This window comes from Bubalus kerabau, chromosome 3 (assembly GCF_029407905.1).
Source record: "Bubalus kerabau isolate K-KA32 ecotype Philippines breed swamp buffalo chromosome 3, PCC_UOA_SB_1v2, whole genome shotgun sequence".
Classification (NCBI taxonomy): Eukaryota; Metazoa; Chordata; class Mammalia; order Artiodactyla; family Bovidae; genus Bubalus; species Bubalus kerabau.
Window position 1 is genome coordinate 99,338,836 of NC_073626.1, and position 72,089 is coordinate 99,410,924.

Sequence of the window (72,089 nt, forward strand, 5' to 3'; positions counted from 1 at the left end):
GAGAGGAAAGAATTCTTAAGTTCAAACTTCTTAGGGCACCTGAATGCTGAATGTTCATGACATATTGAATATTAACCAATCCATATTGAAACGTTTGCTATTTTTTCTCTTCTCTTGAACCTAGGAGTTAATCAGAGAAAGGAGAAAGTAATAGGAAACAAGAAGGATAACAAAAGACAGGGCATGAGGTAATTCATGATTCCCTAGATGGGGCTACATGTCTTCCAAATGAGTGCTTTCCTTAGGGAAAACCTTTCACTGCAGTCTAAAATTTTAGTCTTTCCTAGGACTTTAGGTGGCGCTAGTGGTAAAGAACCTGCCTGTCAATGCAAGAAACATAATGAAATGTAGGTTCAATCCCTGGGTCAGGAAGATCCTTTGGAGGAGGGCATGGCAACCCACTCCAGTATTCTTGCCTGGGGAATCCCAGGGACAGAGGAGCCCGGCAGGCTGCAGTCCATAGAGTCACCGAGTTGGACACGACTGAAGTGACTTACCACACGAAGGACTTTAGGTTTCATTTAGATCTGAAAATCTCATTGAAGATAAGCAGTTTCATCAAAGTTTCATAGTTAGTGGAAGGAGAGGTGAAAATTTAGAACTGGAGCCATTCATTCATTCATTCAAATAATTAAGTCATTACCCTGCTTCACACTCTCCTGTGTCTGACTATCTGTTTCCCTTAGGATGAAATCCAAATTCTATGATCCTGTCTATTTTCTTCCTCCTTCAATGGTCCCACTGACTCCAGCCTTCCTTCTGTTCCTTCCACCTGCCCAGTTCTTTCCCTGCATGTAACTTTTTCACTGTCTGTGCCCTTCTCATAGCTGATTCGTTCTCACCATTGACGACTTAAGCTCGTTACAGAGGTGTTGCCAGGCCTCTGGGTTTGATCCCCACCTTCCTATGCTTCATCACACCATCCTGTTTGGTCTTCATAGAGCTTAGTGCATTCATTCTTATTTGTGCACTTGCTTACTTCTTTATTATCTTTTGTCTGGCATATGTGTGTGTAAGAGCAGCAGGCAGGCTGGCTTGTTTACTTTTATATCTACAGTCCCTAGAACAGTATCTGGCATATTGTTACTGTTGTTTACATGCTAAGTCCTGTTCGACTCTTTTTGTGATCCCATGGACTACAGCCTGCCAGGATCCTCTGTCCATGGGGTTTCCCAGGAAGAATACTGAAATGGGTTGCTATTTCCTTCTCCAAAGGATCTTCCTAACCCAGGGATTGAACCCGTGTCTCCTGCATTGGCAGGTAGATTCCACTGACCCCAGGGAAGCTCATCTTGCATACAGCAGGTGCTTAATAAATATCTGTTGAACTAAATGCAAAGTGAATTTTAAAAAATATTGAGTATCTACTACACACTGAATAGTAGAGACTCAGTGTGGAAAGAATTCTTACCCTAAAGAAATTTGAAGCCTGGTGACTTCGGGCAGTTGGGTTTCTACTCAATTACACAGCCGCTAAATTTCACTCAGCAACTGGCAGATTCCTAGAAATTCAGGTCACCTGATTTCCAAAATTGGTCTATGATTCCAGATTATTCATTAAAGTGATGAGGTCTCTCATTTTGCCTGGGCCAGATCCTATTTACAGCTGTTGTTCTGACCATCAATGGTACCTCCTTTTGCTCTCAAAGTTGTCCCAGCATATATGATGAATTACATGGTCATCTTACTGTCAGCCAAGTACTAATAATTCATAACTTATTGTTAGTTAGAGAAGTTTAACTACATAAACTTCATCAGTTCAGAAATGTGGAAGATCAAATCATATCTCCAGAAAGAAGCAACTTCCTAAGTTAAAACTCTGAGAAAAAAAGGTGGGGGTTAAATCTATTCTCTTAGCATCAATTAGTCAGTCCATTAACAAGGCCAGAATTTCCCAAGATATGTTCAACAATTCTGAGAAGTGCAAATAAGAGTTACGTGTGACATATTAAGTAAGGTCGAGGATTCTTTATGGTGTCAGAAACTACCCTGCAAACTTCACTTACATTTCCTCATCATTACTATTAGGATTTTACAGATGATGAAATTAAGGCTTTGAGAGGTTAAGTAACTCATCCAAGGTCACACAGATACACTTCTTTATGTTTTCCTGCTCCCAACCACTATGTTCATTGCTTCCCAAGCAAGTAAATATTTTGATAATTTTGGGGAATGCTGGGTTAAACTCTGTTGGCAGGCTACTTTTCTACAGAGCCTCTTACTGTTGTAATATATCAAAGGGCATGGTATATCTTCAAGGGGTGATACAGGCATAGTGTCTCCATCACTCACTGGGACATAAGACCCTTTTTGTGAGGACCCTTTCTGCAGTGCAGACTTTGGCTAGTGCTGCTTTAGGAACCTGAGCAGGGCCAGCAATCCCTTTTTCTGTAGGTCAGTTCTCTGTGTATATGAACACAGCCTTACAAACTGAGTCTGAGTTAGTCTTCCTTTGGGGAGCTCCAGTTTTCTTTGCTCTGAAAGGAAGAAGAGACAATCCTTAGATCCCTGAGGCTTCATGGCCCTAGGGTTAATACTTACATCTGTGCTTTTAACCATCTTTCATTGTGCCTTTTCACTCCCCATACTGAACTTTCTGATTTTTCACCTTATCTTCTCATTTACAAATCTAGAAATGTCCATCAGGAAACCTATACTTTTTTTTGGCTAATGTCCTTAGTACAATAGCTAAAACCTCTGCAAATTTTGTCGGTTGTAACAACATGGATGGACTTGGAGGATATTGTACTAAGTGAAGTAAGTCAGAGAGAAAGACAAATGTTGTATGATATCACTTATATATGAAACCTAAAAAATAAACTGGTGAATATAACAAAAGAAACAGACTCAAAGATATAGAGAACAAACTAGTGGTTACCAGTGGGGAGAGGGAAGGGGAAGGAGCAAGATAGGGTTAGGGGATTAAGAGATACAAGCAACTATGTATAAATTGAATAAGCTACAAGAATACATTGTATAGCACCAGGAATATAGCCAATATTTAATAATAACTATAAATGATGCATAATCTTCAAAAATTGTGAATCTTTATGTTGTACACCTGAAATTCATATGATATTCTAAATCAGCTATACCTCAATTAAAAAATTATAAAAATGGGTGAAACCTTTTGATCACTTGGAGCACAGGAAATGAAGATGAGTAAAGAAGGACTTTTAGAGGGAAGAGAGAACAAATATATGGCTATTTTTAGTCCTCTCTGAGACTTTCAGGTGGGTGGGTAGGGGGGGGTGGATGTTGAGGCAGTGGAAATGGAGTGGTGGGTTGCACCTGCATTTTTAAGCTAAGCATATCTGCATTTTCCGGGTCAGTCAAGGGTGCTTTGATTTTAGGGAACGGGAGACTACTGATAAACGAATTAAAGGGCAGGGTCAGAATCCCTCCTATCCCCTCTTCTCACTGAAACAGAGGCAATGGCTAACCTTGCATGCTTAGGTCCCCAGTGTAGTAGGATTGAGTTTTCCATTGGCTTTTGTTACTCAGTTATGATCATCTTCCACTTTTTTTTTCTTCTACTCACAAACCTCCCCTCCCCTCTCTTCCAAACCTTTCCCTCTTCTCCTGAGTCACTGAAACAGGGGTTCCCAAAGCCAGTCTGTTGCTGTGACCCGAGCAAGCCAGTTCTGGCATCTCAAACAACCTGGCTTAGCTATTGTTCCGTGGCCTAAATACCTGATGCAAAACCTTTCCTAAGAAAATACAAGCACTTAACCCTTCCCCATCCAAGATTTGCTTTCAGTGTTTTATAACGATGTTTTGGGTAAGAAATGTTTTTGCTTTCATAAATGCCCACGAGGCTTCCGTAGAACAGCCCCCATGAAAACGTTTATCCAGAAATTCTAATAAAAGTCAATATGCACAGTCAATTCCGTTTCCCACTTCCTCCTGGACTTGTACAGTCCCAATCTTCAGCACAGCGTCCTTGGGGTCCTCAAGTCGTCGCCGAGCTTTGGACTGGAAATCGATCCCGCATGGTCACCCTAGAGGGCGCACTGTCTACATTTTCTGCAAGTAACTAGGCGACGCTGTCTCCCAGGCTCCATAAAAGGGGAGGAGGCGGATCAGTTTCCTTCTCTCATTGAGAAAGAGGATTGGAAGGCCGGGGGTATAAAGCCGCGCAGAGAGCGTGAAACAAAGCAGTCGGATCGGAATTGGACTTGGGAAACGCCGTTTGGAGTCAGGCATAAAACTTGTTGGAGGAGAGTAACGAGCCTGCTCCTCTAGCTCTCCTCGTCCGCGTGGCGCCTCAGGGGTTCCCACCACCCTTGCGGTTTATTTTTATATCTGCTTTTTGTAGAGAAAGAAACATATACATATATATATATATATATATATATTTTTTTTTTTTCTCTGAAGTGAAAATTCCTGTTTCAAGAGAAAATAAGACAAGATCAATGAAGGAGAGAAGAGCCAGCCAGAAATTATCCAGTAAATCTATCATGGATCCTAATCAGAACGTGAAATGCAAGATAGTAGTGGTGGGAGACAGTCAGTGTGGGAAAACCGCGCTACTCCACGTCTTCGCCAAAGACTGCTTCCCTGAAGTGAGTGTGGCCGGCTGGGGCTGCGGGCGGGCTGCGGGGAAGGGATCCCCATCTCGAGGTGGGTTTCCCTGGCTTTCACCCTTCACCCGTTTCTCTCTCTTTTTTTTTCAGCCGTCTTTCTCACCGCTTATTACTTTCGCCCCGGTTAGTTGCCGGGAAACGAAAAGTGGGGTGGAAGCGTGGAGGGGTTTGGGGTGCGCTTACACATTCTCCTGTTAGCTTCTGAAACTTGTTCGGTCATGTGTGCAGAATCTGGGGTTGGGAGATTCGGATCCTCCACTCTTGGAGAATCCGGGTGGGGCGAGAGGGAAGTTAGGGCTTTCGGAAAGGATCTGCGTGTTTAGTGTGAGATGTGGTGCGTGTGCATTTGGGTGGGGGGGGGGGTCTTCGTTTTTTAATGGAAGAGTAAAGAGACTATTTTCAAAGGGTGTACTGCAGCTGTCTTGCATTTTAAGATAACCTCTTTGCCCTCTTTACTTCTGTCCATTTTATCCAGAATTACGTCCCTACAGTGTTTGAGAATTACACGGCCAGTTTTGAAATCGACACACAAAGAATAGAGTTGAGCCTATGGGACACTTCGGGTAAGAGAATCATCTGACCGCGTGGCGCTCGGGCGGGTTTCCAGGCGTTCAGAGGGGTGCGCAAAGGGTCTCGGGGCCCCGCGTTTCTGGCACGCTCTCGGCACCTGCCAGCGCCCGTTCTGCGTTCCTCCGTTAACTTTGTTTCTTACGAGGGATTCCCTGATGGATGAAAATTTTGCCCCTTCTGAATGGGGGTGGGGGGAAGATATTGGGTCGGGCAATAGCTGTGGGAAGAAAAGGAAGCTCCGTGCCCAAAGGGTCACCCCGGGATGTAAAATGCTTGTAGCCGGGTGTCCGGGGAGCGGTTGGCTCGCGGAGCTGTGCCCGAGTCCTCTCGGGGTGGCCAGAGTAGCCAAATGTTAGGGGGGATGTGTGCGCCTTGTCGGTATCAACTGGCTCTAGGATGCGAGCGCCCCTCCAGGATCTAACCTGCTGCTTGGCTGGTAGGCTGGGAGCACCGAAAGGGTGGTGGGAGGTGGGAGAAAACCTCCGAAGCCACGCACTTACGTGCGGATTCCGCGCTTGCGGAGAGAGTAGGGGGCGCGCAAGCATCCGCGGCGCTTGTGACGCCTACTGCCAGGAATGCGCCGGCGGCGCGGGTAGCACCCGGCGGGGGTCCCGGGGCCTCCTCTCCTAGCTGCCCGCCGCCCGCGCCGCCTCAGTGCCGACCTGCAGATCTGAGCTCCCCTGCCCCCGTGATCACTTGGTGTCCTCCGGCCCACACCGTTCCCTCCTAACCCATTGCATCACCCCTCTCCAGTGTGCGAGGCCGCGGGCTGCCCTATTCGCCTTTGACCTTCCCATCCAGTTGAATTATTGGCACGGTGAATTATTTTCTAGTGTCTGGGGTTCAAGGCCGGGTTTTCGCCTTCCCACGCACTCACGCACCAACCTGGCACGCAGCTGTAGAGAGGGCTGGTTACACCGCGAAGGGGAAGGCTTACCCGCGCGGATATTAGGGGTTCGGTCTGGGTCAGGCGCGGTGGGGGCGGTAACATCACCTAGACTCTCCGGCTGGAACCCGGGGACCCGCCGACCCTGCTGCGGTGCCTGGCGGCGTAGGAGTGCCTTTTCCAGGAAGGGTGTAGCCTCTGGAGGAGGAGGAGGAGGAGACAGCGGGAAGGCCCGGGGAAGGCCCTTGAGCTTAGGTCTAGGAGTTTAGCAGGGAGCTGGGCTGCTGCGGGTGAACCGAGCCAAATCCTGGGTGAAACTGGCGAGGAGGAGCGCGCAAGTGCCAGCACGCAGGCTTTACTGTCGGGCGGGGAAGGCCCGCGAGGTGGACCTGCGCTCAGCTGGGAGGGGCCTCGCGTAGATGCTTGTGGGCTGTGCGAGCTTCCCACCACCCCCGGCTGTAACCTCTGGAGCCCCGGAGGGACTGAGGCGATTAGAGAACACAAGGAAGAGGCCAGACTGACAGGGTCGCCAGAGGCAGTCCCTGCACAAAGGCAAGTGAGAAGTCTCGCGCGAGCGCCTCTCACGGTTGTTGCCAGGTGCTCCGAGGGCTGCAGTAAGATGCGCTGATTTTGTTTCTCCTTGGAGAGTCGGGCTCTTCCTGGAGCCTCGCCAAGGGTAGCAGAACCAAGACCTCACCGGATTTTATGCTGAGGATTGCACACACTCTCAAAACTATAGGGAAGGTGGTGATAGACGGAATGCTTGTTTCAGTCATTTCCATCGTCAGATTTGTACACAGCCTAGTTCTTAATGGGCTCCAATTACCAGATATATCATGGTATTTGTTATGCATTGTGGGCAGGACAGCTGGTATGGTACCAATAATTAACACCAACACTCAACCCCCTCTCCCAGTCTGTTTGGACCTAATGCAGGATAAGAGTGATTTAGACATGGGGGTCTGTGAGTCTGATTCGGTCTTTGATACAAGAGCTATGTTTAGATTTTAAGCTACTGCTTACACGGATATCTAGGTTCGGATTCTCTCCCTCGCTGAGTCTCGTTTCATCATCTGAAAAAAGGATACAGAAGCAAATAATGTGCAGGATCATTCCTAGCTGTAGACTTCTTGGCTTTGGGTCACCAGACAGGCAAATCTTTTTGTTTCACAGATGTTGGTTGGCTTCAGCTCTTAGTCCCCGTGGATCTGGCATCCCACGCCCTAGTTTTCACCACCCATGAAGCCAGCCAGATTCTGAACAGAGCCACTGCTTCCTGGTGGATTTAGGAAGGAGACCCATTTGGGCAGGGAGGGGGCATGGGTAACCTTAAAGGAATGTTGGGTTATTTACCCCTTCCTTGTCTCAAGCTTCAAGTCACAGGACCACCAAAGGAGATTTTAAATTGGGCGCCCAAAGGGCTAAATTGACTTTTTTTTTTTAAGAGAAAAAAGACACATGCTTTTCAAAGGCTAGGAAGTAAACAATGTAGGCAGTTTATAGTTGGAGGCTATGCTTCACATGTGCAGATAAATACCACTTCAGATAGTTTCAAATATTTAATCCAAACTCTACCGCTTGTTGTCTCTGCACACATAGCCTCATACCTTGCACACAATAGTCACCCAATAAAATCTGTTGAATGAACAAATGAATAATCATATGCATCGTTTCCAAGGAGATGAGATTCCCTGACATTTATCATCACTGAATTACCTGTGCACAAAGAATGGCAACTTTATAAACATTGCCTTTCATCAGATTAAAGATAATTACCTGAAATGAAGTCTGTTGTGAAATAATCACTGTATTTTTATTTAATGAAACAAAACATATGTGTATTTAACTAAAATGTGAAGGTCTGAAAAACCTGTGATTAAGAAAATATCACACTGCAAATTTATCCAGTAATGAAATTGTAGGGCAAGTTTAGATTAAGATTTATATATAGTGGAAAAAAGACATAAGGGAATTATTTAGAATCCCATTATGTTGTTTGTGAGGTGAAGTGTGAGTTAATTAAACACAGTCATGAAGCACTATTTGGATTCTAAGACTAGACTACTTCCACCAAAAATGGTTTATCATTCATGAGTGAAATAAATGTAACAAGAGCCATTTCATCAGCAACTAATCATTAACAGTTTTTCGTTTCATCTTAAGCTTTTCATGGCACATTTCTGAACAGGGTGATTTTTTTTTTGACAAACATTTGACATTTTCTTTGCCCACTAAGACATTTGTTTAGTTCAGGTTGTGAAAATAACTGTATATGTCTGATGCCTCTTGCTACATTTATTTTTTCCAACTGCTATCAATTTAACTCTGGAGAAAAGTTTTCCCCTTCTAGAACTTTATGAAAGTTAGAAGAAAAAGGAGGCATGTAACTTCTCTTACATAGGGAGAGTGATGACATGGACTGTGTTCTTTCAATGGCATTCACATCCTGCTTAGCCTCCAACCAGATATTAAGAGACTCTCTCCCCTTTCTTTCTGCACCTACTGTGTGCAGGCCCTCTCTGAGGCCTTAGAGATTATAGTTTTAATTCAAATATTGTCCTACCTGCTGATCATACACCCAGGAGAAGGAGTTTCTCCCCATTTAGTTTGGCCCATATGCAACCTGTGATGAGCCGATTTTGTCAGATTCTTGAACCCAAATGCCCTTTTCATCTGGTTGCTGTGGATTTCCCTTGTCAGGCATCCCTAATGTTGATAGATCCCCTGATCCTCCTCAGGTAGAAAATGCTTCTAGCTGCCCCCAGCGCACACACCAATTAAAGCAACCACAAGTGGCAATTTGCCAGTTGGTGTCTTATGGCTGCTTAAAGTTATTTCAGTCCCTCTAAAAGGAAACATAATTTGAAAAGATACATGCACTCCAGTGTTCATGGCGGCACTGTTTACAGTAGCCAGGACATGGAATCAACCTGAATGTCCATTGACAGAGCAGTGGATAAAGGAGATGTGGTACAATATACAATGGAATTTTACTAAATAATGAAAAAGAACAAAATGCCATTTGCAGCAACACGGATAGACCTAATGTCATACTGAATGAATGAAGTAAGTCAGACAGAGAAAGACAAATATCATATGACATTACTTATATGTGGAATCTAAAAAAATGATACAAATGAATTTATTTATAAAATGGAAATAGAGTCACAGACGTAGAAAAACTTACAGTTACTGGGGGGTATGGAGGGTGGGCAGGATAAATGGGGAGATTGGGATTGACCTATAATGCTACTATAAATAAAATAGATAATCAACAGGGACCTGTCTACAGCACAAGGAACTCTACTCAATACTCTGTAATGGCCTATATGGGAAAGGAATCTAAAAAAGAGTGGATATTCCTATGAAGTGAAGTGTTAGCACTCAGTTGTGTCCGACTCTTTGCAACCCCATGGACTGTAGCCAACCAGGCTCCTCTGTTCATGGAATTCTCCAGGCAAGAATGCTGGAGTGGGTTGTCATTCCCTTCTCCAGGGGATTTTCCTGACCCAGGGATTGAACCTCAGTCTCCTGCATTGCAGACAAGATTCTTTACCATCTGAGCCACCAGACAAGCCCTGGATATATGTGTAACTGATTCACTTTGCTGTACACTTGAAACTAACACATTATCAATCACTATACTCCACACACTATTATCACTATTAACACTATTATCAGTCATGCTATACTCCAAAAAAAAAAAAATGTAAAAAGAAAAATCCAGGAAGCAAAGCCTTCTTATAAATAAAACAGCATTGTGAATCCTCCTCTTAAAGGGGGGATTTTAAAGGTAGTTTTCAGACATAGGTCTATGATTTCTTTATTTTAATGAGAAATATTCACTTTTTATTGATGATAAGCATTTTGATTAAAAGTTGCAGAAATGCTCCTATTGGTTTTTAAATTCACTCAGTGAGTTTCTGTAAAACAGTGGGTAATGGTTTCAACATTTTGATGTGATGAGACCAAAGTAGTCTTGTGCTTCAGATTCTTGGCCACATTCGCCAAGCATAGAAGCAATTTGTAGCATGAAGCCAGTGCCTACTAATAATAGAAATCCACCATTTAAGGATCACCATATCTTTTCCTAAGTGATTTGATTGCAGTGTAATTTCAGGACATGTGATGTAGGGAGTAATAATCATTCATTTTAGCTTTTAACCAAGGCAAGGTAATGCACATTTTATCTAAGGCATATTATTAGTTTTTAAAATACTCAATTTAGCTGCTAATATTCCCCCATGATAACTCCTATACACTTTTTTTGAATCCTGTCCTGATACAAGGTTCTTGTAGGCCACGAGTGCTAACGTTAACACTTCCTGTACTAGTTTTTAGCAGTATTAACAGGAAAGGTAATATTCTTTAACTTTTATACTTAAAGGAAAAGGTAAGAGAGCAAACTCTTGATTACTTGTGACCTGACTTTGAGGACATTCCTCGACATTCATAAATCTATATTGTTATGTTCGTAGATTATGCATCAAGTTTGAAGAATGGTCTCAGTGATAAGCACTTTTGAAATATTTAACTGGAATGGGAATATCAGCAGTGTAATCAGTATATAATTAATTCAGAAAAGCAGCGTCCAAAGGGTCACTGGTCCCTTTTTTGTCATTTAATAGGCAAATTAACACATCAGTACTTATAGAAATAATTGAAACCGGTAAACATTTTTTAGAGCTTTTTATGTGCCTGAACTCTGCTAAATGCTGTGGGAGCTGGAAGAGGGTGGTGCAACACCTGGCTAGCACAGTGCCTGCCCTCAGAGCACTCAGTCTAGTACTTGTTCTTAAGAGGGTGAGCCGGGAGGTTCTAAAGCTGGACTCACTTAACAAGAAGATCCAAAGAAGAGCCGAAGACTGCAGCGCCAGCCCAAGGCCTCTGACTTGTGACTCATTGTAGCCCACCACAGTTTCTTCTTTATCTCTAACATTGTAGCCCACCACAGTTTCTTCTTTATCTCTAACAAGTTGACTCAGTTCTTAAATCTGTAATATCCCTGCCTCTTGAAAACGTGCTTATTATGTTAAATGGCTAGCAAGGAAACCAAGATTCTGAAAGTTGAAGAATTTTAACTTCAGTTAACCTTCTTAGAGAAAGGAAGAAAGGAAGAGTTTACACAGAAGCCAAAGAAGCGTGGGTGCTTGTGTTGTGAGTCAAAGAGCAAAACTGCACAAAACTAGTTAGATCGTAAGATAGTAATGAGCTCCAGGAGCTTAGAATTTCAAAGTCAGGTTTGATTCTTAACTTGAATTTTTTCCTGAAACTCTGTAAGAGATGTGGGTTAAGACAAAACAGCTCTGAGTTAGGATGGTGATATCTGATAAAAAATACCTAAAACTATATTTGGAGAACTGTCTACTATGCAGTGGTTTCTGTTTATATCTTTCAAAGTTTATATCTGTCTAAAACTGTTTTCTTGCTAAGTTGCACATTTTTGGTGAGGCATCCAGATTGGTCATTCTGATGCCACCTGTAATGACCAGATGTTTCCCCATTAATCCAGTTCTTTTGCATGTAGCTATAACACCAAGGACCAATAGTTCCTCCAGTTAGCTCATGGTGCCTGGTGGGCTGTGCCAAATGAATTGCTTGTGTCGCCACCCTTTTCTGATGCCCTTTAAATGTCAGCCATTATATGCTGGCAGCCTTACTCAGAGACCCTCTTGACAATACAGGAATTTCAGTGGCACAAAGGTAAGCTGCCTCAGAAGTCCAACCAGGAGTTGTACACGTTGGCTTTGAAAGATAAGCCTGATGACATAGTGTGTGGCATAGCAGCTTCACTCATGGGTTGTTACTGAATAATAAATAATATTTTTAGATGTATGCCTATCTGCTCTTCTTTCTAAAGCTCTGTGACTTGCTATAGTTTCACTTTAAGTGAAATATTTCATTTCTTATTTTTTTAAAGTATCTCAGTAAGATTGGGATTTTAACCCTAAACCTTTATTTAAAGCTCAAAAAAAAAGTCTTATTTCTACCTCTTTGACTTTCCGTATAACTACGTATCTACATTGTTCCCCGAAACTGAAAATACTGATTCTGTTTTTATAGCAATATAAAAATAGAATTTTTATATAAATAAAATATATATATATAAATAAATAAAAATTTATTCTAATTTTATAGCAATAGAGAAATGCCCCCCAAATTTTCATAAAATCTGTTTATAATTTCTGTTGATCTTAACCTATAGAAGAAACAAAATATCCTTCCTGGGAATACTTGTTGCATGTTTGAGGGCATGATGCTTGTAGTACAAACTGCTTGGAATAAAAGAGTTCAACAGTCTTACAACGGAGCCAGACCAAAGGTTCTGCTTGGACTTGATTCACATTCCTGAGATGATTGCTGATTGGAGCTTTTACTCTTAAGTGGAGATGGCATCAGGAAATAGAATCTTATAAAACTGGGCAGTTTATCCGCATGGTAACTGCTGTTGGGTACAAATATTCTCTTAATCACAAAAAAATACCAAGATCGAATGTGTTTCCTCTGCCCAAAATATGCAGTATTCCTGATTTTATTGTTCTAGGTAGGAATTTCTTATGGCGGAAAGTGTTTTTCAATTTTAGGTTCGAGTATTAATAAAGAAAGTTGCATTAATGAAATATTCAACTAGATGAGTTTTCAGTTCTCAAGCTCCTATAAAAGCTTCCCAGTCTTTGAACTGGTTTTGCAAAAGGTTCCACAAAGCCTCCCTTTTGGGCATTAATCTTCAAACATATACATTTAATTATGTACATATATGGTGTGTTCTATCTTTGTGAAGAGATGACTTAAGCAGACAGGTATGTATCTGCAAAAGTAGTTTCTGGGTGAGGCACTTTGTGACTATTCTTGGGCTGGAAAGACTGCTCTCGCCCAGAATTAATGATCTTGAAGACAAGGATGGGTAGACCTGAAGATTCAGAAGCCTTTTAGAACTTTGCTGATGTTTGCCAAACTGCCGAAACTCAGAGAACCTCACAGAGCTCTATTGCAGTCTTCGCCCTGCAAAGCTTGGTCCTTGTGAGGTTTGGGGACACATTTTGTGTATGTAGTGTCCTTGTTTCTTTACAGTGTGGAATTTTCTGAAAGTTTCCCTTTGATGATCTGACACTTAAATAGAAAGGACCTTGGAGTAGTGCTAGGTACTTAAAGTTACACAAAGTATAAGAGAAATGCTGCATCAGAACTAACATGTGCATGAAGCCTACTTCACTGGTGAGAAAGTTTTATTCAATAAGCAAAGCTCAGTACCTAGACTAACTGAAATGGTAAAGAAGAAAATGAAAGTGTTAGTCACTCAGTCAGTCCTTTCTGACTCTGTGACCCCATGGGCTGTAACCCACCAGGTTACTCTGTCCATGAAACCCTCCCAGCAAGAATACTGGAGTGAGTTGCCATTCCCTCCTCCAGGGGATCTTCCCGACCCAGGGATTGAACCCTGGTCTCCTGCACTGCAGGCAGATTCTTTACCATCTAAGCCACCAGGGAAGCCCTTGAAGTTCGGCACTTTTCTACATAATACAAAATCATTCAGTGTTCTTTCTTGCCCTGTGTTTAGTTCTATAGTTACCTTGGAAGTTTTTCACGTGCTTCTTTATTTAAAATAAAGAATCTGTAGAACTTAATCTTTTCCTGTTTGGCTTAACAGAATGCTTTAAGACATTTCTGATGGGATGGAGGAGGAGGGGCTGCTACTGTTCCTGTCTCATTGGCTTACTTTCTGCTTCTTTCTCTGGGGTCACTTCTGCCTCCCTGTATTGCTTCTCACTTCACAGGGGCATTCCTGGAATTCCTCTTCATTTTTTTTTTTTTGGCTGGTGAGTTATCCCACTCATGCCTGTGATGGCACCGTGCACTCTTCAGCTTGGCTTTTCCTCCCTGCTTTGTGCAGTAGTTTGGCTGTATAGGCAAGAATTCCAGGTGCTTAGACACAGAGCAAGAACATGCAAGTTGAACTGGATATTTTCTTTTCCCCTGAAGGTTCTGCTTAGCTGCTGAATTGTTAGATTCTTCCTGGCAGGACAGTTTTTTTTTTTTTTTAAATCTGTATCAGTTTTCCTTTTTACTCTGAAAAAAAGCAGACCATGGATTTTTCCATTCAAAAAAAGTTTTAACCTTGCCTTATCAAGCCTTATAATAAATAAGTGATCTTGTTGTTTTTAATGACAAATTATTCTTGTGGTTAGGCAGATTATGCTTATAACTAATAAATGTGGAGCTCAGTTTTACTACTACCTTTGGACACTCTTGGTTGATCTGAAAGCACTGTTCATTAGCAAAAGTAATAGGACAGATCAAAGTGTCATTCCTAATTAGATCTTGTTAAAGCTCTTAACAATGACTTCAGAACCTCAACAAGCAAGGTGGTTTATTTCTCATGAACCTTAACCTATATATTTTTTACATGTGTGTTTTCATTCAAAATATGAAACCCAATAAAAATAAAAGCAGAATCAAACTTCCATAAGAATGTGGTTTAAGTTGCAGACTTCATTTATTTTAAAGTCAGGCCAATGTCTACATTTTTTAGATATTTGGGCACAATCACTAAGCACAGGGGGCTTCTTCCCAGGTGGCTCAGTGGTAAAGAATTCGCCTGCCAAAGCAGGAGACATGGGTTCCATCCCCAAGTTGAGAAGATCCCCTGGAGGAGGAAATGGCAACCCACTCCAGTATTCTTGCCTGGGAAATCCCATGGACAGAGGAGCCTGGCAGGCTACAGTTCATGGGGTCCCATGAGTCGGACACAACTGAGCGACTAAACAACACCACCACTAAGCCCTGGAAGCTGCTTCCTTGATTCTAGGAAGCCCGTGTCTCCAGCAGTGAAGGAGGCCTAAAGACAAAGCCACATCCCCTTTGTGGCCTTAAAACGGGAGCAGGAGGGAAACCCAGTACACGGAAAGGAGGGCAGGGTGGTCTCTGCAGACATGTGCTGGCTTAGAAGTTAAAACCATTCCTCTGGATTTTCTCTGCAGTTTGAATTTTAATTACTCTGTTTTAGTACCTTTGTAATTCTCCAACTGTCGTTCCTTAATTTGTGTTTGGAAAAGATGATTTTCACTGTTTTGTAACACAGTCTTAGATCAGAGATTAGGAGTGTTTACTTGCTTTCGTCTTAGTCAAAGTTTCTGTCCTCCAAAGTTCAGGTGAACTGGAGACTCAGGTGAGCTGGAGACGGGAAAGTAACCAGAAAGTTTTCTTCCCAGGGGGAGTGATTTCCAAGAAAGGAGATTTCTGAAGGCTGATTAGGCTTCTGACAGTCTGAATTGTTGCAAATGGGACTTTCTGGATTTGAGGTCAAGTCATCTCCTGCTTGGAGAAGGCAATGGCATCCCACTCCAGTACTCTTGCCTGGAAAATCCCATGGATGGAGGAGCCTGGTAGGCTGCAGTCCAAGAGGTCACTGAGGGTCGGACACGACTGAGCAACTTCACTTTCACTTTTCACTTTCATGAGAGGAGAAGGAAATGGCAACCCACTCCAGTGTTCTTGCTTGGAGAATCCCAGGGACGGGGGAGCCTGGTGGCCTGCTGTCTATGGGGTCGCACAGAGTCAGACACAACTGAAGCGACTTAGCAGTAGCAGCATCTCCTGCTAACTTTGGTAGAGCAGAGGAAATCCTCGTGTATGTGGCTGGTATTTGAATTCCCGCTCTAAGATCTGGAATTTTCTGATTCTGTGTTTGGAAAAAGAGATTCCCTGATGTTTATGGCATAAACTGTGCCCAGGTTAGACTTTGGACTCGGAAACAGAAGCTGTGATTGAGAAAGTCTGAACTTCACAGAACAAATATGGAAATCCCAATGTGTCTGTGTAGAGTGATAAGCCATCTCGTTTCTGAGTCCTCTCAAAAATGTTGAAGTTGATGGAGTCTTTGTGAATTTTTCTCTTAACCTCAGATATTTTTTTTCTTGAGTGACTGAAAAGGCAGCAGCTGCAGCGTGTCATTTTCAGAAACAGCCTTATTGTAATAAGTCTTACTGTCTAAAATGGCGTGATTGCTTATTTTTTTGGCTGTAAAGCCTTTAAACTTTGGCAAAATACCTTTCTTTTGTCAGTCTCTGCTTCATCAGGGTCCTGATTCCAGATGTGGGCAAGGAACTGCTGCAACTCAGGACTGATTCTGGCTTTGGTTGGTCTGTATTTATTCACACTTTCCTTCCTTATGCCTAGAACATTTCCCTTCTTCCTGGCTTGGTAGACACACGTGGCTTGAAATTGTCACTGCTGGTGAAAGGCCACAGCATTCCTGGGGTTAACCAGTGGGTCCTGGGCACCCACCATACCTGTGAAAAGAGAATGGTGCACCCTAACCATACATTGTAACTTCGACATCTCAAGAGCAGCCTCCTGAAGATTTTTGTTTTGATAGAAATTTAAAAGATTATTTGAAACGCCTCTTTAGTCTTTCTCTTTCCCTGTCTTTGACTTTTGAAGTTTTGATTTATCAGGGGACAACATGTCATGTTTTTCTGCTGGAAATGGAAGGTGATGTCAAAATGAAATTGGGTTTCAAAAAGACTGGTAGCTTAGAGGTTTTTTCCTCTATGCTGGAGTCAATTTTATATATATATATATAGTGATATATATATAAAATGATTTTCCTGTTGTGCTTGTGCAATGTCAGTATACTGAAAATGATTTTTCAAAACAAAATAAATAGCATGACAAACTGTTATTTAATTTTAAAATTGGCCTCATGCAATCGCGCATCGTTGGGGGTTCTTAAAAGAACAGAAGAAATGTCCTATATAATTAGAAGAGGGTTCTGTGGTTAAATTAATTGGCTGGTAACTTGAAGCTTTAGGATTTAAATTAGGCTAGATTTAACTCAGTCTCATATCCTAGGTGTTACTCCAAGAGATGGAACTGTGTAAAAAAGCAACAGAATTCAGTATGGCAGTTATTACATTCTTTCTCTGTAACAGGAAGAGTCTATATAGGGTTTGGGGATAAGTTTTAAGTAAGCATGCTCAAAGGTCATGGCTCATTGTAACCTGGAGACAGGGTGGTGCGAGATGAGGTTCATGATGGTTCTCTATGCATAGCTGAACCTACCCTTTTCTTCTCTCCCTCAGCCTCCATTGTATTTACAGAATGATCTTGAATTTGGGGCTCCTTCCCAAGAAGTAGCTCCAGTTATGGTGCTTCCTACTTGCACTCAGCTTGCAATAGCCCAGCCATGTGCGTGTGTGCTCAGTCCCTAAGTCGTGTCCGACTCTTTGTGACCCCATGGACTGTAGTCCACCAGGCTCCTCTATGCATGGGATTTTTCCAGGCAAAAATACAAGCGTAGATTGTCTTTTCCTACTCCGGGGGATCTGCCAACCTCCTGCACTGGCAGGCAGATCCTTTACCACTGAGCCACCTGGGAAGCCCTTAGCCCAGCCATATCCATAGTTAAGACTTTTTGATCTCTTACTAAGTGCGGGCACTGCCCAGGTTCACTTAATCCAAGGTAGATACTGTCGTCGTCTTCATTTCATGAGTGAAGAATTGAAGAAGCAGTGACCTGAAGCTACCTGCCCCTCCCCTGCAGGGGTAGAGGTGGATTTGCACTTCAGGACATTGGGTCCCAGATGCTCTGCCCTTGACCCAGCTGCCTTTCGGGCTCTACTCTTTGAACTAAAGATCCTGGCTCCTCCCCTTGAATTTAAGTCAAACAGTGAGGCTTCCTTGCCTTGTTATAGAAAGAAATATAGTACTGTTATAGATGGTAAAGAATCCACCTGCAGTGCAGGAGACCTGGGTTCAACCCCTGGGTCAGGAATATCTCCTGGAGGAGGAAACGGCAGCCCACTCCAGTATTCTTGCCTGGGGAAATCGCATGGGCAGAGGAGCCTGGTGGGCTACAGTCCATGGGGTGGCAAGGAGTCGGACACGAGTGAGTGACAGCACGCGTGACTCTTACACAAAAACTCGAATGAAGTTTTTGGCCAGCCCAACACTACTGGACTTTTGTTTGCTTTCTTTTCCGAGAATTAGAGGTGATGGGAGCCATGTGACCCTCCAAAGATTTAGCTTAAAAGGGCAAAGTTCATGCATGACTGGCAAAGGGGATTTTCATCTGACAACTTGTATATTTTGTTTCTTCTCAGGTTCTCCTTACTATGACAATGTCCGGCCCCTCTCTTACCCAGACTCAGACGCTGTGCTGATTTGCTTTGACATCAGTAGGCCAGAGACTCTAGACAGCGTCCTAAAAAAGGTAAGTTCTAGGGAGTGATGACACAGATCAGTACTGGCTACATGTAAATTAGAAGCGTTTGGTTGACTGGGAGCTCAAACACTCCAGTTAATACCTTGTTGTATGTTCTGCAATTAAAACACTGAAAAGGACACTCTCACATTATAAAAGGGTTTCCACTCATATGTGACCTAAGTTTTGATGATGAACCTGCTTAACATTTGATCTCATTTTAAGAAACAAAATACCTTTTTAAGAACCTCTGTGTTATACTTTGGGTGGCAGTGGTACGGCTCACAATAACAATACTCTGTTACTGTTCAGTGTGTCTTCCTTCTTTTCTTCCTTCTTTCATTAATGTGTAGACTGTGCTTACTTTTCAGGTTTATATATACAACCTCGATTCAGGGCTTGAAATGAATGCAGTCATAGCTGTTTAGTTTAAAAAAACCCTGTATTTCAGTAATGATGTTATTTATTAGAAACAGAAATACAATGCATAGGGGAGAAATAGGGCTATGTTTCCAGGCAATAGACCAGGTGACTTGTGATCGGGGTGTTGTCGTACACTAGTAAACACAGTGGTTGTATTCAGGTTGTAAGTGATATCGCATGGCTAGTGTCCGGAGACAAAGGTAAGGGAGGTTTGTCCATGGCGAGGGGACCCTAGGAAGCTCTTGTCCATAGCTAGGGGACCCTAGGAAGCTCTTGTCCATGGCGAGGGGGCCCTAGGAAGCTCTGTGTGGAACCCGGGGAAGGTCAGGAAGAAGGGACCGTGTTGCAGGTGGTCTCTGGTCCTGGCCAGGCCAGGAGAGGGAGGAGAAACCTAGGACTGAGCCCCAGGATAGCTAGAGAATGCACATGCCTGTCCAAGGGCCAGTGCGGGGCAGCCTCTAGTTGACTCTTCAGTCCTGGCCTGAATGCCATGACATTTCAGCATCAAGCCTTTCTAAAGCCCCCTTCTCCTCCATGCACTCGGGCTTCATCAGAGGATGTGCTTGAAAGCATGGCTGTGTCCTTGTATTTTGTCTGTTTTTATTAGTTTGTTTTTCCCTCTTATGTTTGACTACTAGCCTTGTGTGTCATGATGAAATTAGGATCTAAGGTGAATCAACCCCTCCTCCCAGCCCCGTCTCTTTACTAAACATGACAAACATGGTTCAAGGAAATACTAATTTCGTAAAAGATTAAAGCCTCTTTTTAGCTTTCTAACTCGTTTCAGTGTTGAGTAATGTTTGTGTCTTAACACAAGCGATGGGAATGTCAGATTCCAGCAGGAATACAGCTTTCCTGCCTTCGAAGCTTGTGAACAATTGCTAGACGTGAGGCAGTCATCACACAGCAAAGAATGACAGAGCAGCTTGTTTCGTGCTTGTCTGTGGATCAAAGAGACTGCTTATTTACTGGAGTTCTTATGTGATGTAGTATCGGGCTATGCATAATTTATGGTGAAAAACCCTGCTTCTGTTTTATTTTGCTTTTGTCTGCTAAGACCAAATGAGGAGTGACTTGGCCTTAGAGATATTAATGAATGTATTTTACGTTTGTGTGAGGTTTAAGGCTCTGATAACCCCTGCTATGGGTTGTCTAGATTAGTTGAATCCTTTAAGTCCTTGAATATCAAAGAGGTTAGAGTGACTTAGAGCTAGAGAGATCTTATTCTTTTTTTTTTTTTTTTCCAATTCACCTTTTAGTTCTTACTCCAGGGCTGTCTAACACATGGTAGATGCCTCTAAATAATACTGGGGGGAAAGGGAGGAAGGAGAGGAAAAGGGAGAAAGGAGGGAGGAAGTAAAGTGAAATGATAGTCACTCAGTCGTGTCCAACTCTTTGTGACCCCATGGATTGTAGCCCACCAGGCTCCTCCTCAATCCATGGGATTGTCCAGGCAAGAATAGAGGGGGTTGCCATTCCCTGGATTTTGGTGCAAAGTAGGTATTACTCCCTTCACTACCCTGGTGTATTTTGGACTAGAGTTTATTGCCCACACTTCTGGATCCAGAAGTGTCCTCTAGAGATCTTTTAAATTACTCATGCAAGATGTCCCTTTTATGTAGTATTATAGACATGACTTCATCACCCTCCTCTCTTGTGAATTCCTTTCTGGAAGACACAGCTACATTGTAATCATCTCTGTAACCACCACAGAATTTAGAGCACTGAACGCATATTTGTGAACGTGGGCAGGGAGAGTCAGGCAGAGATTCCTGACCTCAGCACCTCTGATCACTCCTCTTCAATGCCAGAGCTCTCCTATGAACTGTCTGAACTCCTGACTCCCATCCCGATGGTCATCTCCAGCTTGAGGAAATGAAACCACAAAAAGTCATCCATTTGTTCTTCTAAGAGGACAACTGGAATTCCCTGCCAGCCATTTCTGGAAGTTCTTAGAGTTCTTGTTGGGCCATGAAACAACTGGCTGGGGTAGACTAAATTAATGACTTACATAGCATAAAACTAACTCGAGGGCATGTGAGCTCTCGAGGACCAGATGCCTCTCTGATAACCCAGGAGATGGGCATTTGCAAATGTCATGGTCTTTGTTGATTCAACCACTCCAATGGAAGCTCCTTGAAGGCAGGAGATCCTGCTGTATTAACTCTAATCTCCAGTCTCTGAAATCTCAGTAGAGATTTCAATGCAGGGTGACTGCTCTGTTTTTCTAGGTGGGGTCAGTGAATGCGTATCTCTGCTTGTGTTGACTCTTCCCATGCTGGGAAGTACCAGCTAAACATATCCAAGGACATAGTGACTTGTTAGAATATATAATTTTTCTTAAGTCATGTTTATCTTTCAGAGATGCCTCAATAATTAAGAAATTGCCTTAGCTACTTTCTGATAACACCCAACACGTCTCTTACAGTAGTAATGAGTCACAGAGAAAGAGAACAGATAATAACGTGCTTAGTTACTTAGTCCATGAGACTTTCCAACAAGAATACTAGAGTGGGTGGCCATGCCCTCCTACAGGGGATGTTCCCGACCCAAGGATTGAGCCCACATCTCCTGTATTTCAGGCAGATTCTTTACCTGCCGAGCCACTGGGGAAGCTCCATAGATAGTAGTATGGTTCCCTAATGTAGCACTAGTGATGAAGAGCCCGCCTGCCAATAAAGGAGACCTAAGAGACTTGGGTTCAATCCCTGGGTCGGAAAAAATCCCCTGGAAAAGAGCATGGCAACCCACTCTAGTATTCTTGCCTGGAGAATCTCCTGGTTCCTCTGTCACCAGGACAGAGGAACCTGGTGGGCTATAGACCAAAGGGACTCAAAGAGTCAGACACGACTAAAGCGACTTAGCACACACACAATGGGTCCATACTTAAAAGCTGCTGCTGCTGCTGCTGCTAAGTCACTTCAGTCATGTTCGACTCTGTGTGACCCCATGGACTGCAGCCTACCAGCTTTCTCCATCCATGGGATTTTCCGGCCAACAGTACTGGAGTGGGGTGCCATTGCCTTCTCCCATACTTAAAAGCAATAATGTTTAATATCTACTCGGCAGATAAATGCAAGTTTGCGCCTTCATCTGAAGTGACACTCTCTTTTAAACCTCCCTTCTATCCTATTTCCAGTGCCTGCCAGTAGAGAAATTGTTTTCCATTGTATGGATGCCAGCACTCCGTTAATTCTGCATCTTCTTTTCCCCCATAGTGGAAAGGTGAAATCCAGGAGTTCTGTCCCAACACCAAAATGCTCTTGGTTGGCTGCAAATCTGATCTTCGGACCGATGTCAGTACATTAGTAGAGCTCTCGAATCACAGGCAGACCCCGGTGTCCTATGACCAGGTATGTATATAGTCAGTGCGCACATGTGGATTATAAAGAGTGACAGAAATGAAACATCACTTGTAATAGATAAACTAAAAAGTAGCTACTTTTCTACAGGGTCAACCAAGGGTACCACCAAGTGCAAGCCCCTCTCCTGAGATGGAGAATGAGCTCCCTGTGTCCAGACTGTGCCCATCTGTAAACAGAGGTGGAAGGGGCTGGTGTGTCTGTGCCTCTGGCTTCACAGCAAACATCCAGGCCCCTTCCTGGCAGTCCATTGCTCAGATTAATGTAAAAACTGCCCAGTGAGCATCAGAGTGATCCGGGACAAGGTTGGGCCAAAATTATGGTGATATTTTGATTGTGAGTTTCTCTAAAAGCTTTCCAACATTGAGCAATTGACTGTGTAAGGATTCATATGTGTACATGTATACATAAGGCAAATTTGAGAGAAAACCCTTTAAAATGTTCTGTCATTCAGCAGAAGAATCATGTGATACTTGATTACTTGAGGACAGAAACAGTGGCTCATATTCAACCCTTTGTATTTCTCTGCAACTCTCACTGGCTTTAAAGTTAAATAGATTTAAGAGAGAATGTGGTCAAAATCAATAATACTCTTAAAGAGAGTTAATCTTATTTTACATTCAGCAACATAATACAATACTACAAAAGGCCATTGTCAGTAAAATAGAGCACCCCCCAAAAAAACGTCTTTTAGAGTTTCATCATTCCTGCAGGCATTTCTCCCAAGTATTTACAAAGAAGGAGGATTAGTTTTAGAAGTTCATTCTCTTAAAACTTCCAACCAAATTCTAAAGACAGTTCCTGTTGAAATAGCTAGAATTCTATTTATTCATTGTTTGTCCAATCATACTGTGGTCTTCTTTGTCCTTCATTCCAGTTAACACAATTCTGGCTATTTAAATAAGTTATTTTGATGTAGACATGCTCTTCTTGGGTCCCCTTGTTGTCTGGTCCACATTTAAAAATTACATATTTTATGTCTCCTAAATTATAGATGTGTAACAGTATTATTCCTTTCCTCAATTTGTTTTGGCCCTTAATCATATAAGTTTCAAAACTGATTCTAAATTCTCTTATGGCTGCTTTTTGTACAGCCTATTAGCCTTGAGTGCCATTTGCTCAGTTGCTCAGTCATGTCTGACTCTTTGTGACCCTATGGCTCAGAAATTTTCCTGGCAAGAATACTGGAGTGGGTTGCTGTTTCCTACTCCATGAGTGCCATTTATACTCAAGAAAAGTTGAGTTCCCCATGAGGTGGTGAAATAGGATGGAAGAGCCAGATGACTCTACCAGAGCTGTGTGAAAAATGCAGCATTTACATCCATGATCTTTAGCTTTTTCACTCTTTGCCAGCAGTAAGATTCTCTGGGTAATTCTATACTCTGCTGTAACTTGGAAGACCTAAGTGTCTAGTTACCCTAGGTTACAGTTGGTAGTGAAGATAAACCACCTCCTAAAACTTCTACTTCCTGACAACACCCCATACTGACTACCTGATGATTGGGCTGTTTATTGATAACCCAGTGTCATTAGACCAACCTTTAGCACCTCTGGGAAGTCAAGCAGTGCCTACTGAGTGATGACAATTGAACATCTTAAGACTGGTCCTTGACTGCAAATATTTATGCAATAATAAAGAAGGCAGTTAAAATGTTAAAAATTCAATTACATATTAGAAACATTTTGTGATGCATTATAATTTTGAGGTATTGGAATATACTTTCTAACTTTCCCCAGAGACTTATTGCTGATCACAATCCCTTTTGTTTCACAGGGAGCAAATATGGCCAAACAGATTGGAGCAGCTACTTACATTGAATGCTCAGCTTTACAGTCAGAAAATAGCGTCAGAGACATTTTTCACGTGGCCACCTTGGCATGTGTAAACAAGACAAATAAAAACGTTAAGCGGAACAAATCGCAGAGGGCGACAAAGCGGATTTCACATATGCCCAGCAGACCAGAACTCTCGGCAGTGGCTACGGACTTACGAAAGGACAAAGCCAAGAGTTGTACTGTGATGTGAATCTTCGGTTATTTTTTATGAGGACAAGGAAATTAAGTGTAAAAACCACCACCAACAAAACAGAAAGGTGAAGTCTGAACAAAGTGCACAGCCAAAGTCACGTGTTCTGGAGGCTTAGGAGGCATTTGGAAGGATTGTTCATCTTTTTGGAATCCTGTCCTTAGATTTGGCATGTAGAACAAGTGGTGGGAAGTGAGTTCATTGAAGAGTTTTGAAATGTGACTTGAAATATATGCCAAAAAAGAGAGATTCAGATGGGCTAGAGGTTGAAGAAGAGGAATGCGAGTACCTCCAAGAAGAAAAATCACACTCTGAATGGTGCTTGCGTGTTTGTTTTCTTTGTTAGAATCTATTCACGGATCTCTACTTTGATTTAATTTTTAAGTGTTTTAATCTCCTTTACAAAAAAGTATATATTAATATACCATCCTCATTGGGGAACTGGCACTGTGACCTTAGCGTTTAGTTTTCTAGAGGATGTGATCTAATTTTCTCCTAGCTCATCATTAAAATGGAAATTGTATCAGGACCCATGGGATATCCAGAGGAAAAGTTGGTGAGGCTTTGAAATCTTGCTGTCCTGAAGATAGTTGAGCAAGATGGTTCTCAAGGAAGGCTTTTGCAGTGTTGCAAAGTGCGCAGACCAGCACTACAAAGATTGAATAGGTCAACTAGAAGAAAAGTGTCCATTTTTATTCAGTCTGAGGGTTCTGTTCATCCTTGTGATTGTCATTAAAAAGTGGTAAATTGCTCAATGTGATATTTTTGTGTGCTGTTTAGAAAAGAGGGTGTGTGATTTTTTTTTTTTTTTTTTTTTGCCATCGTTGATAAAAATGCAAAGTCAAATAAAAGGTGTCTTGGTATGATGTCATAGAATGATCCAAGGGGGAAAAAAATGTAGGTACTATTGATATTTTCACCTGATGAGATAACGAATGAAGGATAGTAGCAGAAAGCACAGTTTGTGAGTTAAGTTGTCTGGATAAGAAACCAAAAGTACTAAGCAAAAGGCCTATTTTGGGATGAAGTTCCAAAAGTTGGCAACATTTGAAAATCGGTTGGCTTATTTCAATATCTTTCAATGAACATGATAAGAGTGGCCCTCTGTTCTATGCTTTTGAGAATCCTTAGAGGAAAATTATATAATGTCAGTCCTACACTATTCTAGAGAGTGATTGCTAAACCTCAATCAGATTCTGCCAAGGCCGTGTTCCATACTTGATCACTATTGTTACATAAAATAATCAGCCTTTAAAATAGTTTACAGATATTTTTTAACCAGTTGCTTTTAGAGCTTCTTTCAGAGAAGAAACCAGATCCGACCTTTTTATTGTTGGCGCTTGTTGAAAACGAGCTTTCTTTCCAATGATAAAGCTTCATTTTTGAAGTGTTGAAGCTGTGCTCCCATTCAGTTGTGGCAGGAGAGGAGATTAAGGTAATTACAACTCTCAGTCTGTGTCTTACAAGCACTTTGTTTTGTCTCTGCAAGAAAATACCATTCCAGTCATTTTCCCCAAGAAATACAGACGTTTTACCAACATGATATGCTCTGATTAATGCAGCATTATGCTTTGGGCAGTATTACGAAATAGCTGGCAAGTGCTTTCTGTATTTAAATATTGTAAAAAGAAAATAAGTTATAACTGTTATAAAGCAGAACTTTCATTGCAGTTTTTTAAATGTTGAAGTCACTTTGTATGTTTGTTTGGTCAATGTTTCTGCAGTATTTATTAAAACATACTTTTTTTTGTTTCTTCAAATAAAAAAGTAACCATGTCTTTGTCAAAATGTGAGCTGCCTTTCATTACCTACTTCCTGATTTAGCTGTTTATTTTTCTTTAATAGAGTTGATTACAGAATCTGGCCTCACATTTCCTGGATGGGTAGGCCTTGGAATTATTTGCTTCTTGGCAGAAGTTGGAATTTCTTGGGGGAAGATACATCTGTGTATATAAAAGTTTTTCATGATGATTTCAAGATCTCAAGAAGGAAATGAAGTGTAATTAAAATAAGTAATTTGATCATAAACAGAAAGAGCCACCATAGTGCCTAGGATTAATTCATAGAAAATGTGGGGATTTCCTTCAACCCTTCAGTAATAACAATATGATACAGTCTTAGGTCCCAGGTTAATTCTGATAATAGGGCTAGTTTGTTTCTGTGGCCTCTGTAGCCCCAAGCCTCAATTCCTAATCCAGCATGCACCTTGCAAGGTGTGTTCTTGTTCACAGAGGCCTGTTGTGCAGATGACCCCAGACTCAGCTATTGCAACAATTAAAGAAAACAGCAAAAAAAAAAAAGGCCTTATTTTTTGTAGCAGCATCTCTATGTAACACAGAACAGCACAATTCAGGCTTCTTCGGTGACCTGAAAGTTGTAACCTCAGCATGAAAAAGCTTAGGATCAAGAGAAACATGGTGGCCCATGAACCCAGTCTTTTAACTGAGACTCTTACATGCAAGTTTTACAAAAATGTCCAGAGATACTCCATGTGGGTACCTCACAGCTATTTAGGAAAATTCAGCTATTTCTACACAGTTAAGTCACTTCATATAAAAACTACATCCTTGTGGCTTTTAAAAAAATTGGAATATAATTTATTTATAATGTATTAGGTTTCTGCTGTACAATGAATCAGCTGTGTATATACATATATCTCCTGCTTCTTGGGCCTCCCTCCCCTCATCCGTCCCCCCGCCCCCACCCCTGCCAGGTCAGCATAGAGCACCGAGCTGAGCTCCCTGTGTTAGACGGCATTTTCCACTAGCTAGCTATTTTATACATGATAGTGTATATATGTCAATCCTAATCTCCCAATTTGTGCCACTCTCCCCTTCCTCCCCTGTGTCCACATGTCCCTTCTCTACATCTGTCTCTGTTCCTGCCCTGCAAACAGGTTCATCTGTACCATTTTTCTAGATTCTACATATATATGCATTAATATTAAAATATTTGTTTTTCTCTTCCTGACTTCACTCTGTATGACAGACTCTAGGTCCATCCACATCTCTATGAAAGGCTTTAGAAATCTGAGATGTAGTGACTTGCTTGAGACTAATTCTCAGAAACCAAGGATCTAACAAGCACAACTGAACAAATGAAAGAGCATTGACAGTATGGGATAGTCTCATAAAATTTTTTAAAAAGCCCAGAATTACCAAAAATATCTGTAACTCATTCTTGTCGGCATGTAGTAAAGGGAATAAAAAGACTTTCCTAATCCTTGGTGTTGAGTAACTTCTTAGGCATAACATCTAAATTGGGCTTGCAAGAAACTCGTTTCTCAACAAAGACCGACACAGGAGAAAAAACCCAACAGTTGAGTTTCTGCTGACCTTGGCAGTATTTTATGGGCTGTACAGTAATGTTTCCCTCTGGTGAATTGTTCTTTTCCAGTGGCTTTAATTTGTTCAACAGAAAAGAAAAAAGTTGGTCTTCAGCCCTAGGCATGTATGCTTTCCTTTCCTCCTCTGAATTTTTGCTTCAGCAAACATTTATTCTAAGCATTCTGTGAACATTCCTTTCTATTGATTAATGATCATGATTAATGCCTCTTTAAATGCTAAAAGGTGATTTTCAAACTCTGAGTAAGACTTTGTGTCTCACTTCTATTAATCTTTCCCAGCAATAGGAATAGTTGCTTAGAAGATTCTCACCTTGTAAGGAATGTGCCTTAAATGCAAATTTAGAAATAACCCAGGGAATTATTTTTTATTGGAATAAAAAAAGAATAAACTCATCCTTAAGACTCCTGAAACTCTTAACGTTCCATGTCCTTTTTGATGGGCTATTTTGACATTACAATTCTGTTCTAAATCTAGCTTTTATTTTTGTCCTTCCATCAAGCACATATTTACTGACTGCCTACTATGTGCCTGCCACTTTACTAGGCTTGACACATAATTATTCCCAAAACAAAATCTCTGTCCCAGGGAATTTATAATTGATTTGAGAGAGACAGTCATGAACAAACCACAATGCACTATGTCCAGGTATGAGCTCTGTGGACATTGACTGAGTCTTAGATACTGGCTGATGGAAAACATTCCTATATGTAGACAGGTACCAATGCAATACGCTGAAGAATTGATGCCTTCCAATTGCAGTGCTGCAGAAGACTCTTGAGAGTCCCTTGGAGACTCCCAAGGAGATCAAACCAGTCAATCATAAAGGAAATCAACCCTGAATATTCTTTGGAAGGACTGATGCTGAAGCTCCAACACTTTAGTCACCTGATGCGAAGAACCAACTCTTTGGAAAAGACCCTGATGCTGGAAAAGACTGAAGGCAAAAGGAGAAGAGGCAGCAGAGGGTGAGATGGTTAGGTAGCATCACTGACTCAATGGACATGAGGTTAAGCAAACTCCGGGAGATAGTGAAGGAGAGGGAAGCCTGGCGTGCTTCAGTCTGTGGGGCTGCAAAGAGTCAGACACAACTTAGTGACTGAACAAAAACCACCACCGATGCAATAGTGACATGTTACACCATACTTAGAATGCTATGGTATGATGGTGCAAAAGAAGTTTGCAAGTGCATCCTAATGGGTGATATCCATAAATGGTGACTGTGGAAGAGCAGTGTGAGTGTAAATGATGGTTGCCCGTCATCACTAACCTATTTGTATAAGGACTTTAGATTTTTGTGCTAGGTTAGAAGCCCAATAGGAGACTACATTACTACATAATCCATGGTTAGTTGAATCCAAGAATATGGAACCATGGATACGGAGGAAACATGGATGTCCAGAGTTATGTTGGCTCTGAGTTGCATTTGAATTTTCAACTAATAAGGATGGGAGCTCCAAGGTCTACATTGTTCAAAGGTCAACTGTATTATAATATTAATACAATATATAATACTATGATTATTATTTTAAAATACCCCAGTTTTCCAGTCTTCCACATGAATGGTGTAGATGTGGAAGATGTGGCAAATTGCTGGTGAGAGGAGGCTTCTTCATTCCTTAGGTTCCCGGAGGGGCAGCTTATTAAAAATTTTAGGTTCCCTTCAGCTCTGGGCACAAAATTATTCCCTCTTTCATTACTGCTTGTTCTTGTTCTTAGCTATGTAATATCCCTTTCTGCTTTTGCTGCACATAATACCCATGAATATGACTTCCTACAGAACTATAGCATAATAAAAAATAAGTAGATGTAAGCAAAGATAAGGTAAAGTGGTGGACTGAATAATGGCTCCCCAACCAAGTCTCCCTCCTAAGCTCCAGTAACTGTGAGTGTTACCTTATTTGGACTTCGGGTGCTTACTTACCAGAAGGACTTCGGGCTTCCCAGGTGGCTCAGGAGTAAAGAATCCACCTGCAGGAGGCACAGGAGAGGTGGGTTTAGATCGCTGGGTCAAGAAGATCCCCTGGACCAGGAAATGGCAACTCACTCCAATAATCTTGCCTGGAAAATCCCATAAACAGAGAAGCCTGGTGGGCTACAGTCCACAGTGTCAAGGAGTCGTACACGACTGAGCATACAGCACGCATGCACTCATGCATACAAAGGGACTTTGCATTTGTGATCAGTTAAAGATCTTGAGATGGGGAGATTATTCTAGATTATCCAGTTGTGCCCACATGTAATCATACTTGTAAGAAGGACACAGGAGAAATCAGAGTCAGACAGTAGCAACATGGCAAGACACTCAGCAGAGGGACAGAGAGATCTGAAGATACTGAGCTGATAGCCTTAAAGACAGAGGAAGGGGGCATTAATCAAAGGATGTAGTTGGCCTCTAGAAGCTGGAAAGACCAAGGAAAGGGATTCTTCCCTGGAGTCTCCAGAAAGAATGCCATCCTAAGGACCTGTTGTAGATGGCTCACCATAAGAACTATAAGAAAATAAGTCTATGTTGTTTTAAGCCACTAAGTCTGCGGTAATTTGTCATAAAAGTGATCAGAAACTGATACAGGCATGTTAACTAAACTGTCCTCTTCCTTTACCCCTCACATTTGCCTCTTTAATTTTTAAATTTATTTTTCTCAGTAGTTGCAGCACTCTAGCTCTCCATTAACAGTTGTGACATGGACTTAGTAGCTCTGCAGCATATGGAAGCTTAGTTCCCCAACCAGGGATCAAACTCAAGTCCCATGCATTGGAAGGTGGATACTTAACCCATGGACCACCCAGGAAGTCCCACAATTGACTCCTTTAAAATAATGAGGCCTTGGCCTTTGCTCATTGAGTTGCTACTACGGACCCAAATTACTCCTTTTAGGAATTGCCTACCCACCATTCCTAATGAGTGTTAAAAATCTCCCCTTTCTTCACTTGGTATCTCCCAATGTTCCTGGACCAGTGTCTCACCCCACTGGCTTCTTACATGGACAGTCTTAGCAAATGGTCCCTCTACTATCCTTGGAGCTCCTTTTGGGTAGATGATATTTATAGCCTGATCCTGGAAGACATGGAGATGTCTTGTGAGGTGAAATAGTCAATGTCTGGGATAAAATAAACCTACAAAAATTTTCAATCACAATTTTCCCACAAAATGTTTTTGTGGAAAATTGGAGAAGTCAAAGGCCAAGCTTCAGATTCAAACAATGAAGATGAAGTTTAACGTGAACACATGTAGATAGCTAAAGTGTCAAGAGGCAGTGAATGATTAGGGGCAGAGGAGCAACTGGGGCTGGTTGGGAAGCACTGTAGCTTGAGGAATTTTAGAAGTTTCTTAATATATATATATTTTTTGGTATTTATTCCCCTCCCCTCCCCTGCCCCACCCCACCCCCACCCCACCAGGAGTCTATTTTAACACTTTAAAAAAAAAAAAAAGATTTTTGGTCACATTGCACAGCATGCAAGATCTTAGTTTCCCATCCAGGAATTGAACCTATGCCTTCTGCATTGGAAGGCAAAGTCTTAACCTCTGGACTGCCCGGCAAATACCTCTTACTTTAAAAAAAATATATTTTATTTTAACCTTTTTTTAGAAGCTATTTTTTTAAAAAAAACTTGATGAAAGCTATCAACACTTTTGCTCAAAAAAAAATGCACAGGTGTACACATCCATATAAGGAAGGCATGGCATTGCGCTTCAGTATTCTTGCCTGGGAAATCCTGTGGACAGAGGAGCCTGGAAGGCTATAGTCTATAGGGCCACACAGAGTCGGACATGACTGAAATGACTTAGCATGTACACATCCATACAACCATAACACATCACACACAAATCTCAGGAAGCTTACAGGCTTGCTGTGGTAGTCATCCATGAATCTGTGCACTCCAGCTTAGCATTTCCTGTGGCTAGCTCCTGTGGACTACAAACCAGAGACTGGAAACCCAGCTGCAATAAGGGACTAGTTTTCGGTCTCTAGAAGGAGGCTGATGGCAAAGATGAGTAGGCCTCCTGAGTGCTGTTCTCCCAGACCTTCATGGGTGAGCAGAATATTGCATGAAGAGGACCAGTTACTGTGAATCAATCATTTGATGGAACTGGAGAACTTGGTTTCTTACAAGTCCTGATGTGGCACCACTGGCTAATGAAACAGAGCTTTTCCCAAGGTGAAACATTATACAATGAGATCATTGTGTAAGGGACGCCCTTTGCTTTTGTGGAGCCAGTCACTGATGTAGTCAGCAAACACTTTTTCAGTATTCTGCATGAGTCAGAAACTGAGTTCTGTGCTGGGCATAGAGAAGGATGAATTAGACCTTGTTCTTGTGAATGCCAGTCCAATGGGTGAGAAAGACAAAGATAAATACAACCACAATTCAGAGTGATAAGTAACATTGGGGACGTATAAACTGTCTTCTCCCTCTGTTGTTATTACTGTTATTGAAGTCCTCTGCTCACATCCTAAATTGCAAAGACAGATTCTAAGAAGCATTGGAGGACAAAAAAGAAGAGATCACATTGCAAATGGTTACTATTTTTGCCCTCTGTAAATGGATGGAGAACAATGACAAGTCCAATTCTGTCAGTAAAAGCCATGTGCCTCATTCTCCTCCAAATGCAAACTCTCTTTTTCCCCAAGATTAAAAGGGAGAAGTCTCGAATGTTCTCCTGATCTCATGTACAGAAGCTGGAGGGTATTACTTTCTTAATATCAATATTAAAAGGAGTGACACATTTTCTTTTTTTCTTAATGTATGTATTTTATTGAAGTGTCACTGACTTACAATGTTTCAGGTCCACTGCAAGGTGATTCAGTAATACACATATGTTATTTTTGAAATTATTCTCAATCAAAGGTTATTATAAGATATTGGCTATGGTTCCCCATGCTATACAGTAAACCTTTGTTACTTGTTGCACATCTATTTTTCTTTAATTAGAAGTCTAGCATTCTATTCATACTAAGTCAAACAAGTAGAATCAAAATGTCATAAATTTTTTAAGTTCAGTTCAGTTCAGTCTCTCAGTCATGTCATACTCTTTGCAACCCCATGGACTGCAGCACACCAGGCCTCCCTGTCCATCACCAACTCCCAGAGTTTACTCAAACTCATGTCCGTTGAGTCAGTGATGCCATCCAACCATCTCATCCTCTGTTGTCCCCTTCTCCTCCTGCCTTCAATCTTTCCCAGCATCAGGGTCTTTTCCAATGAGTCAGTTCTTCACATCAGGTGGCCAAAGTATTGGAGTTTCAACTTCAGCATCATTCCTTCCAATGAATGTTCAGTGCTGATTTCCTTTAGGATAGACTGGCTTGATGTCTTGCTGTCCAAGGGACTCTCAAGAGTCTTCTCCAACACCACAGTTCAAAAGCATCAATTCTTTGGCACTCAGCTTTCTTTATAGTCCAGTTCTCACATCCATACATGACTACTAGAAAAACCATAGCTTTGACTAGATGGACCTTTGCTGGCAAAGTAATGTCTCTGCTTTTTAATACACTGTCTAGGTTGGTCATAACTTTTCTTCCAAGGAGCAAGCGTCTTTTAATTTCATGGCTGCAGTCACTATCTGCAGCGATTTTAGAATCCCCAAAAATAAAGTCTGCCACTGTTTTATCTATTTGCCATGAAGTGATGGGACCAGATGCCATGATCTTAGTTTTCTGAATGTTGAGTTTTAATCCAATTTTTTCACTCTCTTATTTCACTTTCATCAAGAGGCTCTTTAGATCTTCACTTTCTGCCATAAGGGTGGTGTCATCTGCATAGCTGAGGTTATTGATATTTCTCCCAGTAATCTTGGTTCCAGCTTGTGCTTATCCCGTCCAACATTTCTCATGATGTACTCTGCATATAAGTTAAATAAGCAGGGTGACAATATACAACCTTAGGAAAGTACTCCTTTCCTAATGTGGAACCCGTCTGTTGTTCCATGTCCAGTTCTAACTGTTGCTTCTTGACCTGCATACAGATTTCTCAGGAAGCAGGTCAGGTGGTCTGGTATTCCCATCTCTTGAAGAATCTTCCACAGTTTATTGTGATCCACACAGTGAAAGGCCTTGGCATAGTCAATAAAGTAGAAGTAGATGTTTTTCTGGAATTCTCTTGCTTTTTCAATGATCCAACAGATGTTGGCAATTTGATCTCATAAATTTTTTAGTTAGGCAAAAATTCATAAATTTTATAATATATAATATACATATAATATATATTTATATATATGTATACAAAAGCTTTCTACTATGTTTGATAAAGGCTTGAAAAAGAACATTTAAAAAAAGAAGAGATGGAGAAATTGAAAAGCATAAGCTAAATGAAATGGGAATACTGAATATGAATAGAAAAAAATGAAACAAACTAGATAAAAGATCATCATACAGGAGTCACACGTCTTATTAATAAAGACATAAGTTCGACAGTGTGTGTGTCTCTAGATAAGAAGGGATACATATAGTAGAACCAATTAATTTCAGGAGCAAAAGAGCAATAACAGCTGAGCTGTCCTAAAGCACAGAATTCAGCAATTCAAATCCAGTCTTTAAGTCCATAAAAATGGATAAAGAAAGTGCCATCTTTCCTTCTCATACCAAGCTATTTTTCTGTGTGAAACTCCCAAAATGCTCACCCCAGGGTCTGTTAAACCCACCTTAGGCAAGAGTTACTCATTTTGTCCACAGTTTTAAATGGAAGATGATGGAAAATACCTATAACGTTGACTTTTTTTTTTGGCCTTGCCACACAGCTTGCAGAATCTTAGTTCCTCCACCAGAGATTGAACCCACACCTTCTGCAGTCAAAGTGCAGTCCCAACCACTGGACTGTCAGAGAATTCCCCTATAATGTTGACTTAATTTGGAAATAGGTGACTGGAGGAAAAGAAATAGTTTACCTCTATGCTTAAAGATCCCGGAGAAGGAAATGGCAACATACTCGAGTATTCTAGCCTGTGAAATCCCGTGGTCAGAGCACCCTGGTGGGCCACAATCCCACGGGGTCGCAAAAGAGTCAGACACAACTTAACAGCTAAACAACAACAATAACAATGCTTAAAGAATCATCTGGATTTATTGAAGTAAATTTTCCAGCTGCATGGTTCAGAATGTGGTTGGCAAAGCAAGATCCAAAAATAAAACTTATCCAAAAATGAAACTGTCAATCAAAAGGACCAAAACTTGTTAGGTGGCCCTTTCCTATCATGGCTGCTTTTGTCATATTCTGAAGTCCTGCCAAGGTGGGAAGAAAATAGTTTCTGGATAGAATGTTGACAATTTCCTTGGCATCTCTTGACATCATGCAAGAGAAAAGTTGGGTTGGATTTCCAGGCTGCAGTCCATGAGGTCGCTAAGAGTCGGACACGACTGAGCGACTTCACTTTCACTTTTCACTTTCATCATTGGAGAAGGCAATGGCAACCCACTCCAGTGTTGTTGCCTGGAGAATCCCAGGGACGGGGGAGCCTGGTGGGCTGCCATCTATGGGGTCGCACAGAGTTGGACACGACTCAAGCGACTTAGCAGCAGCAGCAGCAGCAATGACACAAAACAGGTTGAGGGAAGGTAGAGAAATAATAGTTTGTGAGAGACCACAGAAAGAGTAGTAAATAGTAAGTTTCTAGAGAGCAGACCCCAGATCTCTGCTTTTTTTGTATGTGTTACCCCCTTTAAGGGTTACCCACAATTAGATGGTGATAAAATCTTTTAGATGATAATTTAAATATGGGTCTATTCTAATCAAACCCCCTCTCCCTCTAAAATTACCAATGGTGTTGTTTCTCATAAGGCTGGGATAGGAGAAGTATCATTTTAATTCATTTTTATTTACATTATACCTAGGTAAATGGAGATCAAAGGAAGTGATAAGAATGGCTGGATAGAATTCAATGACTGCTACCCTCGCTGGTAAGACAACAGAAATAAGCCTGAAACTGTGGCTAAATCAAAGACTCTCACAGTCCATGGACCAGTTGACCCTCCAAATGGACCCTTCAAGTGGGTTTTAATCTGATCCCAAAGCATATAGGCAATCATTCTACAAGGAAATTATTTATACATATGTAAGATGGGGCTTCTCAGGTGGCGCTAGTGGTAAAAAACACATCTGCCAATCCAGGAGATGTAAGAGACGTGGGTTTGCTCCCTGGATTGGGAAGATCTCCTGGAGGAAGGCACAGCAATACACTCCAGTACACTTGCCTGGAGAATCCACATGGACAGAGGAGCCTGAAGGGCTATAGTCGATAGGGTTGCAAAGAATCGGACATGGCTGAAGCAACTTAGCACACACACACACACATATAAAATATAAACTTTTTTCCTCTCAAATAAAATGGTACATTTTTAATGTATAATCTTTTGCATTCTTTAGTTTGCATGAAAAATTAGGAAAAAAGAGAAAAGCAGGCCACTGTTACACTCTCAAACCTTCTGCTAGAAGACTCTTCTCTCTTTCCATGACTGGCAACTGTTGTCTGACAAACACATTCTGACCTTTCAAATCTCAACTCTGATAATACTGATAGAGATGTATTCCGACCGACATCCCAAGTTGGGTTAGATGTTCCTATTATCTGGATTTATGATACTTCCTATATCATAGAATATATCACAGTCTAAGGAGGCCGATCTGTCTTATTCATCATTATAACCAAACATTTGGGCTGATTTATGGCACATGGTAGGCTTTTAATAAACATGTGCTTATTGAACAGACCACAAAGTTACTAATTCCATATTTTCCCTGTCTATTTTTAACCCACCTGAGGAGAAAGGAAGAGAGAAAACAAGGGCTATGCTAGTCTGAAGCTAAGAGATTAAAACTGAGCAAGAACATGTGCTGAGTTAAACATAGAGCTGGGGAGGGAAAGATGGAAAATGATAAAAATAGAATATGGAACATAATTAACTGTATTTGATAAAATAAAAGAATCTAGGACATTTTTAATATGACCCCACGTGAATACATGAAAGAAGTAAGCAATTATGTTTAAGAAAATATATTTAGTCTTGGAGTGGGAGGTAACAACAAATAAGAAAGTCTTCAGGAAACCTGGATCTCATCTGGCATGGCATTTTCAGAGGGCCTTAATGCTAAGTGTGATGCTGGAATCAAGTCTTTCAAACAGAAGAGGGAGTAGAAGGGCCCAGAGTAGAACTTGTTATAAAATAAACTTAAGAAAAATAAGAATATTCTAAATGCAAAAAGGAACCCCATTACTGCTTTCAAGGAATCTATGTCATTTCAGGATAAGAAAAGTAATAAGGCTTGCCTTCCAAAGATGGTTCATGGAATTCAGGTTTGTTGTTCTGCTATCATTAATCAACTGTGAGAGCGTGTAGTCAATATTTCTCATTTTTGTTTAGGAAACGAATAATAGAAGCTAACAGAAAATATAATCAAAATACACTTTGCTTCAAAGAAGAATTTGCTAATGGGAAACAGTATCAGGAAGGACATTGAGGGAAGTCCTGGATTCTTGGAACAAGCTTCTACTTTGGTGAAGGGGAGGTTGATGAAGACTTCCCATAGCAAGATCCCTTCTAGCCCTCGACGTTATAATACATGGCATCATGAGCTCAGAGTACGCACCTCAGTGTCATAGATTCTCACAGAGAATCAGGTTCAAATCCCGGCTCACCCACTTCTGTATTGCTAGATATAGATGAAGCTCGATTCTCTCTCCTAAGAGATGGATATAATAATACCTAAACATAGGTTTGCCAAGAGCATTTTAATTTTATTCCTTACTTTCTTCTTTCCTTCCTCCTTTCTTTCTCTCTCTCTCTTCTTTTTCTTTTAATGTGAAAAGAATGCTTATGATGAGATCTACTTCTTAGCATATTTTAAAGTCTATGAAAAAGTTGGCTTAAAGCTCAACATTCAGAAAACGAAGATCATGGCATCCGGTCCCACCACTTCATGGGAAATAAATGGGGAAACAGTGGAAACAGTGGCAGACTTTATTTTTCTGGGCTCCAAAATCACTACAGATAGTGACTGCAGCCATGAAATTAAAAGACGCTTACTCCTTGGAAGGAAAGTTATGACCAACCTAGATAGCATATTCAAAAGCAGAGACATTACTTTGCCAACAAAGGTTCATCTAGTCAAGGCTATGGTTTTTCCAGTGGTCATGTATGGATGTGAGAGTTGGACTGTGAAGAAGGGTGAGCGCCGAAGAATTGATGCTTTTGAACTGTGGTGTTGGCGAAGACTCTTGAGAGTCCCTTGGACTTCCAACCAGTCCATTCTGAAGGAGATCAGCCCTGGGATTTCTTTGGAGGGAATGATGCTAAAGCTGAAACTCCAGTACTTTGGCCACCTCATGCGAAGAGTTGAGTCATTGGAAAAGACTCTGATGCTGGGAGGGATTGGGGGCAGGAGGAGAAGTGGACGACAGAGGATGAGATGGCTGGATGGCATCACTGACTCGATGGACGTGAGTCTCAGTGAACTCCGGGAGTTGGTGATGGACAGGGAGGCCTGGTGTGCTGCGATTCATGGGGTCGCAAAGAGTCAGACACGACTGAGCGACTGATCTGATCTGATCTGATGATGTAGTATTGTTGTCCAGAGATACAGTGTTGCACAACAGATCTCTGGATCTTATTCACCTACTTCGCTTAGGTCTTTGCATGATTAGCACTATTTCAGGAAAGCTCTTCTTAACCCCATCAACAATGTCATTTTCCTAATGAAACACTCTCATGGCACCCTCCTTCTTATCACTCATCACAGCTATAAACTTCAACATTTTTGTCTATAATTCTTTTTATATATAATTCTTTGATTAACTTGTGTTCTACCTAGTCCAGTACCTGGAACCTAATAGATGCTCAATAAAGTTAGGTTGCTGAATGAATAATTAAAAGAATGAATAGTTGACTCTTGAACAACATGGATTTTAACTATGTAGATCCATTTATATGCAGTTTTGTTTTTCAATAAATTCGTGCTATTACTACAAGGTCTGCAGTTGATTGAATCTATAGATCCAGAAGCGAGAATGGGAGGGTCAACTGTCAAGTTTTTCAGGACTTTTGACTGAGCTGGTGGGCACCCCTAACGTGACCCTAAATCCCCGAGGTTTCAAGGGTCAACTGTGTACATGTAAGAATAAAGATTAAGAGACAAGTAATGGCACATGGTTAGCTCAATGCCTGGCCTTTGGGGTGATGCCATATCCTCTGCTAGTAAAATTTTGCATTGTCCTCATGGGAAATATTATCAGGATTTTTTTTGTTGTTTTGTTTCTTCAAAATATATGTAACTTCTACAGCTGCTAACAAACTAGTCCAGGAGACATTTTGAAATGTTTAGGAGCTAGGAGACTTCCTAGTACAGTTTCTTCTGTGTTTGCTCCTCCAAAAGATTTATCTTTCCTCATCCTCCAATCCCTGCCCATAACCCCGCCAGCCCTGCAGACGAACATGCCTCAAACAAGTCTATCCGAAACCACAGGGACCACATCCTTGAGTAACAGATAATTACACAGTAGTGACTTTTTTTCTGGCTCACTTATCTATAATTTTTTCATCCTCCCTGCTTTTTTCTCAGTGTCTCATAGTTCTTGTTCTTTTAACCTCATGTAGCTGCTTGTGTTTCTGTGTATTGTTTGCCATCCTGGTGGCATTCTCACAGTGCCCCAGTGTACTCCTGAAACTGAGTGAAGATTATAGGCTCTTTTTTTTATATGGTTAAAAATATTAAAAGCTTTTAAAAAGAAAAGTGGAACCAGTTTCTTGAGAACACAGTTCTCTAAATCTGAATTCCTTTCTGTGTGTATGGGTGCACTCAGTCCTATCTCCTTGTGACCCCATGGACTGAAGCCTGTCAGGCTCCTCTGCCCATGGAATTTTCCAGGCAAAAATATTGGAGTGGGTTGCCATTTCCTGCTCAATGGGATCTTCCCAACCCAGGGATTGAACCCTCATCTCCTGTGTCTCCTGCATTGCAGGCAGATTCTTATCTACTGAGCCATCAGGACTTCATTTTGTCATGTGAATGCATGTAATACAGATCACTCAGCTGCAAGATCCCTGAGCCCAGGTGCCATATCCCAAAGCCTTACACAGTATCCAGTGTAAAATGAATGTGCTGTGCTGTGCTTAGTCACTCAGTCATGTTCGACTCTTTGCGACCCTATGGATGGTAGCCGACCAGGCTCCAGGGAAGAGACATTGAATTCTCCAGGCAAGATTACTGGAGTGGGTTGCCATGCCCTCCTCCAGGAGATCCTCCCAACCCAAGGATGGAACCCAGGTCTCCGACATTAAAGGTGACTTCTTTACCATCTGAACCGTATTCAACAAACAATGAAAAAAATTATTATACACTAAAAACATGGGCTTTCTTTATCAAGAAATATATTTTAGCAGTGAAATACACTTGGATGGATTTAAAAGTGGACACACTTAATGCTCTATAAGAATTAGAATAATTGAATTACATTGTAATATAGGATAAGATAGTATATTAAAGATGGAAGAGAATTCTGAATTGCTTCATCATGACCAGAGTAAAGAGTAGCACATTTCTTCCAAAAATATAAGCTATTTATGTTGCATTTGGCATGGGGTTTAAATTGTTATTAAAATTATTAAAGCCATTACTAAAAGACTAGAGTGCTGGCTGATATTGCCTGATGGATAAGAACTGTAAGTATTCTCTGAATTTCTCCTTGGTATCTTTGATAAACATTCACTAAGTATTGATTTAATGGTTGATTGAACTAATAACAGAGGAATTTCCCTGGGTTGATTTACCCACTGTTTCTCTCCTATCTCCTTGATCCTTCTAATGAGCAACCTGGTTTGGTGGAAATCATTAGCTGACGTGTGCCCTTTAAGGGAGTGGTTCTACTAGGGCTGGTTAGAGAGTCAAACCAAATCTTCCGGGAGCATCAATATTTGCTCACACGTCAATATAAAATACACTGAAGAAAGTCCTGACTTTTCTTCTTTTCAGGTGTGTAGATCTCTGTATAAAACTAAACAGTGAAATTAACCCAGGTGTAACATTCCCACGAAACTCAGGTTCTCTTCTCTGTAAACTGGTAGGAGTGTCTCTTGTGTTCGGTGATTCTGAGAGAATTCCTTTGTGTTAACCACATACGGTCTTCTAAAATCTTCCTGTTGTAGAGGAGTTTGACCAAACCTAGCATCTGCCTTAAAAACTAACCTTAGATCAGAGTTTGCTTTTTCTTTTTCCCACTAGATGTCATTCAGTTTTAGAAGACCTAGTTAGGCAGCTATCCTAAGAGATAATTTTGAAAATTGATGGTAATCAGTTTAAGATTTAAAGTGCCTGAGGACAGTACTTTGGAGAAAATAAAATTGAGCTCTTATTCGATTGCTGCTTCTGTGATGATTGCAGTGTAGGTGAACTTTTAAGATGTAGAAATCCTAGCCACAAAGCTTGTTCTGTAGATATCTGCTCTTGAAATAAATTAATTTCATAAGGAATCTATAAATGTATTCTTAGTTTTCTAAAATAAGACATAGGAAATCAGGTCCTCTAGAATACCAGCTATATAAAATGCCCATCTTCTCTTCCACCCACACTCACCCAGGACTGTAGCTTTGCCTTTTTTCCCATCTTTGCTCATTTACCAGTCTTAATACTCATATCCTTCATGTTTTATTATCTTTATTTACCCATTCAGTCTTGGCACTTGGCAGTGAATCAAGAGCCAGATGACAAAATTATTTACTCTTGGTACAAAGGTCCTGTAGAAAATACCCACACAATTATCCCCTAAGTCTCCTCATCACCATCACCATTAAGATCATCATCAAGACACCACTTAACTCCCCTCATGGCTCCACCTCCATGCCCCCCACACCAGATTCCCTTTTCTGTTTTCTTTTTCCTAGAAGAGTGTTCCTTAATTTTTCCCAGATGTAAAGATTAAAATTAAAATAAAACATAGCAGAAGAAAAATGGAACTAGTTTCATGGAAGCTCACTCTCTAAATCTAATTTCCTTTGTGAGGCCTTTAAAAATGGTATTTGTTTATTCATGAATATCTTGCCATATTCCAAGAAGGATTAGGGGTGACTCAGGAGATGCATTTAAAACATGATAACAAATAAATACACTGAAAAAACATGAAGAAAGGAAAATAAATTGGATCAAGACCTATATCACACAGATCTGAAATTGTTTTAAGATAAACCTTATTTTTGGCCTTGATTTTCCTAGTAAATCAAAAAAAGAGGGAAGCCTTCCTTTAAATAGTTTAGGCTGCAAAGGCTATTTGATTAAAGTGATACAGCTTTAAAGGCAGCCCTAATTTCAAATAGAATGACGTTTAGTAAATATCTTTACTTGAGAGGAAAGAAATTCAAAATTCCTTGGATATTTGTTTAAAATTTCATTACATTTCCAAGGGGCTTTACTGATTGGTGGCTCAGGGTAAAGAATCCACCTGCAAGTGCAGGGAACACCAGAGAAGTGGGTTTGATCCCTGGGTCAAGAAGATGCCCTGGAGGGCACAGCAACCCACTCTAATATTCTTGCTGGGAGAATCTCGTAGGAGCCTGGTGGGCTGCAGTCCAAAAGCGACTGAGCATGCACGTACGAAAATTTTCCAAAATTTCTTCTCTGCCAAAAAGGTCTTTTTAAATGAACAAAATTACATCAAACATGTTGATTATCATCTAAGCAACCTTTTAAGAGTAACACGTAGCCAGAACTGTGTGTCATGTAAGTTATGTTTTCTGCCCTTGAGGATGTCACAGTCCAATTGGGAAGGTAGGTGTGTACACATATGTCTAGCAGAGCAAGAGTATCCTAATGGAAGGATATACAGAGTTGCTCAATGTGGTGGATACATGCTGGATTGTAAAAATCTCAGAGACGGGGGTTCCAGTGCTGACTCACCCACTTCTCCATGGCTAGATATAGCTGAGACGCCATTCTCTTTCCTAAGACACGGTTATTATAATACCTATAACACAGGTTTGTGTTGAACATCTCAACTTCTTTTAGCTCTTAGCATAATTAGCCCCATCCCAGGAAAGCTCTTCTTAACCCTTCCAACCCGTCACTTTTACTTTCCCCATCAGACACTTTCATAGTACTATGTATTCCCTCCTTTTTAGCACAATCACACTGTAACCTTATGTTTACATCTGTGACCCTTTATATAATGCATGTCTCAGGTACCTAGCCCAGTTTCTAGAACTAGTAGATGCTTGATGAATGAACATTTGAATAAATGAATGAATATATTCATGAATAAAGATTAAGAGATGTAACCTAGCAGATACTTAGCTTAGCATCTGACCTCTTGGGTGATGCCATATTCTTGGCTAGGAAACTTCTCCCACTGTTCCCAGCAGAATATATCGTTATCAATAGTTCTTTAGCTGTGTGTCTAGAATTTCATAGATAGGGTTATGACTGTAACCTAGACTAATTTTCATTCCACTCTATGCCTTGTTATGTTGATGAAGTTAAGAGTTCCATTGCTTTCCACTGGTAGATATATGAGTTTATTTATTTTTATTGGATTATAGTTGTTTTACAATGTTGTGCTAGTTTCTGCTGCACTGCAAAGTCAATCAGCCACACATATACATTTATCGCCTCTTCCTTGGATTTCTTTCCTATTTAGGTCACCACAGAGCATTGAGTAGAGTTCTTTTTGCTACACAATCTGTTCTCATTAGTTACCTATTTTGTGTGAGCATGTGTGCTCAGTCGTGACCGAGTCTTTGTGATCCCATGGACTATAGCCCGACAGGCTCCTCTTTCCATAGAATTTTTCCAGATAAGAAATACTGGAGTGAGTTGCTGTTTCCTTCTCCAGGGAATCTTCCCAACTGAGGGAGTCCCTTGAGTTTCCTGCATGGGCAAGCGGATTCTTTACCACTTGTGCTACCTGGCATAGTGGAAAGCAGTTATCTAATTTAGGGAAATGAATTTAACTCTTGGTATTAGGGTTAGGCAATCAAATCAGAAAAAACTTTCAAACATTGTACCTTGAATCATAGTTTACGTTTAATATTTACTTCTAAGATCTAAGTTACAATAGCAAAAAGAGCCTTTTTTCTTTTAGATCTTCTAACACAGTAATGAATAAACTAATCCGTGTATTCCCCATATAAATATGTGCTCAGTTTCTCAGGTGTGTGTGCTCACTTGCTCAGACATGTCCAGCTCTTTGCAACCCCATGCACTGTAGCCCACCAGGTCTTGTGTACATGGGATTATCCCAGCAAGAATACTGGAGTGGGTTGCCATTTCCTGCTCCAAGGTATCTTCCCCACCCAGGGATTGAACCTGCGTCTCTGTGTCTCTTGCATTGGCAGGCTGAATCTTTACCATTGAGCCACCTGGGTAACCCCCTTATTCCCCATATGTTGAATGCTGCTGCTGCTGCTAAGTAGCTTCAGTCGTGTCCGACTCTGTGCGACCCCAGAGATGGCAGCCCACCAGGCTCCCCCGTCCCTGGAATTCTCCAGGCAAGAACACTGGAGTGGGTTGCCATTTCCTTCTCCAATGCATATGTTGAATAAATGGCCCCAAATAGGAATATGTGTCTCATGAGAGCAGTTTTAATTTCAGGATGACAGAGGAAACATCCAGGCATATAATACAAAAATCCTCTTCATTCTTTGCCCTCATAAATAATTATCTAATTAATGTCTGACCTAACCTGTAAGTTTGATGAGCGGTCACTGATTTTTCTTTCCTGGCATAGTATATGTTCAGTTCAGTTCAGTCGCTCAGTCCTGTCCAACTCTTTGCGACCCCATGAATCGCAGCACGCCAGGCCTCCCTGTCCATCACCAACTCCCAGAGTTCACTCAAACTCATGTCCATCAAGTCGGTGATGCCATCCAGCCATCTCATCCTCTGTTGTCCCTTTCTCCTTCTGCCCCCAATCCCTCCCAGCATCAGAGTACTTTCCAGTGAGTCAACTCCTCGCATGAGGTGGCCAAAGTACTGGAGTTTCAGCTTTAGTATCAGTCCTTCCAAAGAACACCCAGGACTGATCTCCTTTAGGATGGACTGGTTGGATCTCCTTGCGGTCCAAGGGACTCTCAAGAGTCTTCGCCAACACCACAGTTCAAAAATATCAATTCTTCGGTGCTCAGCTTTCTTCACAGTCCAACTCTCACATCCATACACGCCCACTGGAAAAAACATAGCCTTGACTAGACGGACCTTAGTTGGCAGTATCTCTGCTTTTCAATATGCTATCTAGGTTGGTCATAACATTCCTTCCAAAGAGTAAGCATCTTTTAATTTCATGGCTGTAATCACCATCTGCAGTGATTTTGGAGCCCCCAAAAATAAAGTCTGACACTGTTTCCACTGTTTCCCCATCTATTTCCCATGAAGTGATGGGACCAGATGCCATGATCTTTGTTTTCTGAATGTTGAGCTTTAAGCCAACTTTTTCACTCTCCTCTTTCACTCTCATCAAGAGGCTTTTTAGTTCCTCTTCACTTTTTTCCACAAGGGTGGTGTCATCTGCATATCTGAGGTTACTGATATTTCTCCCTGCAATCTTGATTTCAGTTTGTGCTTCTTCCAGCCCAGCGTTTCTCATGATGTACTCTGCATATAAGTTAAATAAGCAGGGTGACAATATACAGCATTGACGTCCTCCTTTTCCTATTTGGAACCAGTCTGTTGTTCCATGTCCAGTTCTAACTGTTGCTTCCTGACCTGCATACACATTTCTCAAGAGGCAGGTCAGGTGGTCTGGTATTCCCATCTCTTTCAGAATTTTCCACAGTTTATTGTGATCCACACAGTCAAAGGCTTTGGCATAGTCAATAAAGCAGAAATAGATTTTTTTCTGGAACTCTCTTGCTTTTTCGATGATCCCGCGGATGTTGGCAATTTGATCTCCGGTTCCTCTGCCTTTTCTAAAACCAACTTGAACATCTGGAAGTTCACGGTTCACGTATTGTTGAAGCCTGGCTTGGAGAATTTTGAGCATTACTTTTCTAGCGTGTGGTAATTGTGCAGTAGTTTGAGCATTCTTTGGCATTGCCTTTCTTTGGGATTGGAATGAAAACTGACCTCTTCAGTCCTGTGGCCACTGCTGAGTTTTCCAAATTTGCTGGCATATATAGTATATATATATAGTATATAGTATAATATATGTACTATATACATGTATATATAATATAGTATGGGTACTCAGCAAATATTTATTTAACAAAAGAATGTATGAATGAATGATTAAATAAATGAAAATGGATGTACAACCTCAAGCAATGCTCTCTTACATTTAGGGGAGGAAGCTTATCTGACCAACAGGATCTCAGCATTACCCATTCATTTTTGGGAAAACCTCACCTTCAGTCACTAGTTTGAATTTTGTAAGCTATTAAACTTGGTTGTTACCTGGTGTCGATGTTCACCACACAAAAGACCAAGAATACACTTATAGAAAACACTACTGGGAATACTTCTCATGACAATGAGAGAGTATAGGGCCTCTCAACAAGAAAGTGTTAAGAGTGACTTGTAAGATCTGAGCTTATGCCAGGTGACTTGAAGAAGGATGCAAGGAGGAGAGAGCTCACTCTGGATTGAGTGCTGTCAGAATATGGGATTAATTCTATGGTTGGATATCTTAATGAATTTTAAATAGAAAAAAAAGAAGAGAGGGATACTAAATCTGTCATTGGTAAATAAGCAATAATCATTCATATTATCTGGGCAAGGAGATAGTTGATACTTTGTGACATTGATCATGCTCATATTTTGTCATGTTCAGACATTATTACAGAGTAGTTTTGCTTTTGCCTAGATCTATCATGGTCCCAGAGTAACCTGGTCTGATGCTGATGTTCTGTGAAATTATTGGTGTTTATTAAGACAATACCAAGACCTCACTGTGAATGCTGGGCCAGCTGCCAGGTGTTAGGGACTTCTTCTCACTGGAAAAGTGACATAAATAACTATTACCATCTATTTGATTTAGGTTGAACTGATTTCTTAGTTTCCTTAGCAGAGTCTAGTAATTAAAAATTAGTCAGAAATGGGTTGCTTTCACAGGGTAGGAAAAGGGGTAAGTTTTGAAACGGGAAGAAGGCAGAAAGGAATGTCTCATTAGAGCAAACTTTGGAGGTGGGAGATTCAAAGACACACGAAACATAAGAAGAAGAAAAATGAATCAGAAACTTTAATCTGTGTTTTGAATTCTTGAGATTGAATTTTAGAAACAGGATTTTGTAAAACAATAACAAAAAGTTGAAATTTAAGTTTTTTGCAAAGTTATCCAACACTGTTACTGAGATACATAAGAAAGTAGTGTAAATGACAACACGGGACTGCATTTCCTACACAGAATGCTGTAGTCAGTCCTACTTCATAGGTAAAATTTCACTTTTATTTTAAATTATCACTTTAAAAATACTTGGGGTTCACTGGTAGCTCAGACAGTAAAGAATCTGCCTGCAATGCAGGAGATCTGGGTTTGATCCCTGGGTTGGGAAGATCCTGTGGAGAAGGGTACAGCAACCCACTGCAGTATTCTTGTCTGGAGAATTCCATGGACAGAAGAGCCTGGCAGGCTACAGTCCGTGGGGTCACAAAGAATCGGATATTCCTGAACAACTAACACTTTCTCTTTCTTTAAAGGTGCTTACATTTCTGTCATTCTCATTGCTCTCTGAAGGTAAATAATAAGTACCACTAAAAACAGATCTTTATTCTTAGATATTACAATGCTGAAGAATTTATGTATTTAAGCATATTTAAAATCTGTCTTTGTAGAAAATCAATCAAGCAACTGAAAGATTATATCTCTATTCTTTACATAGTTTTTTTATCATCCATCATATCCTGTCAGTGATGTTAGCTGGTTTTGGCTGGTTCCCAAGACCTTTTTACAGGCTTTCATCTTTAGAAACTCAATTGCTTCCTGTATGGGTAAACTCCGGAACATAAAACCTGCCCTTCCACTCATTTGGAGGTGAAACTTATGTCAGAGCTTATGCATGCCTTTTTGCTGAAGACATGATTATCCTTCTAGCGTCTCATACATAAAAGTTCCCGACTCTCCCATCATCTTCATCAAAGGGCATATTGCCATGTAAAGAGCTCTAAGTACACCATTAGTTTTATTTTAGTCTCTCAAGTTTCTTTCATTTACATGTGTGGTCCTCTCCTTTCCACAATTTTAGCACAGTATTTATATTTTTTACTTGAGGGAAAACATATACATATATACCCACATTTGAGGTATCCTACTGAGGTCGATTCTTTGCAAAGACACAAGAAGCATACCATTAAAAACAAAACTGCTCAGAGATGTCCCTGAGCTTTCATCAGCACAGCCATAACTAAGTGGAGATTTGTTCATTACCTGCTTAATTAAAACATTCCTCAGTTTGGTTCTCCATATTAGACTACAATCATTAGACAATGGCAACATCTTTGCTTCACTACGTGTTAGATAGACCTGCCAGATTTAAGGCAAACGTACTGGTCCTTCCTAAACTTCTTCTATCACCAATTTGTTTTGGTAGAACACTAAGTATGCCTGTTTAGAGTTGAGATAATTATCACATAACTTAAATAAAATGCCAGCATAGAAATAATGTACATCCCTGTTGTTTTGGACCCATGTAATTCACAGTCAATCAATTCTCTGACTCATTAAATTGCTAACTCTGTTTAAAATATGACCGTGCTGATAGTGCAAGACAGTAGTTTGGTGCAGTAAAGGGTAACTGATACCTGAACAGTTTTTTTGATAGCAATTTTTATTAACTCCCAGTAATTTAAATCACAATTCATATTGCAAATATGTACATATAGAAGGGACATGACATTTAAAAGTTGGATTAAAAAAAAAAATCAGACATGAACTGATGTGAATACCTTGGTGAACAAACTATTATTTATGGAGCTGTTTGACATTTTAATATTGCTCCCAATTGCTTCTGGGATTTTTTTTAACTATGTAATTAATAGTTTTTGTTGGAATTTCTTATAAGCAAAAACAACATTGTGTATGTTGTGTTAATCACAACAACAACACTGTGTTAGTCACTCAGTCGTGTCCAACTCATTGCAATCCCATGGAATTCTCCGGGTAAGAATACTGCAGTGGGGAGCCATTCCCTTCTCCAGGAGATCTTCTGGACCTAGGGATAGAACCCAGGTCTCCAGCATTGCAGGCAGATTCTTTACCATTTGAGACACTAGGAAAGCCCAAAAATAATGTTAGAAACTGCTAAATAAAAATTGAATTAAAAATATATAGATAATACCAAAAGTAGAAGTTGGAACCCATTTTTCATCTATTTTTCTTTCCTAATAAACATTCTACATAAGCTGGTGCAAACTGAAGGGGATAAAAGCAGAAAAGAATTCTTACTTGTTCAAGTGTTTACAAGGCCAGTATAATCTTTGCCTTTGTAATTTCCTCTGAAAAGTCTGGGATTCCCTTAAGCAGCGTTAGACTGAAAGCATCCGGGTAGGATTTGAAGCTTGGTTCCAGATTGTCTGGAGATACGGTTCACCACAGTGCACGTGGCCCGTGCATGTTGCTTCCTCTGTCAATACAGTACACACCTCCTACCCAGTACTTCTCTTTTTTAGGATAAAACATTTCCAAAGTTCCAAACTGTAATGTCAAATTTCATAAACTTGGTTTTTCAGCTTCTATCTAAAAAGTCTAGAAATTACTCTGAAACCCATGTAAGTATAAGCAGTTCTACAGTGTTCAGAAATTATTGGTTGGATATACAACGTATTGGTGGTCCAGCTTATTCCAAGAAAATCTAAAGATTTCTTTCAAATGGCTCAATATGTGTTTCATAGAGTATCTGGAAGACAAAGAAGAAACTGAAAACCTAAAACATCAAAAACCGTAACCGACAAATGACTCACTACTAAGATCTTAGATAATTGGCATTAATTATAAAGGAATCAGACGGAGGGAAAACCTCAGGGTGCAAGTCACAGCAACAGTGCAGTTACATGGTATTCACTGTATTCCTGGTTTGGTTCTCAGACTTTCCTTTTTCTAATCACTTAATCTTCAAAACAATCCTGTAAGTTTGGTTACTACTATTTTCCCTGTTTTTCAGTTGAAGGAAGCAGAAACACAGAGAAGTTAAGTGACTCACATAAGGTTAGTACACGGTGGAGCTGACAGCGAAACCAAGAATATCTATACTCTTAATTAAGATAACATGCTACTTCTTCGTATATCACAGTTTTGTTTTACACAAAAGGGGTCACCTAATAAAAGTACATAAATGCTTCACAACTCTCCTAATATCCATCCATTACTTTAAGACTTAGTACATGTAATAGTGAAGAACTGGGCAACCATCACTATCTACCCCTGGGTGCGTCTCCATGGCCGACCATCCTGTCAGCATCTTTCTATGTGTATACAAATTACGTACAACCCAGGAATAGCTGAGAAGAAAGAGCGGGGAGGTATAGGCTCGTTACACTGCGACACCTCAGTCCAGGAGAAGTAGAGAAAGAAAACTGGAGTCTGCTGAAAAGAGAAGGGAATAGTAACAAGAAGATTCACAATAAGATCTTGTCTTTGAAAATGATTGTCTGTAGCCCTAAGGGGAAAATGTCTGTAAACATCTGCAACCTAACAAAATAGCAAGGGAAAATATGTATTCTACTAAGCAAGGACTGACAATTATTAAAAAGAAAACAGGTTGAGATTAAAAAAAATAAAATCTAAGTAAAGTATAAAAGAAACTGAAGGGGACTTCGCTGGTGGTCCAGTAGTTGAGAATCCGCCTGCCAATGCAGGGGACACAGGTTGGATTCCTGGTCCAGGAAGACCCCTCATGCTGCAGGACAATTAAGCCGATGTGCTGTAACTACTGAGTCCACACTCTAGAGACTGTGCTCAAAAAGAGCAGCTCATCGTAGCTAGAGAAAGCCTGCAATGCAGCAACAAAGACCCAGCACAGCCAAAAGCAAACTAACTACTAATTTAAAATATAAATAAAATAAACTGTCTTCTTTATAAAAAAAAACTGAATAAGTAATCAATGCAAGTGTACTAAATATAAACATGGTACAGTAATAGCTCATTATCCTTAATACCTCCGCATCAGTGAAAGCATTAAAGAGTCGCTATCCATAGACAAAACTAAGAAACCTGCATAGATGAAGAGGAGGACAAAAAAATTAAGAAAATTAGAGAAAATTTTCTGAGGAGAAAACATTCCTGTGGGGAATGATAAAGTACAAAATCAAGTAGACTGAGGGTTAAAGAAGGAACTGTGAGCAACGGTTTGAGTACAGTTGAAAGTGAAAGTGAAAGCCACTCAGTCGTGTCTGGCTCTTTGCAACTCCATGAACTATACAGTCCTTGGAATTCTCCAGGCCAGAATACTGGAATGTGTAGCCATTTCCTTCTCCAGGGGATCTTCCCAACACAGGGACTGAGCCCAGGTCTCCTGCATTGCAGGCAGATTATTTATCAACTGAGCCACCAGGGAAACCAAGAAATACTGATGAAGCTTCTGCAACTACCAACAATGAGGACCAGTTACCACCCCCAGGTCAGAAGGGGTGAGGGAGCAGCAAGCAATGAACCCTGGAGAAGGCAGAAAAAGAAGGCCTGCAGAAGTTGTGGTCAGAGCTAGATTCAGCCTTGACCCAGCGGGGAACAAGCTCAGGAAATAAATATCCAACTTTTCCTGCCCCCTGATCTTCTGAAGATATCTCCCACTGGCCAGTGACAACTGAAAGGTAGAGGGCCAGGAAAATCAGTTATACAATATAAAGATCAGGTTCCCAAAGCATAGAACATAGTGGAAAAGATGGAGACAATCTGTGGGACAAATGGAAAATATCCAACCCAGTGAACTACGTAGAGGGGAAGGACAGAAAACTAGCGTGTGTGCTGTGCTTAGTCGCTCAGTTGTGTCCAGCTCTTTACGACCCCATGGACTGTAGCCCACCAGGCTCCTCTGTCCACGGGATTTTCCAGGCAAGAATACTGGAATGGGTAGCCATTCCCTTCTCCAGGGGATCTTCCTGACCCAGGGATCAAACCCGTGTATCCTGCATTACAAATTCTTTACCATCTGAGCCACTAGGGAAGCGCAGCATATGTGAAACTGTGTGTTTAAAAAAAAAAATGGAATAGGAAAAACTTGGAAAAAAATCATAAAGGAAAGTTTTCCTTAGGAAGCTCTGCATTGAATGGGATCACCATGCTGTAGATAATGAAAACAATTTATGTCTAAATGTATCTTGGGTGAAGTAAAAAAATAAAACCATATAAAGTTCAAAGAAAAAAATTTTACTACAAAGAAAAGAAAAATAAGCCAGTTTCAATGTGCATAATAGAATGCCAAAGCTACAACAATAATAACAGACCTGAAAGGTTTTGAAAGGAAACAATTTTAAGTCAAGAATTTCATACTGTGTCAAATTTTCCTTTATGTGTAAAGAAATCAGAAATGCACAGATATGAGTAGGCACATAAAATGTAGTATCTATGTTTCTTTCTTAAAAACATTTCTTAAATATATACCGTGAGAGAAAAAATAAAATGAGTAGCTAAGAGATCATGTTATAAACTGGAGCTGGTTGTCAAAATTAAAGCATTAAACACACACACACCCACAACATATCTATAAGTTTAGCTATAAAGCAAAATATAAATGTCAAAATATTATCAAAATATGTAAAAGAATTGGAAGGTAAACATTAATACCATAAAAATAATGATATGGATTCCAAATCTAAAAATGCTATCATGTATTCCAAATCTAACCTTGTATAAACAAATAGGAAAAAGGAATAGAAACACTGCTAAATTTCTTATCTCACATAAGAGAATATGTTCTTCACTCTGCCAATAAATAATAGTAGGAATTATAATAATAATACCACCATCTTTTACTGAGTACTTACTCTATGTCAGGAATTGCTCTGAACTATTTACATGAATTAATTCACTTCAAATCTGAAATAACTCTATCAGGTGTGTGCTGTCAATATCCTCGTTTTTTAGATGAGAGGACTGAGGTTAGGTAACGTGCCCAATGTAAATCAAGTAGGTTTTAAGTCTGCCTTTTAAATCACTATCTTACTACGCATGTTCAACAGGAAATGGATTGAATGAATCAAGAAACAAAGCGTCTGAAAATAAAACACCTGTCCTTTTACTGTTATAAAAGCATACGTGTTGATGTAAAGATATTTATTTTTAAGCACATGTACAAAACCTTATTACTACATAGTAGAATCTGCTTTTGCCTTCACAGCATACTTGTCAAAGTGCTGTCTATAGTGCCAAATGATTACAGTGGATTAATCCATGTCTCCTCAGCCTTTCAGTACAAGCTCCAATAAATTCCCTCTTTTAAGTCATATGGCATTGAGAATCCTGTCATTTGCAATTGAAGGAATCCTAATTTTTATTTTTTTAAGTTTCAAACTACATATCATTTTTTAAACAAAGATACATATATACATATATACATAGTGATTAAAGTCAGTGGTTGTTATTCATCATTATTAATAATAGTTATATTTGGACAGCAGGATTGAATGACTTTTAAAATCTGTATTTCCAATGTTTCCCTTGACAGATATGTTATTATTGTGTAATAAAGGAAAAATAAATTCTTGAAACAACAAGATAATTATGTTTGGATATCACTTCTCTCAAACAAATTTTTTATACTTCTTGCAAATCAAGCAGTTTTTCCCTCATGAAAGTACACATATTACTGAATGGATGATGCCAGCATTTACGAAAAACAAATGACAGTCTGGAGGTTTCTGACCATGCATCTCCTCAGAGAGATGGCAAGAAGTTGCAAGTTAAACTAGATTTCCTCTTAAGATTAATTTCTTGCCAGTTTCAGTACTTGAATGAAGGATAATTTCTCTAAATTTTATAACATGGAAAGTCACAAGATTATTTCATTAGGAAAAAATATTTAAACTACTCATTACTATTTAAGCACAATTGCCTAGGAAAAAAAATATACTGATGCTTCTACTCCATGTCCAGATTGGCCAACCTGGTCTCTGGTCAAATAAGAAAAAGAAAGGAGTTAATTGTTTTTTTGTTATTAGAAAATATTTATTATATTTCTATATTTCATTGTACTTTTCATATAACAAAAATAAATATATTAAAAATAATAGTCAATGAACATCTACTAGGTGCCAAGTGCTTTACATACATTATTCCAACTCTTTAAGTCAGGATTCAGGTGGGGACACTGAAGCTCAAAGGGAAATACATATACACATTTGATCCATATAGTTGTTCATAGAGGGAATATAACTGCTACTAGCAATGATTTATAGCAACCACTGACTTTAGACAGTATGTATATATGCATATGGGCTTCCCAGGTGGCTCAGTGATAAAGAATCTGCCTCCCAATACAGGAGATGCAGGTTAGATCCCTGGGTCCAAAAGATCCCCTGGAGTAAAAATGGCAAACCATTTCAGTATTCTTACCTGGAAAATTCCATGGTCAGAGGAGCCTGGTGGGCTACAGTCCATGGGATCACAGAGTTGGACATGACTGAGCAAGCACGCATGTATACTTATATGTATGTGGGTTTTTTTTTGCATTTATGTATTTGTGCAAATTTACATATCTAATATATTGTGATGTTGGTATATGAACTCAAACCTATTTAATTCTCAAGCAGCTTCAGATCTGCACTATCCTGCCTCTTAGTAGGAGCTTATGTTCTGCATTTGAAAAATGCTGGTATGTGGTTTTTAGTTATGAGAGATCAAGAGAGAAATGACTGGAATTAGTTAAATAATTTTTGAAACTCTTTCCTTTAACGCAGGTAGACCTCAAACTCCCTTGCCATTAGCAGGGATCACAGGCTGAGGAAACAGGTTGGCTTCCTCCAAGTTTTACTTCATCGTCTCCAGGTTACCACAAAAAATCAGAAGAACATGGTAGGCATGCTGAGGCTACACTTCAGAGGCTATACTGAAGGTGCATGAATAGTAATAATGTTTGCTATATAAAGAGTAAAATTAGAGACTTCTGATTTTTAATCAGGTCTTACATTTCCTCTTATGTGCTAGAAAATGAAAAAAAGAACATTTCTCCTCTCATATCAAGGTAATCTTATTTACTCTCATTTTAAATCAAAATACTAAAAGCCTATAAGAAAAGGTTAGAAAGTTAACTTTCTCTAGTTCATTCTCTAAGTTAATTTTCTGTAATTGTAGATTGCCTATCAGATCAGATCAGATCAGGTCAGTCGCTCAGTTGTGTCTGACTCTTTGCGACCCCATGAATCGCAGCACGCCAGGCCTCCCTGTCCATCACCAACTCCCGGAGTTCACTGAGACTCACGTCCATCGGGTCAGTGATGCCATCCAGCCATCTCATCCTCTGTCGTCCCCTTCTCCTCCTGCCCCCAATCCCTCCCAGCATCAGGGTCTTTTCCAATGAGTCAACTCTTCGCATGAGGTGGCCAAAGCATATACTAAATAAATACTAAAATCTCTAAGTAAATGACCAATAAATGTCATTTGCACATTAAACTCAAAATTGGGGCAAAGTAGTTAAGATAGAGTGATGAGAGAGGCAGGGTCATGAAAATTTTATATTTATGAAAGACAGACCAAGAAGAGATGGGTCAGAGCATCCATCTCAACAAATGTAATTTTAGAAAGATGCCATAATTAAATTTAAGAATGAGAGTCTAGAATCTAAAGTGATGCCTATATTAAAAAGTAAATAAGCAAACGAAAGGAAACCCAAACAGAAAGACTATACCAGAGGCTAAGGTTAGATGATATCATTGTTTGTTTGCTTTGTTTTTTAACAAAAGGACTTTGCTTTTCTGGTAAAGGGATTATTTAGTTTGGATACTAGGCTGAGGATGTTTCTTTTCTGAGGAGTCAAGTTTCTCTTTCCAGATGGTTTCTCCTCCCTCCACTCAAAAAAAAATTGCTTTTATGGTTATTGATTTTGATTAATGGATACTGTTATGGGAAACCATTTTCTCTCCCTTAAAGAACACAGACCCCTATGATAAGGACAAAGTTTAGGTTTAAAAGGTTTGTCCATCATTAACCAATTGGACTGAGGAGGACTATGCCTAGTTCTTTGCATGATTTGAGATGATCTAGCCTCAGTAGTAGGATTTTCATGGTTAAAGTCTTTTAATTTCTTTTCATTATGTGGCTAGAATACAATGGCTAATGAAGGAAAAGCTCTTGATTGGGGGCCTAATTTCGATTCAGCCATATAATTAATGTTCCTGGGGTCAAGCTCTCGCCTAGTGGATGCCCCGTGGGCTTCCAATGGCTGAATCGAGGGAACTGAGCAGGGGGAAGTCATCTTTGCAAGCCCAGCTGGGCTTCCCCAGTTACCCCTGCCTGGCTCAGCCAACTCTACTGCATCCCTAAGCCCTGCTGGTTATCTGTTATCAAGCAGAGCCAGAGGAAATTGATGGAGACAGTGCCAATATCAGTGCCCCTGAGGCTTTCCCCCTTTGCCAACCTTAGCTGTAAAGAAACTGGTCTCATTCTCTGTTAAAGCTATTGATTTTTTTTCCCCCTCCCTCAGGCCAGTCCTACATTATGCTCCTTCCAGGGTCTGAGAGCTGTGTCTTTCACCAATGTTTCTTTTAGAACATTCATTTACAGAATCAAAGAAGAGCTCCCCTGGGTATCCTGTTATCTTGCCAGTTCTGACCTGAAATACAGCTGGAAAATGCAAGGAGGTCTGTAAATAACAAACCTGACCTTCATCACTTAGCGCTTCCTGGAATGCTTCTTTTTCAAAATGACTCTAAGAAAATCAAGAGAGAGTGTTCACTTCCTGCCCACTTCTTCTCTGGGTACCTGTATTTAAATCCCCTCTGGCTATGTGTAAATGATATTTATGGTTTCTATTTCCCTGTGGTGGATATACTTTGTAACTGGTGGTTCCTGTCTTGAATAAGTTACTCATTCCTTTGTTTAATCTGTATTTGTCTATTCAAGCAATTCATTCATTCATTCAATAATTACCTTATTATTTACTTATTTACTTCATACTTCATGTGACAGATGATGAAGTTTCTGTATGGAACCACACAGAGATGGTCCCTTTTCTTATGGACAGAGTAGTGAGGCAGATAGTAAATAAAGAAACGTGCTGTGTGGTATTAGGAAAAAAGCACACAGTGTTTTAAAACAGTACAGCCATTTAGATAGGGGAATCTGCAGAAGTGACATCCAAGGTGACACAGCTGGGGGCTGGGACATTGCTCTCCACATGTCATGTCTGTGAAGACTAATAGGAGGGAATAATGGGAACTGGACTGCAGGCAAGAGACGAGTTAGGAAGCTGATGCTCAAATATGAAGAGAAAAGATAGCTTGCCTAATGATACAGCTAGGACTTTGAAAGGAACTTATGATATTCTTGTCTCATTTCATCAACATACAGAAATAGCAAATAAATTTTTATTTGGAAGAATTATTTTATTTCAAAGTAGTCAAAATTTCTGATAATTTTTAAAATAAGAGTAGGCAATAGAGTAAAATATACTATAGATGAAAAAGAGATTATATTCTACTCACCCACCAGCTCTTCTCTTACCAGGCCCCTGTTAGCAGTGAGTTACCCTGCCCCACTTCCATTCTTGCGTGCATGTATGTATGCATCAGTCAGTCAGTTCAGTCGCTCAGTTGTGTCCAACTCTTTGCTACCCCATGAATCACAGCACACCAGGCCTCCCTGTCCATCACCAGCTCCTGGAGTCCACCCAAACCTATGTCCATTGAGTCAGTGATGCCATCCAGCCATCTCATCCTCTGTCGTCCCCTTCTCCTCCTGCCCTCAATCTTTCCCAGCATCAGGGTCTTTTCAAATGAGTCAGCTCTTCGCATCAGGTGGCCAAAGAAAGTATTGGAGTTTCAGCTTCAGCATCAGTCCTTCTAAAGATTATTCAGGGCTGATTTCCTTTAGGATACACTGGTTGATCTCCTTGCTATCTAAGGGACTCTCAACAGTCTCCTCCAGCACCACAATTCAAAAGGATCAATTCAGTGCTCAGCCTTCTTTATGGTCCAACTTTCACATCTGTACATAACTACTGGAAAAACCATGGCTTTGACTGTACAGACCTTTGTTGGCAAAATGATGTCTCTGCTTTTTAATACACTGTCTAGATTTTTCATAGCTTTTTTCCCAAGGAGCAAGCATTTTTTTTTTAAATTTCGTTGCTGAAGTCACCATCTGCAGTGATTTTGGAGCCCAAGAAAAGAAAATCTGTCATTGTTAACACTTTTCCAGTGATGGGACTGGATGCCATGATCTTAGTTTTTTCGATGTTGAGTTTTAAGCCAGCCTTTTAACTCTCTTCTTTCACCCTCATCAAGAGGTTTTTTACTTTCTCTTCGCTTTCTTCCTTTAGGGTGTCATCATCTGCATGTCTGAGGTTGTTGGTATTTCTCCTGGCAATCTTGATTTTGGCTTGTGATTCGTTCAGTCTGGCATTTCACATGATGTATTCTGCATAGAAGTTAAATAAGCAGGGTGACAATATACAGCCTTGACATACTCCTTTCCTAATTTTGAACCAGTCCATTGTTTCGTGTCTGATTCTAACTGTTGCTTCTTGACCTGCATTCAGGTTTCTCAAGAGATAGTTAAGGTGGTCTGCTATTCCTATCTCTTTAAGAATTTTCCACAGTTTGTTGTGATCCACACAGTCAAAGGGCTTTAGTATAGTCAATGAAGCAGAAGTAGACATTGTTCTGGAATTCCCTTGCTTTCTCTATGCTCCGGCAAATTTTGGCAATTTGATCTCTAGTTCCTCTGCCTTTTCTAAATCTAGTTGGTACATCTGGAATTTCTCGGTTCACATACTGCTGAAGCCTAGCTTGAAGGATTTTGAGCATTAGCTTGCTTGCATGTGAAATGAGCACAATTGTATGGTAATTTGAACATTCTTTGGCTTTGCTCTTCTTTGGGATTAGAATGAAAACTGACTTTTTTTTTTCTAGTCCTGTGGCCACTGCTGAGTTTTCCAAATCTGCTGACAAATTGAGTGCAGCCCTTTAATAGCATCATCTTTTACAATTTGAAGTAGCTCAGCCGGAATTCCATCACCTCCACTAGCTTTGTTGATAGTAATGTTACCTAAGACCCACTTGATTCCACACTCCAGGATGTCTGGCTCTAGGTGAGTGACCATAGCATCATGATTATCTGGGTCTTTAAGACCTCTTTTGTATAGATCTTTTGTGTATTCTTGCCACCTCTTCTTAATCTTTTCTCTTAGGTCCATAACATTTTTGTCCTTTATTGTGCCCATCTGGCACGAAATAGTCCCTTCATATTTCCAATTTTCTTGAAAAGATCTCTAGAGATGACCTGGGGGGCTCATTTTCAGATTTCATGTATTTTTGCTTTTTCATAGTGTCCATGGGGTTCTCTAGGCAAGAATACTGGAGTGGGTTGCCGTTCCTTCCTCCAGTGGACCACACTGTCAGAACTCTCCAGTAGGACCTGTCTGTCTTAGGTGGCCCTGCATGGCATGGCTCATAGTTTCAATAAGTTATACAAACCCCTATGCCATAACAAGGCTGTGATCTGTGAAGGGGTTTGATTTTTACACTTAGTTTTTTAATTCATTCAAAAATTACCTTGGTATATTGTTTGAAGTGAGATCACAATTTATATTTTCCCCCAAAGTGTTGTTTGTTGAATAATTCATCCTTTCCATACCATCATCATGTACCAAATTCTCTCATAGACATGTCTTTTTGCAATCTATTTTCTATTCCAGTGGTTTATTTATCTATGGGTTTCCCAGGTGGTACAGTGGTAAAGAATTGCTTGCCAGTGTACAAAATGCAAGAGGTGCGGGTTAGATCCCTAGGTCTGGAAGATCTCCTGGAGGAGGAAATGGCAACCCACTCCAGTATTCTTGCCTGGAGAATCCCATGGACAGAGGAGCCTGACAGGCTACAGTCCTTGGGGTCACAAAGAGTCAGACACAACTGAGCACAGCAGCATTTCTCTATTATTATGGCTGCGCCACACTGTTTTATTAAAGTTGCATGGTATTTTGACATCTTATATGTAAGAGCCCAAGAGTGGTGGTTAAGATTATAGTCACTGGAATCAGACCAAATATGACTCCAAACTCTGGAGAATAATAATCTATTTACTCTCAAAGCTGTTTATGATCAGTGCATTCTGACATCAGTAGGATACCATTTTCAGTATACTGGACTTCAGATTATGATTAAAAGTTGATTTGGTGTTGACTTTCAGTGAGAGATGTGTATTAACCAATTTAGTTAAAAAAATGGAATTTTTTAAAACACCACTTTAAAAATTATCTTCTTTCTTATAAATAATTAACTTGAACACAATGGTGGAGAAATTGCAGCTGGCCCTGTGGATCCTTTAAATCAGTCAGTTGGGAAAATGCCATGAGCAAAACCTCTTGAATAAGCTAAAAGAAAATTTTACAAATATTAATATTATGTTGCTGGAATTATGTTTGCAGGCAAAATATGATAAAACTGAAAGTCACAGACTCTGATTCTGCAAGGGGAGTCTGATAGATGGGCTGAGTAGGGAGATAAATATACGAAGGCTTGATTTGAACTCATAAGGAAGTTGGCACCAATTAACTGAAACGCCAGATCTAGTTTGTGTTTTAGGGAAATTTGAATTGTGAAGTCCAAGAGAAGGATTTTAAGGGTAAAACATTGGAATCACAAAATGTTCCTACTAGTTCAGCAATATACTATTCAATAAGCAAAATGGCCATTTATCCTAAAAATAGTAGGCACTCACTATCATATACTACCCAGTTTATCGGACACTGAATCTCTTTTAATAATACCTAGGGCAAACTTAATGCATGCAGCTAGAAAAAAAATAAAAGTCTTATTGAGGCATCCATAGACATCAATCCCCCTCACTGTTCGCTCTCCCTCTCCCTCTCTCATGCGCTCTCCCTATCTCTCTCTCTCTCTCCCCCAAACACACACACAGACACACACCCAGTGCACTGAGAGAGAGCTGTCAGTCTTGGCAGGGTTAACCAGGGGCATAAGTAAACATGGACCGGGTTACTCTCTTTTTCTCCTTTCCTTTAGTCACAGAGCCAATCCTATTAAAATCTTCCTCTCCCGAGCTTTCCTTAGCTGTTTTCCCCCACCATTCCTGCTGTCACCATCCTTGTCTAGGCCTTGATGATAGCAAGAGTGGACTAATTATCTTCTTCTATCAGCCTTCCTTCTACCAATCCATCAGCTTCTCCAAGAACATATTTACCTTCTTGAATTGCAATCATCATCCCATCTCAAAATCTTGAATGGCCCCTATTTTCTGTAGAACAAAGACCCAACTCTTTATCATGGTCTTTAACAACCTGTTTCTAAACTACCAGTCTCATTATTGTACATAAAGTACAACACAGTGAAGCAAACTCCCTATTCATGGCTCCCCACAGTCTCCAGGCCCACTCTTCTCTTCCTGTTTCCACTGTTTTTTTTCATTTCCTTAAAAAAAAAAATCTAAATCCTTTCCCTCAAGGTCCAATTTATAGTCTTTCTCTTTTCATGACCTTCCTTAACTTCGCCATGTCAACAGCTACTCCTTGCTCTGAACTGTTTTAACAAACCTAAGTTGAGTTGCTGGGTAATATTAATTTTGGAGATTTGGGGAATATTGGGAAGTAGAAGGTGGGCAAAGAATATGGCCTTTAATATTGCAAGTGGCTTTCTATCTCTAGAGGTAGAGATTCTAATTAGCTTTTGTGGAAGATTGTTTTGGGGAATAGTAATCATTAATTTTAATCAAATATTTGGACATATGGTAAGATAGAATCTTGCTCTTTTGAAGCTAGATGTGGGTACATGATTGACTTTGGCCAATGAATAGAGAAGTTAAGTGATGTGTGATACTTCTGGTTGAGACACATTGAGTCAATGTGTGATTTTCTGAATTTTTTCCCTCTGCTTTATAGGATGATATAGAGAAGAGCCCAGCAAATCACCAAGTCACCTCTCCTGCATGAATCAGAGTCCATCAAAGACTCACGATGACCTCGAGCTCACCCATGATTAGTAGATAGCAGGAATAAGAAATTAATCTTGATTTTTAAGTCATTAAGATTTAGGGGTTGTTCCTGTGTATCCTGAATATGCTGCATATATTCTAGCCTATACTGAATAACACATTAAGAAAATCTTCAAAAAGCACCTCTAACTTTGCAAATAAAGGAGGTGCCCTTCCAGTTTAGGGGTTACTCTCTGAAAGTATAATTTGCTTAAATGCAATTTTAAATTACTGAGAGGTGAGCTGAGAGTTTATATCATAAAATCAAGAGTGAAGAATCCTAGTGCCAGCTCTTAAGAGTCATTTCAGGACTCCAGAAATGCAGGGCAGTGCTTGGAAGATCTACTAGGCAGATGAGCATGTATATTCTTGGGAAGAGCGGGGCATCTCTCATTTCCACAGCAATTGGAGCTGCTTGAGCTCACAGAGGGGGGACTTTCGGAGCATCCACAAGATAGGTTGTTGCCTGAGGAGAATCAGCAACAGGATAACAAACAAGTTCTTTGGAAGACCATTGATACTGGCAGAAGGAACTGAGTCACAGAGAAAGATCATAGCAGTTGATTATTTACTGAGGGAGAATGACTCCAGCAGACAGACTTTTATGAGCACAAATGAAGTAACCCTTGTGGAGCCTCAGAAATAATTAGGGGATATTATGGAACTAGGAGTTTGAGTCAATGTCATTTGGACCATAAAATACAGTTGACTTCATTTATTACTGGACAAGCTGAGTTAAGTTATGTTAATGCAATTACTATATGAAAAGTTTGTCTATCATTATTAGTTGGTTTATAACGATGGATTTTCATTTCACATTAAAATCTCATCTTCACAAATGCTTTGCTTCTTGAAGGCAAGGACAATTTTTAAATTCAGTGGGCACATAATAGGGGATTGTTAATACTGATATGAAGTTGTATAAAAGTTTATTTTGAGCAAAAAGAATCATTTTATTTTCACTGTGGGTAGAATTACATGTACTCTAGCAGACTGAGAATCTGAATTTCAACAGTAGAGAGGAACTTAAACATAATTTTGTCCAGTGTCTTCAAAATGGGCTTGGAGGAGCCCTTCCTGTAATTTCAACAGGACATCAGATGCCTTAAATTTTTTCATACAAAAATTTGTATGAAATTTTTGTATGAAAAATATTTTATGAATATTGTATGAAATATTTTATCTTTTCTGTTAGTGGTTTCTATAGGCAAATTCATTTGAGAAAATGAGTCTGCTGTTAATGTAAGACTGACCTAGGCCTTTGACTAGATTGATATAGTTCAACTACCTTATTTTATACAAGTTCAACACATGTTAAATGATTTGTCCAAGGACATATTTCTGGTAAAAGCAAAGAAATCAGGTCTCCTGGTAGCCAACCTGGTGTAGTCAACCACAGTTATTCTTATTGATTTGTATTATTTATTTTTTAAATGCATTGCTTAATTATTCTGCAGTTCCAAGTGTTCATCGACAGAAGAATGGATAAAGAAGATGTGGTACATATATACAATGAAATACTACTCAGTCATAAAAAATAATGAAATAATGCCATTTCCAGCAACATGGATGGACCTAGAGATTGTCACACTGAGTGAAGTAAGTCAAACAGAGAAAGACATATATGATATGATATCACTTATATGTGGAACCATTTTATATACTTCTGCTTTAACCAGACACTTAAAAAACCTCAGAGATGAATGAAGTACAGTAATGAGGAAAAAAGGATTTTGGTATAGTTGGAAAAGTCCCTAGTCTTAGAATCCTACCTTAGAGTTGGCAGTAATCTGATTTGTCCTTCCTGTGATGTGTCTGTCCCCTTCACGGGACCACTGCTGATGGGAAATTCTGCATAAGTGGGGTGACTGAGAGAATCAACCTCTCATCTTTGAACAATAGAGACTGTTCTCTGGTTTAGTCTTTCATTGAATTTGAGTTTTTTTATTGAAATATAGTTGATTTATAATTTTGTGTTAATTTCAGTTATACATCAAAGTGATTCAGTTATATTTTTTCAGATTATTTTCCATTATAGGTTATTACAAGATATTAAATATTGTTTCCTGTGCTCTACAGTAAATCACTGGTGCTTCATTGAACTTAATATCAGTAAAACAGTCTAACCATTCTCTTGAGAAGGCATTGCCAGTGGACATACTTGTGTTTAGCTTGACTTTGGGGGAATTAAAAAAAAATTAATTAGTTACTATATTTCACAATTCAAGTGTGATGCTAAGCAGAAGCTTCCCCTTTTACACAGGAAATGAGCCCTTTAGTTTTCCACAGTCCCCACCGCTCTATATCGCTGGGCCTGATAACCTCTCTGAACACGGGCATTCAAGATGGGCTCCATGTGCCATGCTGTAAATATACCATGTTGCCATGTTTGCCATTGAGACCCCATGGATTTATTACGCAAATGTTCAGACTTTTCCTAAATGAGTGTATTAAGGACCTGAAGAATGGTACTTGCCTCTTTCAAGTTCCAGTTTTGTGGTTCATTAGGAATGAAAGGGAGAAAAATGGGTCAGTGAAACAAAAAAGGGAGGGAGAAGCGTGTGAACGGTGAGGTAGAGCAGCAGTATGAATAAAAGGAATCCATGGAAATGTATGCACCCAGGAAGCAACCCACAATGGGAATGATTTTCGTAGTGGGGAGACAGTTATTTACACTATCTGGGAGACACAATCAGACACAGCAATCTCACTTGTGAAGCAGAGGACAGTCGTTGTGTGGGCTCGAAGTGGACTGTCCAGCTTTGGAGCCAGGTCCAGATATGGAGATGTGCTCGGCTGGTGGCAGCAAGTCCAAATGCAGATGGACGCTGCCTCTGTCAAGCCAGCTCTCACCTTATGGCAGCTCTCTGGGATGCAGTCTGGAAACACCATATGGGATATAGCCTTCCCACATAATCCCACAAAAACTGTCTTACAGTCACACATTATGAATATTTCATTTTTCTTCACAAATCCACTTCCAAGGTGTGGAATATTCCTTTTCTTTTTTCTTTGCTTTCCCAGTCCTTGGTTTAAATGATTTTCACTTAGCTAAATTGAATGCTTCCTTATCCAATTTAGGATGTTAGTAGAGGGTTGAAAATTATTTACTGTCATGGAAATTAATAGGAATCTGCTGAACTTCTTACTATGCACAGAACAACTGAGTAGACCCTTTTACAAGAAGCAATTGGTTTGACTTTCTTTCTCTCGTTCCGTTTTTTTTTTTTTTTTTTGCCAGAATTGGACAGATTTTTTAAAAGCAGAGTTGGCTAAATTAATTTGGTGCTCTGGTTTCCTGGAAATGTGGCCTCTCTCTGACCCAGCTTAAAGGGATAATCTTCAAAGCTTCTTTCTTATTCTATGGTTTAATTTTAAAATATTAACCATCAGTCATTTTAGTTCATATATTGTTTTGAAATCCAGCTTTGTGGCTATTGCTTTGTCTCTTGATATTAGAAGAATCATTTCATCCTCCTAGAGTTACTGATAGCAGCTGGCTGACAGGACAGAGCGTACTACAGACTGTGCTGAAGAGGGAGGGGAAAATACCATATCTAATTAAAGCAGCGGGGAACGTTTTTAGCAAGGCAAATTGTAATCCTTTATCTGGAAACGGGCCAGGGCATTAGGGTTAACAACCCTGCTTGTGAAAAATAGTCATAAAAAATATATACCCACCCTAGTTTTATAGATCACAAGTGTCTGGGATGTCCAGGTTGACACTTCATTTAAAAAGCCTTCTTATAGTCAGTATCCCTAACACCTGCCGAACAACATGACAGAAATTTAGCAGCTACAGAAAGAAGGTGTCAGCTTCAAAAATTGGATCCTATTTGTCCTGGATTTTAGCAAAAATTCTAACTATAATCTTGGGGGAGAGGGGCGGGTGGAAATCAATTGTGCTGGGAACAGGGCATAAAACAGTTAAAAACTGTTTCTTTTAAATGGATCCTTCCTTTCTGGGTCAGAGTCCCAGGAATCAACCCCATCTGCACTACTTTCTAGCTATGTCCCAGTGAGACAGTTGGCTCACCTCACCCTCAGTTTCTTTCTTTGGAAACTGAGGGTAACGATATTCACTTGCTTCCTTCTCTGAATCATAGTGAGGATCAGATCAAATACCATCAACCCTGTGAAAGCACGTAATCAACTAGAGCAGCTTGCAAACTTTGCTGCTGTTGTTATGGTATTAGTGCCTGCAGGTCCCAGCTACGGAGCAACATCGTAAAGCCTTAGTTGGAAGGCTTATCTCTGAATTGGCAGGCACGTTTCTTAAGAGTAGATTTAATCTATCAACCAAACCTTCCGGTTTAATTCAGTGCCTGGACCCAGACCCAGTGTCTACGTGTTTTTTTTAGTTATACTTTGAATTGTGTCTGAATGAAATAAGAGACCCTATGGGGTAGATGGGGACTCAACAGGTTGAGGCAGCTGTTAACAGACAAGCCACATAGATTCACAGGGGAAGCTTTGGGGAGAGGATGTCAAAATTCATATATTTAGGAATAGAGTTTAGAAGTGTAACTAAGGGTTGAGTAAGAAAGTTCAAAATGCAGCCTCTAAATTTGGGCAAAATAATAAAAACAAAACAGGGACTAGGATTTTCGTGTTTAGAAATGCCTAATATGCTGCCGTTTCAAGCTGTGTCATGCTTAGCATGGGTTCCATCCCAGAACTTATGTTTTGTTTCTAAGGAGGCAAATTCTAGCTACAGGATACTTCTTGGAATGAAAAATAGAAAGAAATCCTGAGATGAATAGCAAAAGCACTGACTATATCTATACTCATACCTACTTCTGACTATATTATTGTTTTAATAAGAATACCTACCAAATGTAAAAAATATACTTAATTGTGTTCCTAATCTTTACATTTTAGAACTTTTCAGATATTGATTTTAAGACCAAAAAAAAAAAAAAAGAAACTTCTTCACTTACATTCAAATTTCTTTTGCAATTGCAAAGATTTTGATCCAAATGCCTATTTTGTTATTTAGAAACGATCATCTACACAAGAGTTAGGATGGAAGGGATGTTTGGTCTGCTTATTTGTTGCTGTTGTTAAATTAATATGTTGTGTTCAAAGAGAAATCAAGGACAAAAAATTCAGAAATAACATGTTAGACAGTCAAATTCAAATAGTTTATCAAGAAAAGTGTTTTTCTTTACTGATTAGATGGTAACCTGCAGCACCCATGAGTCATTTTCATTCAACAAAAGTCACAGCCCAGATGTGAGAGGCAGGTAAAGGCCTGGGCTGAGCCTGCCAAATACTGTACAAATTTGCACGTTTTTCCCTTTATGCCCATTCTCTGCTCTGCAACTAAAGTCGACCTTGCTGTCTTGATTCTGAGTCATCCTTCGCAAGCACACCTGGAAAGCTCAGGTCTTCTTTAGGGCAATGTCATTGTTTTACTGTCTCCAGCAAACTCTGGGCCAGAAGGCTCATCTGGTCTCAGTGTCATTCATGTGCAAAGTAGAAACTGAACTGAACACATTATCTCTGAGCTGAAATTGGTCTCTCCAACAGTACCAGCCTCTTGAAGGGGTGGCACGCACTTGAAGGTTGGTTATTAGTTCCAAATGCTGCAGAAGCATCTGCTCTCGACTAGCTAGAAATCATGTTTAATAACAAGAAAATCTACTCCAGCCAAATCTCTGTTGGGAGGGCTCGCACATGAACAAAAGGCCCCCACTTCCCCTGATTTCCATAACAGATGTAGTATCTGATGCATGACAGCTCAGCGCAGCCCTGCGCCATTATTCCCTTACATATCCATCTGCAAGAAACTGCGCTTTCATTTTATTAATTGCTCTAGTGGACTGCACGTTATTTTTTGTTGCCCAGAGAGTATTCTGTTTGTGCTTCATGCTACACTGGTCACAATAATAGTTACTTTTCTTAATGTTAAAGGTTATTAGCCTTCTTCTTTCACTTTGCTATGCATCTTCCATACCCAATAAACTATTAATGTCTCCCTGGGGGGTTGACAGTTTCACTTAAGTTGGGTTGGTCTGAGCTTCCCATCCCTGGTGCTGCTTCTTTGTCTTCTTATCCAGTATTCCTGGGACAAGCCAAATATGGGGGAAGGTCATTAGCAGGATCCTCAAGACTGAATGCAGTTCCTAGCACTTTGAAAAAAACTGCATAACAGAGCATTCATTTTGACAGTTTTGAGTCGACAGTCACTTTAAAATCACACACACACACAAAACCACAGATAAAAATATTTGCTGCTTTAGAAAGACAAATGCTGTTAATTTGTAATTAGACCAAGGTCAATTTTCTCCTACTGGTGAAGCTTGAGGTGAAGGGTGAAGTTTGCTTCTTGATCCCACCAGCGGGCTGGCTATAACACAGCCAGCCACCATCCCCTATCACTTAGAGGCTGCATCACAGAAGCTACTGTACTGATAACACTAAGTGGGGTCTGGGGGGGTAGGGGTCAGGGTGGGGGGGTTGATAAAGTGCCTAGAAGGGGAAAGAGTAATGAAAAGATAGAATATAGTAAGCAGAAGAACCGTAAGTATAAAATAATAGTAATAAAAAATAATCTCCACATTTCATTTATTCAGTAGAATGTTGATTTATTTATTTTTAAAATAGGATGTACATGTGAATTTTCATCCTTAAAAGACTCTTTAGCATTTAAAACATCATAAATTGAAAAAAAGACATTGAATTTACTACTGAGTCCAAAATCACATGCATGCAGCTATTGTTCAGGTTTTATCAAAAAAAAAAAAAAAAGGAAAAAAGGATATAGCACACCAAGGGCAAAGTCACAACAACAAATATGCATGAATCTGCCCAGTCAAGCTCATTTAAATATAATTTGCATGTTTGTGTAACTAGTCATGTAGAATTTAGACATGGAACAGCAGAATAAATGAGCTGTCCCTATCACCAAAATTTCCTGAGTAGAGTATCAAAACATCAGAGCAACACTGAAATCTTGCAAATGGTATAGCAAAAGTGAAAGATTACACACAGAGAAAGAAACTTATGCTTCTATTAACTATCCCTTCTATGACGTGTAATGTTCATGCCTACTGACTCCAAAAAAAAAAAAAAAGAAAGAAAAAATAAAACAAAAACAGCAGCAAAAGCTACAACATATCTACTTATAAGTGTCATGTCACTGGAAATCTTTCAAAATATTTCTTTCTGGACCTGGCACATGTCCACTTATAGACTCATTCACAATTTTAAAAATGTAAGTATAATAATCCTTCTAATCATCTATGTTATAAGCTAATGCTTTGATCTAAAACTTCTTTTTTGCATAGGGTTATATTTTGAAAAACTGTCACAAACAAGTCTGCACAACTGAATCAGTAACATATGAAAGTGTGCTGTGACTATATACTATTATTTAGCTTCTTCTTGAGTATCTTTTAGAAGATTGACCTCCCCAAATACTAATACCAAGAAATAACATGTTTAATATATTTTGCTAAATATTATTTAATGGGAAAAAAAATTATTTAAAAAAGTATTTTATTTGTATTTTTATGTATTGCAATGGATAGCAAGAGGAAGAAGGAAACAATTCATAGCTAATAAAAGAGAAGCTTATCAGTGTTCAGAGTCTGTCCCTGACCTCACCCCAGTCCATTTCTCAGCCTACTTCATACGGAGGGAAATTTCTCCCTCAGTCCCGTCCCTGTAACTGAAGTCGCAGCTGGCAGTCATGAGAACTAATCAGAGCAGACCCTTTTGAGATTTTGCATCTTGAAGTCTATGATGGTTGCATGGGTCTCTGTTATTTCCCTTCTGCTTCCCATCCCAACTTTACCCACGCCGCATAATTGGGCTAATCCTCAGGGACAGTTCAAGACCAGAAAGAGATTTCGAAGAAACTCCATTCAATCCCTGCGTTTCACAGATGAGGAAAAAAAGTCTCAAAGCATTGACTGTGTAAATTACTTAAGAACCATATGAGTTTGGGATTCTATTTCTGGATTAGAAAAAAGCTTATGATCATCTAATTGACAGAATAATAAATGTGCTACTACATATGTGTAAGCTTTTGAAAAACATTCAACACACTCATACAATGTGTGTGATAGTCTTATCACTCCAAACTCTCAAAGAGGCTTGGTAAGCATCCTTATCTCAACTGGCCATGATAAGGATAAAGGAAATGTTCTGGGTCAATTAGCAGAAATTCAGGCAAAATGGAAGGGTGAGAAAGAGGTGGGGAGAAGTCTGTTTAAACATCCACTAGAGACATTTCCTGTCTCCCTACTACGTGCCAGGCATCACAGCTCAGAAGATGAAAGACAAAAAAAAAAAAAAATGAAAGACACAGTTCCATTCTTCAGAGGCTGATGGTCTGGCTGGGGAGGGAGATGTGAAAGGTAGTATTCACAACAGAGTCACACAGGGTACTTTGGGGGCAGAGCAAACACATTATCTGAGAATCACACCAAGTTTGACAGAGAAGGACCGTGTCTCACTAGGCTCTGAAAGGTGAGCTTGGGTTTGAGTTCATCAGTTACATGGGAGTAAGTGCATCCATCGTTAGGGCATTGCCTACAGAGGTGACTCTCAGGATGAGGGGTTTCTTGGAATGTTTTTAGCAATCCCCTTTGACTCCTCCCTGCTCTACTCTTCAATATTACTTTTCATTATAAACAATGGAGAGTTATCAGGAAATGCTTAGTAACATGTACATAAGAAGTGTAGTTACACTCCTGTGTATAAAACAGATAACTAATGAGAACCTACTGTATAGCACAGGGAAATCTGCTCAGTGCTCTGTGGAGACCCAAATGGATAAGAAATCTAAAAAGGAGGGGACTATGTATATATATAGCTGATTCACTTTGCTGTGAACACAATGCTGTATAGCAACAGTACTCCAATTAACTTTTAAAAATCTGGAAAAAAAAATATAGCTAGAACAAAGCAATAAAATAGACTTAATAAGTTAGAAGATAATAGAAGAACTAAACCAGTACAGTAATATTTTTTAAATGGAATTATTTCTTCAAAAACCCATGCCAGCAGTTATGGTCCAGGTGTACCCTATCAGGAAGAGTGATCCATAATACCACTAACATGTCATTAAGCTTGGGTTATTTAAGCCACCGTCCCTGATTCATCTTTTTTAATTTTCTCCCTCTCTTGCACACAGTGTGTAGATTTGTGGCTAATGGTGATCTATGTCTTATTCCAAAAAGATAAATGAATGACACTTGAATGACAGATAGCTGTGGACCCGGCAGCCATGCTTTGCTCCAGGAGGGAGAAGAGGTGAATGAAGAAAGACTCTGCAGCCTTCTGCAAAAGCTACAGAAAGAGAATGAGTTTGCAATGTAAATGTAGATGCACAGGGAAGGCTTTTCTGCCCCTCTTTTTTTTTTTAATTTTATTTTTTAATTTTTGTCTGTACTAGGTCTTCGTTGCTGTATGGGATACTCTCTAGTTGCAGTTCTCGGGCCTCTCATTTTGGCAGCATCTCTTGTTGCAGAGCATGGACTCTAGGGCATAGGGGCTTCAATATTTGCAGCTTGTGGGTTCAGTAGTTGTGGACCCCAGAGCTCAGGTTCAGTAGTTGTGGCTCATGGGCTTAGTTGCACCTTGGCATGTGGAATCTTCTCAGATCAGGGATTGAACCAATGTCTCCTGCGTTGGCAGGAAGATTCCTTACCACTTGAGCAACCAAGGAAGCCCTGCTGCTGCTGCTGCCGCTGCTGCTAAATCGCTTCAGTCTTGTCCGACTTTGTGTGACCTCATAGACGGCAGCCCACCAGGCTCCTCCATTCCTGGGATTCTCCAGGCAAGAATACTGGAGTGGGTTGCCATTTCCTTCTCCAATGCATGCACTCATGCTAAGCTGCTTCAGTCATGTCCAACTCTGTGCGACCCCATAGATGGCAGCCCAACAGGCTCCTCTGTCCACAGGATTCTCTAGGCAAGAATCCTGGAGTGGGCTGCTGTTTCCTTCTCCAAGGAAGCCCTGCTCCTCTTTCTAAATTAACACAAGCTCCTCCTGAATGCACACACACTTAACCCTTAGCACTGGAAAATCCTGGCTCAGTCATTTTCTGCCACCTTTCAAAGGTGGCCTTAAGACAAGCTCACTTCCTCTGTTAGGTCCCCCCAAACTCACAAAAATCTTTGGAATGAGAATGAAAACTGCATCTCATTAAGTGAGTAGAAGGCAGTTCAAACAGAGTCAGAGGAAGGAAAGTGGGGCAAGTGCTCCATAAATTAATATTATGAAAGGAGGAAATTTCCCTGTGCCCCTGCTGATCAGCATTCTTGATTTGCATAGAAAAATCCAATGACGAAGCCTTTTAAATTTGAGCAGTACTGTTTCCGCTCTAGGTCATTTCTTACTAGAAAAGAAGGTGAGAAAAACCTGGGGGCCTTTTTGGGGTGCCTAGAGGTGGGGTGTACTTGAAAAGGAAACCTAAAGGAGCTTAATTCTATTCATCACACCCTTTCATTGTCCTTGAAATGGAGGCACGGTGTTTCTGCCAGTGCCCAGGCTGAGGGAGCTGGCAGAGGGACTCAGCGCTGCAGGGCAGTTGAGGCCTTTCAGTGGTAACAGCTTTTCTCCCAGTGTGTCCGGGTAGGAGTTTGAGTTGACAGACAGCAAAGGGCGGGGAGGAGGGAGGTTAGACAAACAAGT

General features: G+C 40.2%; 1 protein-coding gene across 1 annotated transcript; it reads left to right on the forward strand.

Annotated features, from left to right (window-relative positions):
• The first annotated feature begins 4,133 nt into the window (after positions 1 to 4,133).
• RND3 (Rho family GTPase 3) lies at positions 4,134 to 25,843 on the forward strand. Its single transcript, XM_055572617.1, has 5 exons — positions 4,134 to 4,565; positions 5,062 to 5,149; positions 18,144 to 18,253; positions 21,886 to 22,020; positions 23,804 to 25,843. The coding sequence occupies exons 1-5, from the start codon at positions 4,416 to 4,418 to the stop codon at positions 24,053 to 24,055; spliced, it is 735 nt and encodes a 244-aa protein (XP_055428592.1). The 5' UTR covers positions 4,134 to 4,415; the 3' UTR covers positions 24,056 to 25,843.
• Positions 25,844 to 72,089: the final 46,246 nt, after the last annotated feature.

Coding starts and splice junctions, on each gene's coding strand:
- RND3 (XM_055572617.1), top strand. CDS start 4,416: ATGAAGGAGAGAAGAGCCAGCCAGAAATTATCCAGTAAATCTATCATG. Junction 5,150..18,143: donor GAGCCTATGGGACACTTCGG/GTAAGAGAATCA, acceptor GTTTCTTCTCAG/GTTCTCCTTACTATGACAAT. Junction 18,254..21,885: donor TAGACAGCGTCCTAAAAAAG/GTAAGTTCTAGG, acceptor TTTCCCCCATAG/TGGAAAGGTGAAATCCAGGA.